This window comes from Melanerpes formicivorus, unplaced genomic scaffold (genome assembly GCF_026170545.1).
Source record: "Melanerpes formicivorus ecotype bairdi unplaced genomic scaffold, bMelFor1.0.p_v2 SCAF_68, whole genome shotgun sequence".
Lineage (NCBI taxonomy): Eukaryota > Metazoa > Chordata > Aves > Piciformes > Picidae > Melanerpes > Melanerpes formicivorus.
This window is the reverse complement of record NW_027142420.1, coordinates 2,120,219-2,192,307: the sequence shown is the minus strand read 5'-3', so window position 1 is coordinate 2,192,307 and position 72,089 is coordinate 2,120,219.

Below are 72,089 nucleotides of genomic sequence, written 5' to 3'. Positions count from 1 at the left end.
GTGAGAGGTGTCCCTGCCCATGGCAGGGGGTTTAGAACTGGCTGATCCTTGAGGTCCCTTCAAACCCTGACAATTCTGTGACCTTCAGGTTGGTAGAACAAAATAGGAAGTACAAGAGCTGGCTTCCATGGTGTAATCTTTATTGTAGGAATAATACATGAGATCTTACAGGCTTCTCTCGGTTGCAAATGTTCTTGAAGCTCACTGTGCAATATGTCAGATGAAATGAATTTCATGATCTTCTGTATAATGCACATGTTCCAATAGTAATTTCAAACCTAATTTATTCCCTTAGAAATACATTCATCTTTTGGGGGCTGCTTTTCACCAGATGAATTTTCTAGTGCAGAGGCAGAGGGGGTTAAATTCTCGCCTCGCTTCTGCAGGTACCACTCCTGTTGGATTTTGTACAAGATTTACAGGGGAAAATTTAGCTTAAGAGTATATTTGTTTTACAGCTATCCTACTTGGTCTTTTTCTGTTCAAAACCTGGTAGTTGTTTGGCTCCATGATTCTGTGATTCTATGGTTTGGCAGTTGTGCTTAATTTCAGTTTTCCTGCTGGGACTAGAAATGCTTTAAAAGGGAGATTGCTTTGTTTTCCAGGTGGTGTAGAATCATAGAATGGTCTGGGTTGGAAGGGACCTCTGAAGGTCATCCAATCCAACCCCCTCTGTTGTCAGCAGGGGCATCCTCAACTAGATCAGGTTGACCAGAGCCCTGTTGAACCCCACTTCGAATATCTCCAGGGATGGGACTTCAACCATCTCCCTGGGCAACCTGTTCCAGTGTTCCACCATCCTCTCTAAATATACCTCTGTAAATTGCCAAAGTTGCCTTTAAATCTTCCAAAATCCATGTGTAACTTATTGGGAATTTTAACATCAGCTGCCCAGAGAAGGGCCACAAGGATGAGCAGAGGGCTGGAGCTCCTGTCTATGAGGACAGACTGAGAGAGCTGGGTTTTTTCAGTCTGGAGAAGAGAAGGCTCTAAGGAGACCTAATTGTGGCTTGCCTACAAGAAAGCTGGGGAGGGACTTTTGAGGGTGTCAGGGAGGGATAGGGCTGGGGGGGAAGGAGCAAAACTAGAAATGGGGAGATTCAGATTGGATGTCAGGAAGAAGCTCTTCCCCAGAAGGGTGGTGAGAGCCTGGCACAGGCTGCCCAGGGAGGTGGTGGAAGCCTCCTGCCTGGAGGTGTTTGCAGCCAGGCTGGATGTGGCTGTGAGCAACCTGCTGTAGTGTGAGGTGTCCCTGCCCATGGCAGGGGATTGGAACTGGCTGATCCTTGAGGGTCCTTCCAACCCTAACAGTTCTATGATTCTGTATTTGTGTCACTGAGAATAGTTATTGCATTCTTCCTCCCTCTCTGGTGGATGATGACTGTAGAAAGTGTGTGGGGGGGAGGCATCTGTCTCCTTTCATAGGCTAAGAACCCCTAAAACCACAGCCACAGTTCTTACACTTTTGCCTTTAATAGGGGGGCAAAAAATAAGAGAGGAGGGGATTAAGGTAGCCAAAAGAGCTTTTAAAAAGTATATTTCATGGGGAAGAGTGACATCCTGGCAAGAACAAGCATATTAAGCTGCAGGGCATTGTGAAAAAGAATAAAATGTATGGCCAGGAGCACTGCAGAAAAGGACAGTGCTGGAAAGTCCTTTTTTTTTTTTTTTTCCCTTGGAAGATAGAATTGGTTTGGGTTGGTTTGTTTGTTTTTTTGTCTTGGTTGTTTTTTCCAGAGAGCAATGTAATTGGGAAGTTTAAATACCTTTTACATACAGCAGGCTCAGTTTATCCATACAGAAGTACTCCCACGAGGACAGACTGAGGGAGCTGGGGCTGTTCAGTCTGGAGAAGAGAAGGCTCTGAGGTGACCTCATTGTGGCCTTCCAGTATCTGAAGGGGGCTACAAGAAAGCTGGGGAGGGACTTTTGAGGGTGTCAGGGAGTGATAGGACTGGGGGAATGGAACAAAACTAGAAATGGGTAGATTCAGATTGGATGTTAGGAGCTGAGGGTGGTGAGAGCCTGGCACAGGTTGCCCAGGGAGGTGGTGGAAGCCTCCTGCCTGGAGGTGTTTGCAGCCAGGCTGGATGTGGCTGTGAGCAACCTGCTGTAGTGTGAGGTGTCGCTGGCCATGGCAGGGGGGCTGGAACTGGCTGATCCTTCAGGTCCCTTCTAGCCCTGATGATTCTATTCCTTTCATTCAGCCTCAGCCATCTCTTTTATTAAGGAAGTGTGGGGCTGAGTATGTCTCTGAGGTTTAGGAGTCACAGTGCAGCCACCATTCCTTAGACTATGAAGTAGTGTCTGCAATTCATCTGCACAGCTTTAGAGAGGCATGGAATGGTCTGGGCTGGAAGGGCCCTCCAAAGGTCAGCTAGTCCAACCCCCTCTGCGCTCAGCATAGAATCCTAGAACCCTACTTCTTTGGGTAAACTGCATTAGCATCTGTTCACACAGATTCCTGGTAGAGACACCAATGGAGATTAAGAGGGCTCAGAACTGGTTTGTTTTCCTTGTTTTATCACTTGGCTATATCAGTGTTAATAGTATCTGGAATCCTAGGAGACAGAAGTACTTTTGTGTGCTTTATCTCTTCTTGTTTGGTCTTTCCCTTGTCCAGCTTGTGAGCTGAATATGTTCTTGGCTATCTCTGTCTTTTCCAGTGCCTGAAGATGTGAAGGAGTCGATGGTAGCACTATCTTGTCCATATTTCTTTCACACTTCAGATAAATTGAGACTGTAATTTGATTCATAGCACAGTCAATCAGAGAGGAAACTGTGGCAGTTTGGTTATTTTTTCCAGCTGGACACGTTGTGCGTCTTTGCAGTCTTCTGTGTTGTGTTACCACAGCCTGAAGAAGACCATTTGGATGTAGAACCACACTGAACTGCTCCTGCCTTGAGTCTACTCTGTGATCACCCTTCTGTGGGACCCCACCTGGAGCACTGTGCCTAGTTCTGGAGCCTCTGTTCCAGGAAGGATCTGGAGGTGCTGGAAGGTGTCCAGAGAAGGGCCACGAGGATGAGCAGAGGGCTGGAGCTCTTTTGTGAGTACAGACTGAGGGAATTAGGGATTTTCAGTCTGGAGAAGAGAAGGCTCCAAGGAGACCTGCTTGTGGCCTTCCAGTATCTGAAGGGAGCTTACAAGAAAGCTGGGGAGGGACTTTTGAGGGTGTCAGGGAGTGATAGGACTGGGGGAATGGAACAAAACTAGAAATGGGTAGATTCAGCTTGGATGTTAGAAGACTGGCACAGGCTGCCCAGGGAGGTGGTGGAAGCCTCCTGCCTGGAGGTGTTTGCAGCCAGGCTGGATGTGGCTGTGAGCAACCTGCTGTGGTGTGAGGTGTCCCTGGCCATGGCAGGGGGGTTGGAACTGGCTGAGCCTTGATGTCCCTTCCTGCCCTGACAAGTCTATGATTCTATTTGCAGGTGCACAACTCTGCCACACAGACTCTTCTTGGGCTGGACATGTCCACAGCTGATTTCACCTCTTGCAGGCCCCCCTGCTGATGTGATTTTTTGTCTCTTACAGTTACCAGTGCCTCTTAAATCTTTATAGCTTTTGGACTGAAAGGATACAGGAAAGCATCCTGTTCAGTTTGCTTCAATTCTGCTCACACATGCACATATATAAGGAGGGAAAGAGGAAGGACAACTTCCCATATATATATATATGTACAGAAGTGTTTTGGTTTGCCAATATGTTTTGGAATATTTCCCAAACTGGAAATCTCAGTGTTCACCATGATCCTTAAATAAAATAAGGAATTATTTTGACAGTTTCACTGCTGCCTGGTATCAGTGCCTGTCATTGGTGTTACTATTACAGAGCTCAGATAAAGCTCTTCTCTGCATATAGCTGAATAAGAGCAACTAAATGATCACTGTGATCATAGAATCCTACAATGGCTTGGGAGGGACCTCGGAGATCATCTGCTCTAACCTCCCCACCATGCCCAGGGACACCTCTCAGCTAGACTCAGCTGCTCATCCAGCCTGGCCTTGGACACCTCCAGGGAGGAGGCAGAAACAATCTCCCTGGGTAGCCTATTCCAGAGTTTCTCCATCCTCCAGGTGAAGAACTTACTAAGAGTCAGTCTGAACCTACTCTCCCTCAGCTTCAAACCATTCCCCCTTTATCCTGTCTCTAGACACCCTGATGAAAAGTCCTTCTGCAGCCTTCCTGCAGGATCCCTTCAGGTACTGGAAGGCAGATAATTCAAACAAATAAACCCCAAAGCTGGGGAGGGACTCTTGAGGGTGTCAGGGAGTGATAGGACTGGGGGGAATGGAGCAAAGCTAGAAATGGGTGGATTCAGATTGGGTGTGAGGAAGGAGTTGTTCCCCATGAGGGTGGTGAGAGCCTGGCACAGGTTGCCCAGGGAGGTGGTGGAAGCCTCCTGCCTGGAGGTGTTTGCAGCCAGGCTGGATGTGGCTGTGAGCAACCTGCTGTGGTGTGAGGTGTTGTGAGAGTCTAATAAGTTTGCCTCTCTCTGTGTGAGTCAACAAAGATAAAGTGATAGCAGAGCCACTGGAAAGAAGGTGGAAAGAATCCTGTCCACCAATCCTGGATGCAAATCAGCTTGTGATTGCATCGTGATAACACAGGACTACAACAATGGACCCAAGGACCCAGCCATCACGCTTTCTGGGCAGGGTGGTTTCCGCCCATCAAGTACCTTGGGCAGGGTGATACGATGGTTTCCACCACCTGTGTAAAGGAATGTGGGAGGACTTGTCTGGATGGAGATGGGGTAGATGGAGATTCCCCCCTCGCCTCCATCCAAAAATCTTGCCCACATACACAGCAATACACAGAAAGATTTCCGGGGGAACAGATACCTGGATTATTTCCTTGCCTCTGGAATACCTGACATACCAACACCTGCCTGAGGACTAAAAAACTGTATAAAAGACTTGAGCAACTACTGGTTTGTAGAGAGAAACAGAGGAGAAAAAACGGGGAGAAAAACGGAGATGAAGGAAAACACAGGAGCCGGGCCAGGCCGCTGAGAAGAGAAAGCCGGGACAATGCTGCTCCGGAGAAAAGAAGCTGCCCGGAGGACCACAGCTCCAGCCAAATCCTCAGCACCCCTTCTCTACAGACCCAGGCTGCCCAGAGGAGCCTCAGCACCGTTCCTGTATCAACCCAACATCTCCCCAGAGGACCACAGCTGTTCTCCAGCAAAAGCCTCACCACGGTTTCTCTACAGACCCAACATCTCCTGCAGCACCTTTCCTCCACAGACTTTAACTGTCTTGGGGGGGATGGGGGGTGTGGTAATATAATTCCTTTCCTCTTCTATCTCTCGTCCCTCTCTCTCTCTCTTTTCTCCCTCTCCCTTCTTATGTCCACTTTATTTATTAAATAGTCTAGCTGTTGATACTTTGGCCTCGTTTGTGCCTTTAATTTCACAACACGGGAATATTTAAAAGAACTGTGTCTCTGGACCGAGACATCTAATGTCTCCGGACCGTGACATGTGTCCCTGCCCATGGCAGGGGGCTTGAAACTGGTTGAGCCTTGAGGTCCCTTCCAGCCCTGACAATTCTGTGGTTCTACTTAGTAGGAAAGGTTTGCTTGGAGAAAGATGAGAGAAATAAAGTCTCTTATAGAAATATTTAAAACCTAAACAAAAATTTCTTCCAGCTTCTGTGCAACCGGTTAAATGCTTCTCAGTCTTCTCTAGCTCATCCGTGGGAGCAGTTTGCCCTGCAGTAGATGATCCTTGAGGTCCCTTCCAACTCTCACACTTCCATGATCCTATGAAAAACAACAAGGTGGAGTCTTCAGCATCTCTGGAGCTATGTTTGTGGGAATGAGCAGTGCTGTGCATTGCTGCCCAGGTAGCCTGGAAGGCAAATGGCATTGTGGCCTGCATCAGGAATAGCGTGGCCAGCAGGAGCAGGGAAGTCATTCTGTCCTGTGCTCAGCACTGGTTAGGCCACATCTTGAGTCCTGTGTCCAGTCCTGGGCTTCTCAGGAATGTGCTGCCCAGGGAGGTGGTGGAGTCACCATCCCTGGAGGTGTTTAGGAAGAGCCTGGATGAGGCCCTTGGTGCCATGGTTTAGTTGATCAGATGGTGCTGGGTGAGAGGTTGGACTGGATGACCTCTGAGGTCTTTTCCAACCTGGTTAATTCTGTGTTCTGTAATCCAGTGATTCCTGTTCCCAGCTCCCTGTACTGAGTGTCATGCTCTAGACAACGAGTGGGGGTTGCTCACTTTATCTTCTTGCAGCAAAGCTGTTCTGCTGGCTGTGTCTGCCCACATATCAAATACAGCTCCCCTCAGAGCCATGCCATTGGATTATGTTCAAGGTTTCCCCCCCCCCCTCCACTTCTCAGTGCATCTGCATGCAGCAACTGGGCAGCACTCTTTTGCTGTGCCTCACATTCCTTTCCCTGATGGCACCGCTTCACCACCAGCTGCTGCACGGCTCCAATTGCCTTCCTTCCAGCACTGTTTGCTTTGGATTCTTCCTGAATGTGGCACATTTCTGCTTGTATTTTTTTTTTGGCTGTTTTATGTTGTGTCACTGTTGTTATGCTTTCCATAATGCACTTTAAGTATTGTTTAGATTGACACAGTGTTAGCACTGAGATTGGAAATAAAATGTCATTATTGGCAAGAACAGCTGTTTGCAGGCACATCATTTTCTGAGCCTCAGTTTATTAATCAGGCTGAGAGGGAGCTTTGCACAAATGGTAGTAGTTTCTTTTATTGTTGTGGTACTCCACGGACTTTTGATTTCCATCATAACAGACTCGAGGAGTATGTAGTGCAGCGGAGATGTTTGATGTGATTAAAACAAAACCAAAGCAAAACTGTTTATTCCTGGTTGGGTAATGGGTTTAATTGTAACGTGGAGAGGGCTGCAATTTTGCAAAGTTTCAGCCCCTGATTGCCTATTGTTCAGATGACAACGTTGAAGGGAAATGACACCACAGTACATGAAAGCAGAACAAATAACCCCCGCGGTTCGATAGCGTCGTGAAAGCAAAGCGGCAGAAGTTCTGCTGGAATCACCTCCAGGAGCAGCAGAAAAGGCTAAAAAGCAACAAAAGCCCCAGTGGTTTAAATCAGCTTGGGGAGAAACCTGCTGGGGAGGGACGGTTTAGGGTGCCAGGGAGTGATAGGACTGGGGGGAATGGAACAAAACTAGAAGTGGGGAGATTCAGATTAGATGTTAGGAAGAAGTTGTTCCCATGAGGGTGGTGAGAGCCTGGCACAGGCTGCCCAGGGAGGTGGTGGAAGCCTCCTGCCTGGAGGTGTTTGCAGCCAGGCTGGATGTGGCTGTGAGCAACCTGCTGTAGTGTGAGGTGTCCCTGCCCATGGCAGGGGGGTTGGAACTGGATGATCCTTGAGGTCCCTTCCAACCCTGACAATTCTATGGTTCTATGACTCCCCCAGAGTCATAATGCTACTCATCCTGTAAAGCCATTTTGATATCTTTTATAGTGTTAAAAAGTACCTGTTTGTGAAGTGAAATAAAAACATTAGGGGAAAAAAAGAAAATTAGGACTATCTATGCTGAGAGAAAAGGCTGCTGGGGTGGGTTGAAATTATCCCTCCCTACTAATCTGAGAGAATTACCTCCCAAAATAACATTGCCAGACCAGCTCACACAGTCTCACAGCACATTAGAGGTTGGAAGGGGCCTCCAGAGATCATCCAGTCCAACCCCCCTGCCAGAGCAGCATCACCCAGGGGAGTCTGCATAGGAAGGCATCCAGGTGGGGTTGGAAAGGCTCCAGAGAAGGAGACTCCACAACCTCTCTGGGCAGCCTGCTCAAGGGGTCTGTCACCCTCACTGTCAAGAAGTTTCTCATCATGTTGAGCTGAAACCTTCTATGTTCAAGTTTGAACATGTTGTTCCCTGTCCTGTCACGGGGCACCACCACAAAGAGCTTGGCCCCTTCCACTGGACCCCTACCTCTCAGATATTGATAGACATTGATCAGATCCCTCTCAGCCTTCTCCTTTCCAGACTAAACAGCCCCAGGGCTCTCAGTCTCTCTTCACAGGGGAGATGCTCAAGTCCCCTGAGCATCCTCCTGGCTCTCCCTTGGACTCTCTCCAGCAGATCTCTGTCTCTCTTGACCTGGGGAGCCCAGAATTGGACACAGGATTGCAGCTGTGGTCTCAGCAGGGCAGAACAGAGGGAGAGCAGAACCTCCCTAGCCCTGCTGGCCACACTTTTCTTGGTGAGCTCAGTTTGGGGTGGAAGTAAATGAAGCTCTCTTTGCAAGCAACCTAAAATCTAGAAACATGAAAAGCAATGAGAAGGTACAAAATATACGTTATATGTACTAGATATAGATACATATACCATTTATAAACAGCACAGAAACTCCTCAGACCCCCCTGGATGGATCCTGGGGCCTGTCCACCTCCTCCCCCTCTTCCTCCCTTCTTTCTCTTACTTCACACAGTAGTTAAAACAGAGATCCCCTGACAAGGCCACGAGAAGAGAGAGAGGGTAAAGTTGCAAGCAAAAGTGACAGAAGGATTAAAAAGAGAGAGAGAATTATGCCTCTGCTCTATATCCCAAAGAATTCTATTGACCTTAGCATTATTTTCCTTCTGCATCCAATGGTAATTTATTTTACTTGCAGTCTTTGCAGTCAGGGACTAGGCTAAAGTTGAGCATAGGATAGAGTAGAATTAACCAGGTTGGAAGAGACCTTTGAGATCATCAAGTCCAACCTATCACCCAACACCACCTGATCAACTAAACCATGGCACCAAGTGACTCACCCAGGCTCTTCTTAAACACCTCCAGGGATGGTGACTCCACCACCTCCCTGGGCAGCACATCCCAATGGCCAGTCTCTCTTGCTGGGAAGAACTTTCTCCTCATCTCCAGCCTAAACCTCCCCTGGCACAGCTTGAGACTGTGTCCTCTTGTTCTGATGCAGATTGCCTGGGAGAAGAGACCAACCTCCACCTGTCTGCAACCTCCCTTCAGGTGGCTGTAAAAAAGTTCCTCCTTCAAACTCTAACAGCTGCATACCCTTACCTCTCCCTCCAAGTACAAGGCAGATGCAAATATTCATCAGATTCCCTCAGACTCTAGGTTTGCTTATGTTCTGAACCTGCAAAAAAAGAATTGTTCTCTGGTCCTTGATCCCACACAAAGCCCTGGTGGGTTTAATTGCCTTTGCACAACACCTGGAAGCTCTTCTTGTGAACTGCATTGGCAGAATAGGAAAGCCCTGGATACAGTAAGTTTCAGCCCTGCCTCATTAATTGCATCATGCACAATATGCAGGATCTAGTAGTGGAGGATGCCCCTGCTCACTGCAGAGGGGCTTGGACTAGAGGAACTTGGGAGGTCCTTTCCAACCCAGGCCACTCTGTGATTCTATGCCCCCATTAATTCCTGCAAAGAGAAACACAAAGCCAAGATTCAAATGAGTAGCACTGCAAATGATTTTTATTTACCAGAGTTGTTTCTCTAAGAAGAAAAAACTTCATTGTACAGCATCTCAGAATGATTCTAGGAAATTCAGCATTTAGAGTAGCTGGATTTCACACTTGAGAGAGCTGCTTTGACTTGCTGGAAGTTATCCACTGCCTGTTGCATCAGAAAGTAGAGAGCATCTGCAAAGTTGTCCTTTCCCCCATCCAAAGGAGAACAATTAACAGTGATAGGATAGCTCAAGGATCAGAGGGTGTTAGGGGTTGGAAGAGAATAAACCTTTAAAATAAACCAAACCTTTAGAATAAACCAAAGAGACCTCTGAAGATCATCCAGTCCAACCCCCTGCCAGAGCAGGACCATAGAATCCAGCACAGGTCACACAGAACACATCCAGATAGGGCTGGAAAGGCTCCAGAGAAGGAGACTCCACAACCTCTCTGGGCAGCCTGCTCCAGGGCTCTGGGAACCTCACAGTGGAGAAGTTCCTCCTCAGGTTGAGGTGGAACCTCCTGTGCTGGAGTTTCCATCCTTTACCCCTTGGTGCAACAGAGCAGAGCCTGGATATGGGCATAAAAGATTTGTTTCACAGCCTCCTTTACAAAGGGACTCTCTTGCTTCTCTGCAGTGTAACTTTTGTCCCTTTCACACAAAATCAGCACTTTTTGCGTGGTGGAATGCCCTGCTGGTGGTTGCTGTCAATCCATTTGCACACACACAGGGCAGATGCTGTACACAGAGTAATTAACAGCTCCTGATGTTTCAGAGCAAGATTCTGAAGCTGGAGACCAAGTGAGCTGAGCATTTTGGTGTGTAAACACCGAAGGGAACTGGGAGAAATTCTGGGGTCATTGATTAGGGACAAAATAGGGGAACACTTGGACAGGTGCAGGCTGGTCAAAGGCACCCAGGACATTTATAAAGGGGAAGCCATGCTTGTCAAATGCTATTAACTTGTCTGAGGAGGCGACAATGAGAGCTGACAGGGGTGAAGCAACAAACATAATCTGCTTGGACATCAAGATGGCTTTTGATACTGGTACACTGCAGACCAGATCCAGAGCTAGTAAGAATCTGATGATAAAGTGACTGATGGAATGTCTCTAAAATTCCTTAGACTTGAACCTGTTGACGTGCCACAGCAAAACAGGAGAGAAGATGCACCAAAGTGATGGACAGAAATGAGTTTGGTGGGGATTATTCACACTTAAAACAGAGAATGAGTGAATCAGAAAGCTTGTGAAGGAGGAAGACAGAAAAAGCAGAGGGGTGGGAGAGGAAAAGAAGTGACCTGCAACAGGAAAGACTATGAAGATTACTTTATGGAAGATCAGTCTAGAAGAGATGAGCACAGACACTTGACATATTCCTCTCTATCTGTCTCTATCTGCCCCTAACTTCATTAGAGACAGAAGCAGTTGCTGGAGGGAACAGAGGATTTTAGGTACATGATGGATTTCTCCTGGCTACAAGCCTTGGAAGACCTTCTTGTTGAAAGGGGCAAAACTGAAGGTTTATTCCTGATTCCTATTTAATCAACAAATATTAATCATTCCTCTGCCCAGCACCTTCATGTTCCTTTTAATGGAGACTTCAGTTTTCTGCACAGTCATTTCTCTGGAGGAGTTCACATTCTGGCTTGCATCACTTTCATCACTTTCCACATGCTAGAGAATTTAACAAGCAGGCACCAACTATTAGAGGTCTCACACTGTCACCACCAGGGATGGTGCAGTCCTCAGGCTCTTTGGCTTTGTGACTGCCCAGCTGTATTCCAAAGGCATCCTTCCAGCCTTCCCCATGTTTGAAGACACTGTCTGCTTCTAATCTTCAGATTGACTGTAGCCAAAGAGAATCACAGAATGTGAGGGGCTGGAAGGGATCTAGAAAACTCACCCAGTCCAACCCCCTGCCAGAGCAGGAGCACCTAGAGCAGGTCACACAGGAGCACATCCAAGCAGCTTTTGAATATCTCCAGAGAAGGAGACTCCACAACCCCCCTGGGCAGCCTGTGCCAGGGCTCTGGCACCTTCACAGGGAAAAAATTCTTCCTCCTGTTTCCATGGAACTTCCTCTGCCTCAGCTTCCACCACTGCCCCTTGTGCTGGCATTGGGCATCCCCCAGCAGAGCCTGGCTCCAGCCTCTGGGCACTCACCCTGCACATCTTGATCAACAGCAAGGAGGTCACCTCTGAGGCTCCTCCTCTCCAAGCTACAGAGCCCTCAGTTCCCACAGGCTTTCCTCATGAGGAAGATCTTCCACTGCCTGCAGCATCTTTGTGGCTCTGTGCTGGACTCTCTCAAGCAGTTTCCTGAGGTCCTTCTTGAACTGAGGGGCCCAGAACTAGACCAAATATTCCAGATGTGGCCTCACCAGGGCAGAGTAGAGAGGGAGAAGAACCTCTCTGGACCTACACACCACACCACTTCTAGTACACCTCAGAATGGCACAGGCTTTCTTGGCCAGAAGAGCAATTTGCTGGGATGTTGGATTTTTTTTTCCAGGCATTTTAGAGTATTTGTCAACATTTATGACAAAATTTCTTCCGTGTTCTCTTTTAAAATGTAAAAGCAATAATAAAGTGTTGTGCAAGTTGGCCTTCAAATAGATTCACTTCATTGACTTTAGATTCCAAAGCTTATGTTCAAGCTGAAAATGGGAATCCAGTCATTGTCAGTTAGTTCAGCAGACAGAGAATAGGGATGAGAAGTAAGGAATGGGAACAGTCCTCTTGCAGTCAAAGACTCACACCACCAGGTACAGCTCCTCTTTGGAACAGAAAAGCAGTGGATCAGGAATGCAGCAACAATGTGCAGCTCAGACACATGGTGGTGGTGCCTCAGGTCTTTGACAGAGAGCTGAGCTGATTTTTGATCTGCTTCCTAAGATGCATAATTTGGACACCTTCTAGTTCTAAGCAGCTCTGCAGCAGCTCCCCATCTTGACTGAAAAGCCTGATTTGCATTTAATTTTTGTGAGAAGGCAAAAACAAGTCTAAGTTTAGGAGGAGATTGGCTTTTGTGGGTTTTCTGTTAGTTCAGAGAGAAAGTTGTACCATGATGATGGCTTAAGTGGCCAAATATGCCAGGAAAAAAGAGAACACAGCTAGAAAGCAGAGGAAAAGGTCCTTATTCTGACTTAATGCTTGAGATTTTCTCAGAGTCAGCCTGTTTGGAGCAGCTCCAATGTGAAATTTCAATAAGGGAAAGGTCCTAATAGGAAATATGTTAAGATATTACAGGAAGGGTCTGGAGGCACTGGAAGGTGTCCAGAGAAGGGCCACGAGGATGAGCAGAGGGCTGGAGCTGCTCTGCTGTGAGGACAGACTGAGGGAGTGGGGGTTGTGCAGTCTGGAGAGGAGAAGGCTCTAAGGAGACCTCATTGTGGCCTCCCAGGATCTGAAGGGGGCTCCAAGAAAGCTGGGGAGGGACTTTTGAGGGTGTCAGGGAGGGATAGGACTGGGGAGAATGGAGCAAAATTAGAAATGGGTAGATTCAGATTGGGTGTTAGGAAGAAGTTGTTGCCCTGAGGGTGGTGAGAGCCTGGCACAGGTTGCCCAGGGAGGTGGTGGAAGCCTCCTGCCTGGAGGTGTTTGCAGCCAGGCTGGATGTGGCTGTGAGCAACCTGCTGTGGTGTGAGGTGTCCCTGCCCATGGCAGGGGGGTTGGAGCTGGCTGAGCCTTGAGGTCCTTTCCAACCCTGACAATTCAATTCTCTGATTCTATATTGAGACAACAGGAAAAGGTAACCCCAAATTAATTTTTTTTTTTTTTTTTTAGTTACAAAAAATCTGTTTCTTTGTCCTTTCATCATCACAGCTTTCATGGGTTTGGGTTTATACCATCCGAAGCAGCTGAAGTGTAGTTGCCACACCACATCAAGCACTAAACAGGTATATTTTTTGAAGGAGGAAGCTATGATTCTACAATTCCATGATTCTACGATTCTGACTCTGTGAGTCTATGATTCTGTTTCAATGATGCTGTGATTCTGTGATTCTATGATTCTGTTACTCTAGGATTATGTGATTAATTGATTCTAGGAGTCTTTGATTCTATCATTCTATGATTCTGTGATTCTATGGTTCTATGGTCCTTTGATTCTGTGATTTTATGATTCTGTGATTTTATGATTCTGTGATTCTTTGATTCTATGATTCTGATTCTGTGATTCTTTGATTCTGATTCTATGATTCTTTGGGTCTATGATTCTGTGAGTCTATGATTCTGTGATTCTAATTCTTTCTGTGATTCTGTGATTCTTTGATTCTATGATTCTTTGAGTCTATGTTTCTATGATTATTTGATTCTATGATTCTGTGATTCTGATTCTTTGATTGTGTGATTCTATGATTCCTTGATTCTATGATTCTTTGATTCTATGTTTCTATGATTCTGATTCTATGATTCCTTGATTCTATGATTCTGTGATTCTATGATTCCTTGATTCTATGATTCTTTGATTCTATGTTTCTATGATTCTGATTCTATGATTCCTTGATTCTATGATTCTGTGATTCTATGATTCCTTGATGCTATGATTCTTTGATTCTATGATTCTGATTCTATGATTATTTGATTCTATGATTCTTTGATTGTATGATTCTGATTCTATGATTCTTTGATTCTGTGATTCTTTGATTGTATTATTCTGATTCTAAGATTCTTTGATTCTATGATTGATTGTATGATTCTGATTCTATGATTCTTTGATTCTATGATTCTGTGATTCTATGATTCCTTGATGCTATGATTCTTTGATTGTATGATTCTGATTCTATGATTCCTTGATGCTATGATTCTTTGATTGTATGATTCTGATTCTACAATTCTGTGATTCTGTGATTCTTTGATTCTATGATTCTGATTCTATGATTCTTTGATTCTGTGATTCCGATTCTATGATTCTTTGATTCTATGATTCTGTGATTCTGATTCTATGATTCTTTGATTCTGTGATTCCGATTCTATGATTCTTTGATTCTATGATTCTGTGATTCTGATTCTATGATTCTTTGATTCTGTGATTCCGATTCTATGATTCTATGATTCTATGATTCTGTGATTCTGATTCTACGATTCTTTGATTCTATGATTCTGTGATTCTATGGTTCTGATTCTAAGATTCTTTGATTCTATGCTATTTTGATTCTATAATTCTATGATTCTGTGATCCTTTGATTCTGTGATTCTATGATTCTGTCATTCTATCACTCTTTGGCTCTATGATTCTTTGCTTCTATAATTCTCTGATTCTCAGATTCTATGATTCTATTATTCCATGACTCTGATTCTATGTTTCTAATGCAGGGTGAAATAAAATAAGAGAATCAAAAGCTTCCCTTGTGAACGAGAATATTGTGCATTGTGTGTGTGCGTTTCTCTGCATTTTCTTCCCAAATTGAATACTTTTAAAGCTACTTTGGATGCTGAGAAGAAAAAAACAAAACCCACAGAGCAACCCCCAAAAGACAGGCAAATTAATATTTTTGTAATATAGATGTCACCTCCTATTTCATGCCTGATTCATTCAAAAATGCAGATTAATTTGCAAACAGTTTGGAGAGGTGAACTATTGAAGTGAGTCCCCTATAAGATTTAGGATTTGTCATCTTTTAAAGTTGACACCCAGTGAGAGCTTGTCAATTACAGGGAAGTGAAATGAAGTGAAAATAAGCCTCGTCTTCATCTTCTTGTTATATGCTTGGGTGAGTAGGGAGAGGCACCATTTGCAAGCTGAGAATAATTACTTGCAGAGCATTTTTCACTTTAAACCAAAATTATTTATTATTATTATTATATATATGTTTTCTTTTATCTCTCTCTGTTAGGAGAGAGCTGCTGCTGTAATTTCCTAATCTCCCAAGCAACAAACAAAAAAGACAACCCAACAACAAAAAGTCTTTCAGGGCTGATGTGGCCCACAGCTGAAAATGGAAGTTTGTTTGCATTTAAAATGGATAAAAATGAAACAGTGTTTAGTGTAGGATTCTGTTCTCAGCTGCTCCTAATCCGTTTGTGATGGCTTGCACAGAATTTCTCTGCTTTCATAAACCCACAGTGCTGTGTGCTTCAGCAGATGAGACAGAGAGGATGGCAACATTATAAACCTGGTTTTATTTACATGCAAACACAGCAACATTCTCTTCCATCTTCAGCATGCATCCTGTTCACAGTCTCTCACTGGGAGATTTGATTTCTGCACAGCTCATTCCTCTGAACCTTTCCATGGGCTGTAACACAGCAAGGTCCTGCAGCTGGGTCAGGGCAATCCCAGGCACTGATACAGCCTGGGTAGGGACTGGCTTGAAAGCAGCCCTGAAGAAAAAGGACCTGGGGGTGCTGGGGGAGGAGAGGCTCAACAGGAGCCAGCAGTGAGCACTTGCAGCCCAGAGAGCCAAGCAGAGCCTGGGCTGCAGCAAGAGAAGTGTGGCCAGCAGGGCCAGGGAGGGGATTCTGCCCCTCTGCTCCACTCTGCTGAGACCACAGCTGGAGCTGTGTCCTGTTCTGGACTCCCTAGGACAGGAAGGATCTGGAGGTGCTGGAAGGTGTCCAGGGAAGGGCCACGAGGATGAGCAGAGGGCTGGAGCTGCTCTGCTGTGAGCACAGACTGAGGGAGTTAGGGCTGTTCAGTCTGGAGAAGAGAAGGCTCTGAGGGGACCTTCTTGTGGCCTCCCAGGATCTGCAGGGGGCTCCAAGAAAGCTGGGGAAGGACTTTTGAGGGTGTCAGGGAGTGATAGGACTGGGGGGGATGGAGCAAAACTAGAAATGGGTAGATTCAGATTGAATGTCAGGAAGAAGTTGTTCCCATGAGGGTGGTGAGAGACTGGCACAGGTTGCCCAGGGAGGTGGTGGAAGCCTCATCCCTGGAGGTGTTTTCAGCCTGGCTGGATGTAGCTCTGGGCAACCTGTTCCAGTGTGAGGTGTCCCTGCCCATGGCAGGGGCTTGGAGCTGGCTGATCCTTGAGGTCCCTTCCAACCCTGACAATTCTGTGATTCTATGATTCTCTGCTATGTTTCCCTCAGACGGAAGCCAGTTAGCACTTCTCCTATTAATTGGTTTTATTCAGCTCAATGAACATTTAGAGCAGTCCTGTGAGTGTGTAACTTCTGTCTTCCTGCTTTCTTTGCATCCAGCACTCCTGCACTTCATACATTTCTGGGCTAAATGCTACTTTATGAACTGCTTGAGGAGAAAGCCCTTTGGAATTTAATGGTTTGCTTTTAAATAAAGGTGAACTGGACAAGAGCAGGCAGTTTGAGCTTGCAGCCCACAAGGCAAATGACATCCTGGGCTGCATTCAAAGCAGCATTGCCAGCAGAGCCACAGAGGTGATTCTGCCACTTTGCTCTGCTCTGCTGAGGCCTCACCTGGGGTGCTGTGTGGAGCCCTCAACACAGGAAGGACATGGACCAGATGGAGAGGATCTAGAGGAGGGCTACAAAAATGCTCAGGGGGTTGGAGCAGCTCTGCTATGGGGACAGGCTGAGGTAGCTGGGGGTGTTCAGTCTGGAGAAGAGAAGGCTCCAGGGGGACCTAATAGCAGCCTGCCAGTACCTGAAAGGGGCTACAGGAAGGATGGAGAGAGACTGTTGACAAGAGCCTGTGGTGACAGGACGAGGGACAATGGCTTCAAACTAGAGAAGAGCAGATTGAGATTGGACATCAGGAAGAAGTTTTTCACTATGAGGGTGGTGGAACACTGGAACAGGTTGCCCAGGGAGGTGGTTGAGGCTGGACAGGGCTCTGGGCAGCCTGGTCTGGTGGGGGATGTCCCTGCTGACTCCAGTAGGGGTTGGACTGGATGACCTTTGGAGATCCCTTCTGGCCTGGACCATTCTATGGCTCTGTATTCATCACCTGTTTGCCTGAATGCCACCTTGGATTTTTAACTGTGGCTCTGAGGTTTGCTCCCTTGCTTTTCACCACTTCCCATCAGGACCAAGTGAAAATCAGAGAGATCAGATGATTTGTATGTGTCATGGAGCAGCTCAGCCTGACCTAGATGGAGTCATCTCCCCACTCAGAAGCTTGTGCCCAGACCACCAAGGTCCTTACAACGAAGGAGTGCTCAGGAATGCAGAGCAGCCTCTTCCTGAGTGGTATTGGATGCAAGCAATTTGTTTTCAGAAATCTACACAGGACTTAGTGAAGCAAACAACCAGATGTCAGTTGTTAACCTTTCTAGATGAGTTTTAGTATTCTTTTAATTCTTTCTTTTCAATGCCATGCAGTTTCTCAACATCATCCAGCTGGACAACTGCTTGGATGTGCCTCAGACCTTCCTGTGCACATCTGAGCAGCATCCCAGCCTGGGTTTGGACTCACTGCCAACGGGAGCTGTGCTGCAATTTCACAGAATCACAGAATTTCATGGGCTGGAAGAGACCTTGAAAGCTCACCCAGTCCAACCCCCCTGCCAGAGCAGGAGCACCTAAAGCAGGTCACGCAGGAACACATCCAGGCAGCTTTTGAATATCTCCAGAGAGGGAGACTCCACAACCCCCCTGGGCAGCCTGCTCCAGGGCTCTGGCACCCTCACAGGGAAAAAAATCTTCCTCCTGTGTCCATGGAACTTTCTCTGCCTCAGCTTCCACCACTGCCCCTTGTGCTGACATTGGGCATCCCCCAGCAGAGCCTGGCTCCAGCCTCTGGGCACTCACCCTGCACATCTTGATCACCAGCAATGAGGTCACCTCTCAGGCTCCTCCTCTCCAAGCTACAGAGCCCTCAGCTTCCTCAGTCTCTTCTCATAAGGATGTTCCACTGCCTGCAGCATCTTTGTGGCTCTGTGCTGGACTCTCTCAAGCAGTTCCCTGAGGTCCTTCTTGAACTGAGGGGCCCAGAACTGGACACAATATTCCAGATGTGGCCTCAGCAGGGCAGAGTAGAAGGGAAGGAGAATGTCTCTGGATCTACTGGTCACAGCCCTTCTAATCCACCCCAGCGTGACATTGGCCTTCTTGGCCACAAGATGACATTGCCGACTCATGGTCATCCTTCCAACCAGCAGGACCCCTGGGTCCCTTTCCCCTTCACTGCTCTCCAACAGGTCCGTCCCCAACCTATCCTGGTGCCTGGAGTTGTTCTTTCCCAGGTACAAGACTCTACACTTGTCCTTGTTGAACTTCATCAAATTTCTCCCTTCCCAGCTCTCCATCCTGGGGTAACCACATCCCCTCCAAACCACCCTCCCCTGGGTGCTGGCATCCACAAACTCTCCCTTTGTTTTACTCTGTAGCTGCCAGGACTCGCAGCTGACCCCAGGTGAATCTTGCTGCCCTGGTGGCCATGGTGGTTGGATGTGATGATCTGAGAGGTGTTTTCCTTCCCTGTCCCTGGTGATGTGTTTGAGTTTTTATTTTCTACCCTACTGAGTAGCACAGCACTTCACATGGGGCTCTAAAGAAGAAAACCTGCTTGAGGAAGAAGGAGCTACAACGAAATGGGGGATATTAGGGACATACAGAAACACATTCTGCAAAGCACAGAAAAAGTTGAGTGAGCTGCAAATGGGCACCAAAAATGTCTTTATTTTGTCCCACTGAGGCTTTGTTCTGTGACACCACACTGCTGCCCAGCCCCAGCATCCTTCCTCCCCTGCTGGGGAAGGCTGTTGATCTCTCATGCAGATTGCAAGAGATGAGGCAAATTGAAGCATGTTCGAATGCCTGGAGGAACTGCCTTCATTTAAATGTCATTTAAGTGACAAAATCAAACTGAAACTACTGATTGATCACACTTTATAAATACTCCTTTGTGGTTTTTTTTTTTTAATTGTCTCCTCTGCCCCCTTGTAATGAGATAAGTTTTTCTGCTAGGTTTTCCCTCATTTTTTTCTTGCAGTGCTTTTTTTTCCCCCCCTTCTCACTTTTCTTCTTCTGTTCATTTCTGTGGATACTTCCCTTTCCCTCCAGTGTATTTTCTTACTCCTGTACTTCAACCACTACACCCAAAAAGTCAGTTTCTGAAGTAAATCTAAGTCCTTTCTCTCAGTGCCCTCTCATCTGCAACCTCTGTGCCTCTTTGTGGGTGCTCAGCTGTTATTTCAAACCAAGCTGTTAGATGAATAAGGTGTGAAAGAAAAGTGGAATGAAAAACAGAAAAGAGAGAGCAAGAGAGCACACTTGGTTGGATCTGTGAATCAAGAAGCAAAACTGACAGAGCTGGCACATTAGGATGTGGAATCCCAGGGACAGAGTGGCTGAGAGCAGCCAGGCAGAAAGGGACCTGGGGGTACTGGTTGACAGTAGGCTGAACATGAGCCAGCAGTGTGCCCAGGTGGCCAAGAATACCAAGGGCATCCTGGCCTGCATCAGGATGAGTGTGGCCAGCAGGAGCAGGGAAGTCATTGTGCCCTGTACTCAGCACTGCTTAGGCCACACCTGGAGTCCTGTGTCCAGTTCTGGGCTCCTCAGTTTAAGAAAGATTTTGAGTTGCTGGAAGGTGTCCAGAGAAGGGCAACAAAGCTGGGGAGGGGTCTGGAGCACAGGCCTGTGAGGAGAGGCTGAGGGAGCTGGGGTTGCTTAGCCTGGAGAAGAGGAGGCTCAGGGGAGACCTTCTTGCTCTCTCCAACTCCCTGAAGGGAGGTTGTAGCCAGGTGGGGGTTGGTCTCTTCTCCCAGGCAATCAACACCAGAACAAGAGCACACAGTCTCAAGCTGTGCCAGGGGAGGATTAGGCTGGAGGTGAGGAGAAAGTTCTTCCCAGAAAGAAAGATTGGCCCTTGGGATGTGCTCTTAAAGGTCTTTTCCAACCTGGTTGATTCTATTCTATTCTATTCTATTCTATTCTATTCTATTCTATTCTATTCTATTCTATTCTATTCTATTCTATTCTATTCTATTCTATTCTATTCTATTCTATTCTATTCTATTCTATTCTATTCTATTCTATTCTATTCTATTCTATTCTATTCTATTCTCACTCTTGGTATCTCTCACTGCAATGCATTAGATGCTGTTGGTGTAGAAGAGGCGTGAAACCTTCTTCTTCACACCCCAAATCCTGGTTCAAGATATAAAAATACAAACAAAGTAAAAAACAAACAACCCCCAAAAAACTCCAATCAAAACAATCAAACAAAACCCCCAACCAACCAACCCAACCCCCTGCAAAACAACCCCAACAAAACAGCCAAAAAAGCATAATTAACAGATAAAACCACCAAACAAAAAAGTCAACCAACCAACCCCCCAAAACCCCAAACTAGACTAGACTAGACTAGACCAGACCACGTTGGAAGAGACCTTCAAGATCATCGTGTCCAACCCATCAATCAATCCAACCCACCCAAACAGCTAACCCATGGCACCAAGCACCCCAGCAAGTCTCCTCCTGAACACCTCCAGTGATGGTGACTCCACCACCTCCCCAGGCAGCCCATTCCAATGGGCAATCACTCTCTCTGTATAGAACTTCTTCCTACCATCCAACCTGAACCTCCCCTGGCACAGCCTGAGACTGTGTCCTCTTGTTCTGGTGCTGGCTGCCTGGGAGAAGAGACCAACCTCTGCCTGTCTACAACCTCCCTTCAGGTAGTTGTAGAGAGTGATAAGATCACCCCTGAGCCTCCTCTTCTCCAGGCTGAGCAACCCCAGCTCCCTCAGCCTCTCCTCACAGGGCTGTGTTCCAAACCCCTCACCAACTTCCTTGCCCTTCTCTGGACTCGTTCCAGCAAATCAACCTCCTTCCTAAACTGAGGAGCCCAGAACTGGACACAGGACTCGAGGTGTGGCCTAACCAGTGCAGTGTACAGGGGCACAATGACCTCCCTGCTCCTGCTGGCCACACTGTTCCTGATGCAGGCCAGGATGCCATTGGCCCTCCTGGCTGCCTGGGCACACTGCAGGCTCATGTTCAGCCTACCAACAACCAGCACCCCCAGGTCCCTTTCTGCCTGGCTGCTCTCATCCACTCTGACCCCAGCCTGTAGCACTGTCTGGGGTTGCTGTGGCCAATGTGCAGCCCCTGGCACTTGGATGTTTTCAGTCTCCTGCCCTTGGCCTCTGCCCATCTGTCCAGCCTGTCCAGGTCCCTCTGCAGAGCCTCTCTACCCTCCAGCAGATCAACTCCTGCCCCCAGCTTGGTGTTGTCAGCAAATTTACTGCTGATGGACTCAATGCCCTCATCCAGATCATCAATGAAGATGTTAAAGAGCACAGGGCCCAGCACTGCTCCCTGGGGCACACCACTGGTGCCTGGCTGCGTGCTGGCTGTGGCACCATTCATGAAGTGAAGCTCAGCTGACTCGCGGAGGTCCTACCAGCGAGCCGCGAGCACAAAGTGCAGCTCCTGCGCACCAGTGATGCATGACAAAAGGGACTGAGGTTGTTTGCTGTGCCCCTTCTTGAAGTGAGGGAGCTGAGTACTGTGGAAAATGATTTATCCAGCCTGCAAGAATTTGTTTGTGTTTCCACTTGTTAAGGTGTGTTTCACATACGAGGGTGAAGCACACCTTCATAAGCGGCTCCCTTTTCAGTCCCCTTCAATTTGCCTTTTCCCAGCTGCAAGTTTAGGGCTACCCAAGCACCTAGATGCTTGTGCAAGTATTATTGACTCCTTGATTGGACAAAAAAACCCAACACCCCACAACACAACCAACAACCACAAAGTCATTCCTATTTATGAACACTTTCTTGCAATGTGACCTGGCGCTTCTCATCACTGCCACTCGCAAGTCGAGCCTCATAACACGTAACGGATGGCAAAAAATGAGCAGGGTATGAAAAAGCAGATAGACAAAAGAGAAGCCCTTGGTATGTTAAGAAATGCCACAAAGAAAAGAGCTCTGAAAGTTAAAAATCCCTCTGGAGAAAAAGGAGGGTTTGTGGGGGTTTTTTTTGTGGTTCTCAGGGAAAAAGAAGAACCTCTTTAAGATATATGGCTGAGGGAAACCTTGGGATTTTCTGCCTTTTGAAAAGAGCAGACTTCATTTGTGTGTCCTCTCAGCCTGGGCTTCATCTTTATTAGAGAAATCCTTCCTTTCCACTGGTTTTAGGCAGATTAACTGGCCTAATTGGACCTAAGCTGCTGTGAAGAGAGAGGGGGGGAAAAAAAAAGGTGGAGGCACAGGCTCTCCAAGTCCTCAAGTCACATCCTCCTGGTTGACTGGTCTGCTTAGCCAAGCTGAAACTGGGCTTATTGTCACGTTGGGTGCATTAATTGGAGGGCAGACTAATTTGCAAGAATGCTTTAGTGCCCTTTAAAAGGTGATTTAAAATTCAAAGTGATGGAAATTGTCTAAAAGCAGCCTGGCCTGATCATTACCCAGAATCCAGCCTGGCGTTTCCTCTATCTGTTTTTTTATTGTGGGGACTTTAAGTTTGCTGTGAAAGACTTAAGAGACTGCAACAATTCAGGATATTCTCTGGGTTGGTTGATAACCTTTCCTTTCTTTCCTTTCCTTTCCTTTCTTTCCTTTCCTTTCCTCTCCCCCCCTCCCCCTTTCCTTTAAAGCCCGAGAATGCAGTGGAAGTAAGCTGGCTAGGCTGAAAAATATTTTGCTTGGAGATGATGAATTGAAGCCTATTTTTAGATGCTACAGCATAATAATAATTAGAGCAATAGGTTTCCCTCCTTTCCATCCAGCACTTGAAAAATACACTCTCTGGAACGTTCTTACCGAGCAGAGACATTAGCACCTCATTAACATAGGCTTGAATACAATGGTAATGAGGATAGTGAATTAGCATTTCCCCAGCAAAAGGACAGAAAACCGAATGAAGCAGTGGCCTTGCACAGCCTGTAGGTACAGCTACAGCCACTGCTGAAGTCCAGCTAGCTGCGTGGCTGAAGAGGAGTTTCTGCCGTCTGTCCACAGCACTTAACAACAGAGGGGAGGCGGGGGAAGGAAGAGCATTAATCAAATTGCATTGCAGAAGAAGCCTTAAGTGGATTCATAGCAAATATACACGAATTAAACTCTTGCATACAGGGTGTAACAAACGTGAACTCTTTCCAGGGAGATTTGAGTGGTGGGCTGTAGGGAAACTGCAGTTGGGGAACCTTTGTTGTGTGTTTTACTCCAGGCCAGCAAATAGCCTTTAGTCCTGACACAAAAACAAGTGATGCTTGCCTGAAGTGAAAGCAATTGCTGCTCCCCCTGAAGCCTGCTGTGTTTGCCTGTACCAGAAGCTGGTCACCCTGGATATTACTAGTCCAAAACTCTCAGCAGCTGATGCTGTTTCCTGAAGCATTCAGCTGCAATGCCCAGAAAGCACACTTTCATTTGGAAGTTGCTTTCTGCTGTCTCTCTGATCAAAAGAGGCTGTGAAGCTTGCGCAGGAATTAGCACACTTGGAAGCTGCCCTCCACCACAGTGATGTCTGCAAGGCCATTGTCTGCAGTGACATTGCAAGGAAAGGCCTTAGTTGGGCAAGGGAGGGGCACGAGGCCAGCATACACATAGCTGAGATCCTTGCTTTACTCAAATCATAGAATCACAGAATTGTCAGGGGTGGAAGAGACCTCAAGGATCAGCCAGCTCCAACCCCCCTGCCATGGGCAGAGACACCTCACACTACAGCAGGTTGCTCACAGCCACATCCAGCCTGGCTGGAAAATCATAGTATCATAGTATCGTAGTATCAGTCAGGGTTGGAAGGGACCACAAGGATCATCTAGTTCCAACCCCCCTGCCATGGGCAGGGACACCCCACACTAGATCAGCCTGGCCACAGCCTCAGCCAGCCTGGGCTTAAACACCTCCAGGGACAGGGTCCCAACCACCTCCCTGGACAAACCATTCCAGGGCTTCACCACTCTCATGGGGAAGAACTTCCTCCTCCCCTCCAGCCTGAATCTCCCCACCTCCAGCTTCATTCCATTAATGCTCCAGGGATGAGGCTTCCACCACCTCCCTGGGCAACCTGTGCCAGTCTCTCAAAACCCTTCTTCCTAATACCGAATCTCAATTTTCCCACTTCTAGTTTTGCTCCATTCCCCCCCAGTTCTATCACTCCCTGACACCCTCAAAAGTCCCTACCCAGCTTTCCTTTAGCCCCTTTCATATAGTGGAAGGTTACAATAAAGTCTCCCTGGAGCCTTCTCTTCTCCAGACTGAACAGCCCCAACTCAGTCTGTCCTCACAGCAGAGCAGCTCCAGCCCTCTGCTCATCCTCCTGGCCCTGCTCTGGACACCTTCCAGCACCTCCAGATCCTTCCTGTCCTAGGGGCTCCAGCACTGGCCCCAGAGCTCCAGCTGTGGTCTGAGCAGAGCGGAGCAGAGGGGCAGAATCCCCTCCCTGGCCCTGCCAGCCACACTTCTCTTGCTGCAGCTCAGGCTCTGCTTGGCTCTCTGGGCTATGAATGAATGAAGTAGGCACTTTTTAGCTGTTCTTTAGCACAGAAGAGAGAGGGGAAAAAAAGATTCCATCTTCCAGGCAATCCTTTCAACCTTTGGGTAAAAGAAACACTTCCAGACCTGACTGGGATGAAACAGTAACTCTTAAAGAAAAGTTTTAGTGTTGCTTTCACCTTTCTTTCTGCAGCTGTAATTTGCCTTTTCCTTTTCTTTCTTTCTGTTTCCAGGCTGAACTCGTGAGGCCCTGTTCTGGAGACTGCATTTGTCTCAAGTTTACAGCACTACCTCCAGGTGCCATCGAGAGGCAGAGGCTGACTTGCAGATTAATGCCTGCCAGCAGCAGTACAGCTGCAATGGATAAAAGGAGGCTGGGTGAGGAGAGGCTCGAGAGCAGTCTGGAGGAGAAGACTTGGGGGTGTCAGGTGATGAAAAGCTCAACATGAGCTGGAAATGGTGACTGGCAGCCCAGAGGGCAACCATGTGCTGGTCTGGGTCAAAAGAAGTGTCACCAGCAGGAGGGGATTCTGCCCCTCTCCTTACTCTCAAGGGACCCTACCTGGAGCACTGCATCCAGTTCTGTTGCCCCCAGCATAAGGAGCACAACAAACTGCTGAAGCAAGCCAGCAAGATGATCAGAGGGCTGGAGCACCTCTCCTAAGGGGAGCGGCTTAGAGAGTTGGGGTTGTTCAGCCTGGAGAGGAGAAGGCTCTGGGGAGACCTTAGAGCATCCTTCCAGCACCTGAAGGGGGCTACAAGTAAGCCAGGAAGGGACTTTTTACAAGGCTTTGTTGTGATAGGACAAGAGGGAATGGGTTGAAGCTTGAGAAAGGTAAATTTAGACTGGAGATTAGGAAGAAATTGTTGAGAGTGAGGGTGGGGAGAGACTGGCACAGGTTGCCCAGGGAGGCTGTGGCTGTCCCTTCCCTGGAGGTGTTCAAGGCCAGGTGGGATGACACCTTGAGCAACCTGGGCTAGTGGAAAGTGTCCCTGCCCATGGCAGGGGGATTGGAACTAAATGAGCTTTAAAGTCCCTTCCAACTCAAACCATTCTATGAATCTACAGAAGACACCTATAATTTGTTCTAAGAGTCATGCTGATGTGTAATGAAACCTGTCTCTGGTATTTGGAGAGTGTTTTCATTACCAGTTGCATGAGACTACCTGTGAGTGCAAAAGCAAAGCATTAGAGGAAGCCTAAACACTTGATTAGCTGTAATATCATCCACTGAAGATGGACAGTCTGTATGACAGGTTGTCTTGTGTGAGAGAATTGGCTCCTTAACACACTCTACTTCTATTATCACATTTGGCAACAAAAAGAATGCATGCAGAGCACATCTCAATGAGTGCCTCAGATTCTGTCATGCAAACAGCACACACTTACTGCCTTTCACTCTTTAGGAGAGAAGGGCCCAAGGACAGAAAAACAACAGCAGTGAGGCTTCAGAACAGGGCATGGGCCAGGGGTAAGAAAAAATATGTGATCAATAGATCATACAGAATCACAGTCACAGAATGTGAGGGGTTGGGAGGCACCTCAGAAGCTCTTCCAGGATCACCTAAGAGCAGATCACACAGGAACACATCCAGCTGGGTTCTGAATTTCTCCAGAGAGGGAGACTCCACAACCCCCCTGGGCAGCCTGTTCCAGGGCTCTGTCATCCTCACAGGGAAAAAAACATTTCTTCATGTTCACATGGAACTTTCTACACCTCAGCTTCCACCACTGCCTCTTGTGCTGGCATTGGGCATCCCCCAGCAGAGCCTGGCTCCAGCCTCTGGGCACTCACCCTTTCCATATTTGTGCTTGCAAGGGCAGAATGCAGACATCTAAAAAAATACTGGAGTGCCTCAGTCAGGTATTCACTGAATTCTCTCTGTGAAAGGCATGCATCAGCCACAGCCTCTCTGGGCAGCCTTTTGCTGGGCTCTATCACCCTCATCACACAGAAGTGCCTCCTCATGTTGAGGTGGAACCTCCTCTGTTTAAGGCTGGCCATTAAGATTGGCAATTGGAATGATCTTGAAGGTCTTTTCCAGCCTGGTCTGGTCTATCCTATCCTATCCTATCCTATCCTATCCTATCCTATCCTATCCTATCCTATCCTATCCTATTCTATCCTATTCTATTCTATTCTATTCTATTCTATTCTATTCTATTCTATTCTATTCTATTCTATTCTATTCTATTCTATTCTATTCTATTCTATTCTAATTTCCTTGTGTTACCACTGGGCACCAGCAAAAAGAGCCTGGCACCTTCATCTTGAGGTGATATTGATAGACATTGATCAGATTCCCTCTCAGCCTTCTCTTCTCCAGATTAAACAGCCCCAGGGCTCTCAGTCTCTCTTCATGAGGAGAGACACCTTCCAGCACCTCCAGATCCTTCCTGTCCTAGGGGCTCCAGAACTGGACACAGAGCTCCAGCTGTGGTCTCAGCAGAGTGGAGCAGAGGGGAAGATCACCTCCCTGGCCCTGCTGGCTCTGCTTCTCTTGCTGCAGCCCAGGCTCTGGTTGGCTTTCTGGGCTGCAGGTGCACACTTGCAGCCCATAATGCTATGCAGTGACAGGGATTTTTAGCTATTAGAATCAAATAATTCAAATATTCAGTTATTTTCACCCCAAAACATACTCACTTTGGACTTTCCCACCAAGTTTTGCATTACCCACCAAGTGCACACAAGTCCTTGACCAAAGCCAATCTCACAAAGAGATTTGTCTTGACCTGGGGCAGGAATAGCACAGACTGCCTTCAACATATATATAAATAAACCTACACTACAGGAACTTTATCATAGAATCATAGAGTCAGCCAAGTTGGAAAAGACCTCAGAGATCATCCAGTCCAACCTACTACCTAATACCTAACACCTCCTGACAACCAAAGCATGGCTCCAAGTGCCACATCCAAGCCTTTCTTGAACACCTCCAGGGATGGTAACTCCACCACCTCCCTGGGCAGCACATCCCAAGGGCCAATCTCTCTTGCTGGGAAGAACTTTCTCCTCACCTCCAGCCTAAACTTCCCCTGGCACAGCTTGAGACTGTGTCCTCTTGTTCTGGTTGCCTGGGAGAAGAGACCAACCCCCAGCTGGCTACAACCTCCCTTCAGGGAGTTGGAGAGAGCAAGAAGGTCTCCCCTGAGCCTCCTCTTCTCCAGGCTAAGCAACCCCAGCTCCCTCAGCCTCTCCTCACAGGGCTGTGCTCCAGACCCCTCCCCAGCCTTGTTGCCCTTCTCTGGACACCTTCAGGTTTCTCAATGTCCTTCTTAAATTGAGGAGCCCAGAACTGCATCTACAGTACAGAGGAGTTTGGACTGAGCCTCTCCTTGTAGGGTATTTCAGGCTGTGTGCTGTTACTCCATGAATGATGCTACATCATTCATTCTAAAAACACTTGGAAAATGAAGGTTTTTTGTAAAATGTTTGACATATTATGTCAGTTCTGGCCAGGGAAGATCTCAAGGCTTGACAAGTGACATAATGCTGGGAAATGAATAGTGTGTGCCAAAAATTAGCAAGAGCTGTGCTCATCTTGGTGCTGCTTGCCTGGGAGAAGAGACCAACCCCCACCTGGCTACAACCTCCCTTCAGGGAGCTGTAGAGAGCAAGAAGGTCTCCCCTGAGCCTCCTCTTCTCCAGGCTAAGCAACCCCAGCTCCCTCAGCCTCTCCTCACAGGGCTGTGCTCCAGACCCCTCCCCAGCTTTGTTGCCCTTCTCTGGACACCTTCCAGTATCTCAACATCTTTCCTAACCTGAGGAGCCCAGAACTGGACGCAGGATTCCAATGGGCAATCACTCTCAAGGTGTGGCCTAACCAATGCTGAGCACAGGGCAGAATGACCTCCCTGCTCCTGCTGGCCACACTGTTCCTGATGCAGGCCAGGATGCCATTGGCCACCTTGGCCACCTGGGCACACTGCTGGCTCATGTTCAGCCTACCATAGACCAGTACCTCCAGGTCCCTTTCTGCCTGGCTGCTCTCAGCCACTCTGACCCCAGCCTGTAGCACTGCATGGGGTTGTTGTGGCCAATGTGCAGCACCTGGCACTTGGATGTGTTCAATCTCCTGCCCTTGGACTCTGCCCATCTGTCCAGCCTGGCAAGGTCCCTCTGCAGAGCTCTCCTACCCTCTAACAGATCAATTCCTGCCCCCAGCTTGGTGTCATCTGCAAACTTACTGATGATGGACTGAATGCCCTCATCCAGATCATCAATAAAGTTATTGAACAGGCTGGGGCCCAGCACTGATCCCTGGGGCATACCACTGGTGCCTGGCTGCCAGCTGGCTGTGGCACCATTCACCACCACTCTCTGGGCTCGGCCTCCAGCCAGTTCCTAACCCAGCTCAGATTGCTGCTGTCCAAGCCAGTGGCTGACAGTTTGGCCAGGAGTTTGCTGGGGGGCAAAGATTGGCAAGGAGTCCTTTAATGGACCTGGCTGGCAGCACAAAAGTCTAGCAGAAACGGGTGGGTTCAAAGTACAATGTGTTTTGACATCACATTTTGAAATCATGTTTTGACATCATGCTCTGACTCACATGGAGTACTGAGTCCAGCTCTGGGGCCCTAAACACAAAAGGGACACAGACCTGATGTAGCAGGTGCAGAGGAGGGCCACAAAAACTGACCAGAGAGCTGCAGAACCTCTCCTATGAAGAGAGGCTGGGGAGCCATAGAACCAGAGAATCAATAGAAGCATAGAATCACAGAATCAGAGAACCACAGAATCCCAGAATCAACAGGGTCATAGAATCAGAGAATCAATAGAGCCATAGAGTCACAGAATGAGAGAATCCCAGAATCAACAGGGTCATAGAATCAGAGAATCAAAAGAGTCACAGAATCAGAGAATCAAGAGTCATATAATCAGAGAATCAATAGAGTCAGAGAATCAGAGAATCAAGAGTCTTAGAATCACAGAGTCATAGAATCAGAGAATCAATAGTCATAGAATCAGAGAATCAAAAGAGACACAGAATCAGAGAATCAAAAGAGTCACAGAATCAGAGACTCACAGAGTCAGAGAATCAGAGAATCAATAGAGTCAGAGAATCACAGAAGCAGAGAATCAGAGAATGATAGAATCAGAGAATGACAGAATGTGAGGGGCTGGAAGGGACCTGAAAAGCTCATCCAATCCAACCCCCTAAACCAGAGCAGGATCACCTAGAGCAGATCCCACAGGAACTCTGCTGTGTGATTTAATTTCTCTCCTCACAGATCCATCTCCTAAATGATTCCCTTGAAGCTGATCACCTATTTTTGCTTTAATGTTATGACAAGGAACCTGAATGCTTCGCCCATTCTTAGATGTGATAGGAAGCCATGAGCACAGGAGGCTGAAAAGAGCTGCAAATGAGCCAGGCATCCTCATCCAAGCAAGAGCTATTCACTGGGCTTGGCATAGACTGCAGCAGCTTGCACAGGGCTTTAATCTCTGCTAAATGGCTGTTGACCCCCAGTGTCAGTTGGCAACCTGCATCGTGCATCCTGCCACCATCTCTTCTGTCTCCAGCAACTCTCCTCCTCCCCAGGGTGACTTGACTAGTAGGGAGTGTTGACTGCTCTGTCCCTGTTGCCCCAAAGAGGCACAAAAGTCCTGAAGGATCCACTCCCAGGAGTTCAAAGCATTATTTTAGATAGTAATTTTAAATATTAAAACATATATTTTAGTGCAAGAAGGAAAGATGTTTAACAGGAATAATATTTGGGATAGGAAATGATTAACTGAAATAAATGATCCTTTGCAGCTACATAATTCAGTACAGTAGCCTGCAGTAAAAATAAGCTCTGAGTTGATTTGTTAATGTATGGAAGCAATTAAATGGATTTCTTCATGCAGTAGGTATTGAGAGGATAGCTTTTATTCTTCTCCCCCCCCACACCCCCCTTTGTGTGTGTAAATAAATGCATCAGAGCTGGCAGACCTCAGCAAAAGTTTGCTCCAAAGTGCAAGCTGCAGCTGTGCTACCAAAGAGCAGGAGGAAAAGCAGGATGTGCTGTGTAGTCACAGAATCACAGTTGGAAAAGAGCCTCAGGAGCACCAAGTCCAACCCAGAACCCTACTCTGCAAGGCTCAGCCCTAAACCACAGCCCCAAGCACCGCATCCAAACCACCTTGACACACAGCCAGCCTTGGGGACTCCACCACCTCCCTGGGCAGCACATTCCAGTCCCTGACCACTCTTGATGGGAAAAAATTCTTCCTCATGTCCAATCTAAACCTACCCTGATGCAGCCTGCGCTGTTCCCTCTTGTTCCATCACTAATTACCTGTGAGAAGAGAGCAGCACCATCCTCTCCAAAGCATCCTTTCAGGTAGTTGTGGAGAGTGGTAAGGTCTCCCCTCAGCCTCCTCTTTTTCAAGCTAGACAGCCCCAGCTCCTCCAGCCACTCTTCATATGATTTGTTCTCCAGTTACAGAAGCTCCCCAGTTCCCTCAGCCTCTCCTCACAGGACTTGAGTTTGGAACACACAGCCCTGTGAGGAGAGGCTGAGGGAGCTGGGGTTGCTTAGCCTGGAGAAGAGGAGGCTCAGGGGAGACCTTCTTGCTGTCCACAACTCCCTGAAGGGAGGTTGTAGCCAGGTGGGGGTTGGTCTCTTCTCCCAGGCAACCAGCACCAGAACAAGAGGACACAGTCTCAAGCTGTGCCAGGGGAAGTTTAGGCTGGAGGTGGGGAGAAAGTTCTTCCCAGGGATGTGCTGCCCAGGGAGGTGGTGGAGTCCCTGTCCCTGGAGGTGTTCCAGAAAGGCTTGGATGTGGCACTTGGAGCCATGGTTTAGTTGTCAGGAGGTGTTAGGTGTTAGGTAGTAGGTTGGACTTGATGATCCCTGAGGTCTTTTCCAGCCCTGTTGATTCTGTGATTCTATGGTTCTGCAGGACTGCTTGGATGAGCAGTCAGCAGGTATAGGCATGGGCATGCACAAGCATTTATAGGGAAAAGGAAACAAGCATGCTATAAAATTCCATTGAGACAAGAAGCTGGATTAAATAGCTTGGGAATTACTTCACTGCACCTTTGCTTTGTTGTGGTTTGTTGTGCTTTTTTTTTTTGAATGAAAGAAACATTGTGAATGCAAAATGAAATGTTATTAGAATATCTTTGTAATTCTTTATCATGAAAACATTTAGCCAACTGTTTATCCCTTCAGGATAATGAAGTGCAACAGAACACAGAGCTAGCAACATGAGATACTAATCACAGGCTCACAGGTTCTTAAGGGTTGGAAGGGGCCTCTGGAGATCTTCCAGTCCAACCCCCTGCCAGAGCAGGAGCATTGAATCCAGCTCAGGTCACACAGGAACGCATCCAGATGGGGCTGGAAAAGCTCCAGGGAAGGAGACTCCACAACCCCTCTGGGCAGCCTGCTCCAGGGCTCTGTGGTCCTTACAGTAAAGAAGATCTTCCTCATGTTGAGGCAGAACTTGCTGTGGTGTACTTTCCATCCATTGTCCCTTGTCCTGTCATAGGCACAAGTGAGCAGAGACTGTCCCTGTCCCTTCCTTCCTGACCCCCATCCCTCAGCTATTATAGACATTGATCAAATCCCCTCTCATCCTTCTCCTCTCCAGACTGAACAGCCCCAGGGCTCTCAGCCTCTCCTCCCCAGGCAGTGCTGCAGTCCCTTCAGCACCCTTGTAGCCCTCTATTGGACTCTCATCAGCAGATCCTTGTCCCTCTTGAGCTGGGGAGCCCAGACCTGGATGCAATATTCCAGGTGTGGCCTCACTAGGGTAGAGTAGATGGGGGAGGAGAACCTCTGCTCTGCTGGACACACTCCTCTTCATGATCTCGTGGCATCTAGGCACAGCCTCTATGCTTGAATCATTGAATCACAGAATTGTTAGGGCTGGAAGGAACCTCAAGGATCAGCCAGCTCCAACCCCCTTGCCGTGGGACCAGGGTCACCTCACACTACAGCAGGTTGCTCACAGCCACCTCCAGCCTGGCTGCAAACACCTCCAGGGATGAGGCTTCCACCACCTCCCTGGGCAACCTGTGCCAGGCTCTCACCACCCTCATGGGCAACAACTTCTTCCTAAGATCCAAATGTCAGCGACCTCATGAGAACAACTCTGCCTGGAACTGCAAAGTTACTGTAGGGGGAAATGTCTTTTCTAGTGGAAAGATGAAGTCAGGAAACTGAAATGTTAAGTGCTAATGTCAACATTCTCATCAGAGTTGTGTGGCTTGTGTTAATAATTGTGTTTACCAGACAGTTTGAATTTTGCCTCTGGTCTGCACAACTCAACACTTTTATGCTCTCAACAGAAGTCTGCACTGATTTTAAAAGCAGCTTTCAAGGACAGTCTCCATTTTTGTGAAAGAATTTTAGTCAAGTGGACTTCATGATAATTTCCCGACCCCCCACCCCCCCTCATTTAACAGCCATTCAGATTAGTCATCAAGAAGATGCAGAAAGAGCCATAGCCCTGTAGCCTATGGCCATAGCCTTGGCACAGACAGCAGGGCCAGGGAGGGGATTCTGCCCCTCTGCTCCACTCTGCTGAGACCACAGCTGGAGCTCTGGGGACAGTTCTGAAGACCCTATTACAGGAAGGATCTGGAGGTGCTGGAAGGTGTCCAGAGAAGGGCCAGGAGGATGAGCAGAGGGCTGGAGCTGCTCTGCTGTGAGGACAGACTGAGGGAGTTGGGGCTGTGCAGGCTGGAGAAGAAAAACCTCTGAGGAAACCTAATTGTGGCCTTCCAGGATCTGCAGGGGGCTACAAGAAAGCTGGGGAGGAACTTTTGAGGGTGTCAGGGAGGGATAGGACTGGGGGGGGGATGGAGCAAAACTAGAAGTGGGGATATTCAGATTGGATGTGAGGAAGAAGTTGTTCCCCAGGAGGGTGGTGAGAGCCTGGCACAGGCTGCCCAGGCAGGTGGTGGAAGCCTCCTGCCTGGAGGTGTTTGCAGCCAGGCTGGATGTGGCTGTGAGCAACCTGCTGTGGTGTGAGGTGTCCCTGCCCATGGCAAGGGGCTTGGAACTGGCTGAGCCTTGAGCTCCCTTCCAACCCTAATAATTCTGTGATTCTAATTCTATGAAAAACAAAAGAAATTAATAACCTGGCATTACCCAAAAAATAACAATGCTACCAACTTAGTCATTAATGAGAATTACTGCTCTTGTTACTATAGAAACAGGACTCAAGCAAATAGAAATTATCTGTAATTTCTTACCCTCCAAAGTGACAGATATTATGTCATTACCATAGTAATGACATTCCTATCCCCAGTGCAAGAAACTTAAAAGCTACCTACCAGGAGAGGACAACTCCACATCTGAAAAAAGCTGACACACACATTCTGAGAGTGCTCTTCCTTGGAGCACCACAAATACATTGAATCACTGAATTGTCAGGGCTGGAAGGGACCCCAAGGATCAGCCAGTTCCAACCCCCCTGCCATGGGCAGGGACACCTCACACCACAGCAGGCTGCTCACAGCCACATCCAGCCTGGCTGCAAACACCTCCAGGCAGGAGGCTTCCACCACCTCCCTGGGCAACCTGTGCCAGGCTCTCACCACCCTCATGGGGAACAACTTCTTCCTCACATCAAATCTGAATCTACCCATTTCTAGTTTTGCTCCATCCCTCCCAGTCCTATCACTCCCTGACACCCTCAAAAGTCCCTCCCTGGTTTTCTTGTAGCCCTCTACAGATCCTGGAAGGCCACAATTAGGTCTCCTCAGAGGTATTTTCTTCTCCAGCCTGCACAGCCCCAGCTCCCCCAGTCTGTCCTCACAGCAGAGCAGCTCCAGCCCTCTGCTCCTCCTCGTGACCCTTCTCTGGACATCTTCCAGCACCTCCAGATCCTTCCTGTCCTAGGGGCTCCAGCACTGGCCCCAGAGCTCCAGCTGTGGTCTCAGCAGAGTGGAGCTGAGGGGGAGAACCCTCTCCCTGGTCCTGCAGCCTCTGCTTCTCTTGCTGCAGCCCAGGCTCTGCTTGGCTTTCTGGGCTGCAAGTCCTCACTGCTGGCTCCTGTTGAGCTTCTCATCTACCAGCACATAACTGCAAGCAAACTGGAATAAATTGCCCAGGGGGGTGGCAGAAGCCCCCTTCCTGGAGGTTTTGAAAGCCAGGCTGGATGTGGCTCTGGGCAACCTGATCTAGTGTGAAGGGTCCCTGCCCATGGCAGGGTGATAGAAACTGGAAGATCCTTGAGGTCCCTTCCAACCCTAACAGTTCTGTGATTCAATGATTCTATGAAACTGACACATTTATGAGGCACTGAAGATGGTGGAGTCATCCCAGGACACCTGCCAATGGGTTTCTCTTACTTTTGGCAACCCAAACTAGGCTGCTGTCATCCACTGCAGCTGATAGGAGGACAAAGGTGAAAAGTCAGTCTAGTCTGTTGTCCTTTTTTGGTGTGATCAGTAGTGATTGTTGGCTCAGGCTGAGAGACAAGACCAAACTTCCCTTGCATAGGGGCTGGCCAGTGAGGCTGCAGACAGGGCTAGGTGGAAGGAATGTCTGTTTGCTTGTTTGCTTTTCCTCTAGCTGTAGTGGAAAGATGAACGCAGTGTTTCTGCAGGAATGGAAATGTCTGTGTTGGATGAACATGCAGGGAAAGACTTTGACAAAAGAAAAGGCTGGAAACTTCTCTAGCAACCTGGTAAGACCCCAGCTGGAGGACTGTGTCCAGCTCTGGAGCCCTCAGCAAATGAAGGACATCGACCTGACGGAGTGGGTCCATAGGAGGGCCACAAAAATCATCAGAAGGCTCCAACATGAGGAAGAGCCTAACTGTAAGAGTCACAGAGTACTGGAACAGGCTGCCCAGAGAGGTTGTGGAGTCTCCTTCTCTGGAGACTTTCCATCCCTGTCTGGATGTGCTCCTGTGTGACCTGTGCTGGACTCTATGGTCCTGCTCTGGCAGGGGGGCAAGACTGGAATATCTCCAGAGGTCCTTTTCAACTCCTAATATCCTGTGATCCATGCAACTTAAGAAAAGCCTCACTAAAAAGCCCCAATAGGCTCACAGAAATGACATGCACCACAATCACAGAATCACCCAGGCTGGAAAAGACCTCAGAGATCATCAATTCCAACCTCTTACCTATCACCTAACACCTCCTGACAACTAAACCATGGCTCCAAGTGCCACATCCAAGCCTTTATTTGAACACCTCCAGGGCGCACCACCTCCCTGGGCAGCACATCCCAGTGGCCAATCTCTCTTGCTGGGAAGAACTTTCTCCTCACCTCCAGCCTAAACCTCCCCTGGCACAGCTTGAGACTGTGTCCTCTTGTTCTGGTGCTGGTTGCCTGGGAGAAGAGACCAAGCCCAGGCATTAATCCTAGCTGAAGATTCTCTTCTGAAGACAGAGAAGGATTCCATGAGGCATTCAGGTGTTCTGTCTGTCTTAAAATGCCAGGAGGTTTAAAATTAACTACACACAGCTCTTTTTCTCATGTGTGTGTATGTATATGTGTATATATATATATATATGTCTCTATTTGAAGTGAAAAATATGCACCTTCTACTTTTACCAAATGCAACAAATGTTTATCTAGCAAATGCTCAGTCTGGAACCTTTGGTGCAAAACATTGCTCAGTTGCTAAGGCAGTGCAGATGATTACCTATACACACAGAAGTGTGGCTGCTTTCCTCAAGCTGTATGTTTGAAATTCCTGCAAGACAGCTTTGCTTGCAGAGCTCTGTTGATCTGCCTGGTGGTTTGATGTGCTACCAAAAGCTGCAAACCATCTTCAGCGTTAGCTCTGCCCCTGGAAAGCAAAGGAGTGGGATTGAACACAGGGGAAAACTGCTGGTCTTGCTCAGAGCACTGCAATCCAGAATAGGATCCAGAATACAGAATTGACCAGGTTGGAAAAGACCTTTGAGATCATTCACTCCAGCCTATCACCCAACACCATCTGATCAACTAAGCCATGGCACCAAGGGCCTCATACAGGCTCTTTTTAAACACCTCCAGGGATGGTGACTCCACCACCTCCTGGGCAGCACATCCCAAGGGCCAATCTCTCTTGCTAGGAAGAACTTTCTCCTCACCTCCAGCCTAATCCTCCCCTGGCACAGCTTGAGACTGTGTCCTCTTGTTCTGGTGCTGATTGCCTGGGAGAAGAGACCAACCCCCAGCTGGCTACAACCTCCCTTCAGGGAGTTGTAGAGAGCAAGAAGGTCTCCCCTGAGCCTCCTCTTCTCCAGGCTAAGCAACCCCAGCTCCCTCAGCCTCTCCTCACAGGGCTGTGCTCCAGACCCCTCCCCAGCCTCATTGTCTTTCTCTGGACACGTCTAAGTGTCTCAATGTCCTTCTTTAACTGAGGGGGCCAGAACTGGACACAGTAGAATAGAATGGAATAGAATAGAATGGAATAGAATAGAATAGAATAGAATAGAATAGAATAGAATAGAATAGAATAGAATAGAATAGGAATTAACCAGGTTGGAAGAGACCTTCAAGATCATTGTGTCCAACCTTTCACCCAACACCACCTAATCAACAAAACCATGGCACCAAGCACTCCATCAAGTCTCCTCCTAAACACCTCCAGTGATGGTGACTCCACCACCTCCCCAGGCAGCACATTCCAATGGCCAATCTCTCTCAAGGTGTGGCCTAACCAGTGCAGAGCACAGGGCAGTATGACCTCCCTGCTCCTGCTGGCCACACCATTCCAGATCCAGGCCAGGATGCCATTGGCCTTCTTGGGGCGCACTGGGACCTGGGCACACTGTTGGCTCATGTTCAGCTTACTGTCAACCACTACCCCCAGGTCCCTCTCTGCCTGGCTGCTCTCAGCCACTCTGACCCCAGCCTGTAGCACCGCATGGGCTTAGTGTGGCCAATGCATAAAGGAAGGGAAGGAGCCAGCAACCCCCGGCCTCAAACACAGTGATTTGGAACTCACAGTGCATCACTGAGTTACAAAGAGAAGAAGAGGCATGATGAGTGTGGAAGCATGAAGGGAACTTGGACAAAAGCCCGAATGACTGACAACAAACATCATTTTAATGGTGATGCTTCAGCTCCGGTGTCAGTTGCATGAGGATACGAGCACACAATAGTCTCCTGTCACCATCCTTGGGCACAGTGGCCAGCTAACAATTAATGAGGCAGCACTTTGTGTCTGATGGCATAAACAGTTGGTTAGTCCTTCCAATAGAGATTTGATCTGGATTGACTCAGATGCACTCTTTGCAGCCTCGTTGATTTGCTCACCTCTCCAGTTGGCACTGCTGTGTGTTGAGAAACACTGGAGTGGATAAGTGCCTGTGGTGTACAGCTCCCAGACTGAATTAGGGCCCTGTCAATGAATCATAGGATATTTAATAATGCCCTTTCACAGTGGAAGAAATCTTGAGGATCATAGGATGTAAGGGGTTGGAAGGGACCTTTGAAAATCATCAAGTCCAACCCCCCTGCCAGAGCAGGACCATAGAATCAAGCACAGGCTGCACAGGAATGCATCCAGATGGCTCTTGGGAGTCTCCAGAGAAGGAGGCTCCACGAGGAGACAGCATGGAAATGGAAAGAAGCACCCAGAATCCAGGGTTTCTATCCTAAAGCACAGCTGAAACCTTTGATTTTCCTGGTCCTGGGGAACATGGTCTGGTTACAGAATCACAGACTCACAGAATTACTGAGGCTGGAAAAGGCCTCTGAGATCATCAGCTCCAGCCTGTGTCCTAACACCACCACAGCAGCTAAACCCTGCCACCAAGTGCCACATCCAAGCTCTCCCCAAAGGCCTCCAGGGATGGAGACTCCAGCACCTCCCTGGGCAGTCCATCCCAGTGCCTAATCAGCCTTGCTCTCAGGAAGTGCTTCCTAACTTCCAACCCAAACCTCCCATGGAACAGCTTCAGGCCATGCTGAAGTCATAGGTTGGACCTGATGATCTCTGAGGTCTTTTCCAACCATACTGATTCTATGATTCTATGGCCTCTTGTCCTGTCACAAGTTGCCTGGGAGAAGAGCCTGACCCCCAGCTGACTACAGCTTCCCTTCAGGTGTAGGGAGTGATAAGGTCCCCTCTAAGCCTCCTCTTCTCCAGGCTGAACACCCCCAGCTCCCTCAGCCTCTCCTCATCAGACTTTCCCTCCAGCCCCCTCCCCACTCTGGTTGCTCCCCTCTGGACCTGCTGCAGCACCTCAAGATCACTCTTGCAGTGAGGGCCCAGAGCTGCACACAGTGCTCAAGGTTTTGGCTTTAGCAGTGCCCAGTACAGGGCAGAATTCCATCCCTGCTCCAGCTGGCCACACCAGTCCTGATCCAGGCCAGGATGCCATTGGCCTTCCATGCCCCCTGGGCACACTGCTGGCTGAGTTCAGCTGCTGCCCCCCAGCACTGCCAGGTCCCTCTCAGCCTGGCTGCTCTGCAGCAGTGCTGCATGAGGTTATTGTGTCCAAAGTGCAGGACCCTGCCTTTGGCCTTAGCGAATCTCAGCCCATTGGCCTAATATTTCACTAGGCTCTAATACTTTACTGTCACTGAGCCTTTTCTATCAGACTCTCATTGCACATTCCTGTGAATCAGCTGATTTCTTGCCTGATATTTTAGATGCTTTACCCCCTTTGGAAGCTTTAAATGGGGATTTAACCAGCAGCACCTTCTTTCAACACCCAAGTGGATTTAAGCATGAATAACACTGCCATCTCTATCAGCATCTTGCTGATGCCAAGGCACCGTAGCCTTGGGCTCACCTGCATGCAAAGCAGAACCCAAGGCATGTACATGCTTGGCTTTGATTGATAAATGACTCAGCCACAATCTGATTCTACAGCTCAGAGAGGGCCAGTTTACTCTCCTCTTTTATGGGCATGTGCGTTTCTGCTCTAGATATGTAATGCAGAGTGTGAACATATTTCCTCCTTGGGGTGGAATGTAGAGGAGTTGCAAAGAAAGCAGCAGGCAGAGGCCAGGAGAAACAAGAAGAGTGTTTGTCATCGAGGTGTGGCTCTACCACTCTCATCCATGCATGCAAGGCTTGCAAAACTGTTGCAAAACAGGCACAGAATTGGCTCCCTCACCATGGTTTTGCCATTGTGCCTAGCAAGGGGAAGACAAACCCAGAGCCCTTTCTGGGGAGAATGCTTTTTGCATCTTCTGTCCCTTCAAGACCTTCAAGTCAGTGGCACAATTAGTGAGATTGCAGCCCTATTATTCTGCTGTTAGGAAACAGCAGTGGTACAGCTGCACACTGAATGTGAATTACAGTCCATGTTGTAATGCATTATTATGCAGGGCTTTAATTACAGAGTAGCTGAATGGCTTTTTCCACAGAATACTGACCTCATTTATTTGGATTCTAAATATTTGCAAAACTGGCTTTGACATAACCATGGAATATCTCTGGTATTTCCAAGTGTATGACCTGAGCAAGGGAGGAGTTGCATGGCTGAAAAGGTTTGCATTTTCCACCACTCCTGTTTGGGCTAGAGCAGGATTTTTGTTCTGCATTCTCTCCTCTCCTCTCCTCTCCTCTCCTCTCCTCTCCTCTCCTCTCCTCTCCTCTCCTCTCCTCTCCTCTCCTCTCCTCTCCTCTCCTCGAGTCTCCTCTCCTCTCCTCGAGTCTCCTCTCCTCTCCTCTCCTCTCCTCTCCTCTCCTCTCCTCTCCTCTCCTCTCCTCTCCTCTCCTCTCCTCTCCTCTCCTCTCCTCTCCTCTCCTCTCCTCTCCTCTCCTCTCCTCTCCTCTCCTCTCCTCTCCTCTCCTCGAGTCTCCTCGAGTCTCCTCGAGTCTCCTCGAGTCTCCTCTCCTCGAGTCTCCTCGAGTCTCCTCTCCTCTCCTCGAGTCTCCTCGAGTCTCCTCTCCTCTCCTCGAGTCTCCTCTCCTCTCCTCTCCTCTCCTCTCCTCTCCTCTCCTCTCCTCTCCTCTCCTCTCCTCTCCTCTCCTCTCCTCTCCTCTCCTCTCCTCTCCTCTCCTCTCCTCTCCTCTCCTCTCCTCTCCCCTCCCCTCCCCTCCCCTCCCCTCCCCATGGACTCAATCCCCTCCTCCAGATCATCAATAAAGATGTTGAACAGGATGGGGCCCAGCACTGATCCCTGGGGGACTGCACTTGTTTCTTTGCTGCAAGTCAAATATTTTCCCACTGCTGAGTTGATCAAAATGCATCAGAGCTGTCACAATAGTCCTGAAGTCAGCAATATTAAAAGTTGTCCTTTAGTTTTTGTTCATATTGGCAGTCAGCACTGAGCTCCTCTTAAAATATCTTCCCTCTAGTAAAGATACAAGCCCCACCCTAATGGAGAAGGATTCAAATGCTGTCAGACAGCTCCCCAGATTAAGATTTGTGTTGGGGTATTTTAGAAGCTGGAACTCAGTATGACAAGCAGGCTTGGAGAGAAAGGAGATTAAACAAATCCTCTTCCTTACATGGAGTCAGGAAAGGAAGTGATCAGAGTGACACCACAAAAAGTCCAGTGTCAAGGATAGTTGAGGGAGCACATAAGACAGCCTGGCTGCTCTTTGAAAGCAAATCAAAGGAAAGCACTTATGTGAAAGCTTGGTAGAACCACAGACTGCTAGGGGCTGGAACAGACCTTGAGAGATCATCCAGTCCAACCCCCCTGCCAGGGCAGCATCACCTAGGGGAGACCACACATAAATGCATCCGGGAGGGTTTGGAGAGTCTCCACAGAAGGAGACTCCACAGCCTCTCTGGGCAGCCTGCTCCAGGGCTCTGCCACCCTCACCATACAGAAGTGTCTCCTCATGATCAGGTGGAGCCTCCTGTGTTCCAGCTTGTCCCTGGTGTTCCTTGTCCTGTCACTGGGCACCACCAAACAGAGCCTGACCCTTCCATCCTGACAGCCACCCCTCAGATATTTACAGACATTGATTAGATTCCCTCTCAGCCTTCCCTTCTCCACACTGAATAGGGCTCTTGGTCTCTCTTCACAGGGGAGATGCTCAAATCACCTAACCATCCTCATGGCTCTCCCTTGGACTCTCTCTAGCAGGCCTGTTTCAATGGGTTTGCCTGTAGCAGATCTCCCCAGAGGCATTGCTCAGCTGACAGCTGTATGCATGGGAGCCCTGTCTAAGCATTTTGGCAAGGGGCTGGGTTTTGTTTTTAGATCTATGAAAGGGCAGGTGCCAGCAGATCACCAGAGCTCAGGGACAGAGCTGCACAAAAATGCACACAAATACAACCTCATTGCTCTGGTGAGGGTGAGCCAGCAATGTGCTCTGGTGGCCAGGAAGGCCAATGGCATCCTGGGGTGGGTTAGAAGGGCTGTGGTCGGAAGGTTGAGAGAGGTCCTCCTCCCCCTCTACTCTGCCCTGGTAAGGCCACATCTGGAATATTGTGTCCAGTTCTGGGCACTTCAGGTCAAGAAGGACCTCAGGGAACTGCTTGAGAGAGTCCAGCACAGAGCCACAAAGATGCTGCAGGCAGTGGAAGATCTTCCTCATGAGGAGAGCCTGAGGGAGCTGAGGGCTCTGTAGCTTGGAGAGGAGGAGCCTGAGAGGTGACCTCCTTGCTGGTGATAAAGCTGTGCAGGGTGAGTGCCCAGAGGCTGGAGCCAGGCTCTGCTGGGGGATGCCCAATGCCAGCCCCAGGGGCAGTGGTGGAAGCTGAGGCAGAGGAAGTTCCATGGACACAGGAGGAAGAATTTTTTCCCTGTGAGGGTGCCAGAGCCCTGGAGCAGGCTGCCCAGGGAGGCTGTGGAGTCTCCCTCTCTGGAGCTACTCAGAACTCTCCTGGATGTGTTCCAGTGTGATCTGCTCTGGATGCTCCTGCTCTGGCAGGGAGGTTGGACTGGATGAGCTTTCTAGGTCCCTTCCAGCCCCTCACATTCTGTGACTCTGTGAATTGCAGAGAGTCTGAGAAAGTAGCTTTAAGTCTTCAACAGAATTCTCATGGTTCACTGAAATGGCACTGAGGATTTATTCCTTCAATGCCTGTGTTCCAGGCAGCTATCCTCTCCTCCCACTTGTATTTGTTATGACCTACAGGAAGCTCAGCAGTGGCATACGTGGAAAACATTCATCAGTGACTCAGAAGAAAAATCATAGTCCTCTGTTTTCTTCCTGCCAAAAGAAAAATCGTCAGAAAAGACTATTTTCAGCCAATGTTCTCTTTCCTAGCTGCTGAGTGCTGTTAGAAATACCACTGCCAGCTCTCTGTGGCCTCTAAAACTGGGGAAACATTCAGCCCCTAGCTTTCAAAGGACATTAGCCTATTGACTTAGAGATCCTCTTGATGTTTCCCAGCTGTTTTAATTTCTTTGCTTAAAATATTGCTGCTGTGGATTCCCTGATCACTCCTTCCTCCTGGCAAACAGACATTGCTTTGTGATCTGCACCAAAGAAACCCCCACAAACAACAAACAAAACCCAAACAACAAACACCCCAGATCTAAGCGGAGATAAATGCAGGCAGGCTGTGAAAGAACTGCCTGGAAATTTTGAGTTGAAGCCTCAGCAAATATGCAACAAATTGCCTGAAATTAAAGTTCAGATCAAGAAAAACGTGGTGAAACCTCAGTGTTGCTCACAGCTTGGCCAAGAAGGCCAAGGGGATCCTGGGGGGCATTCAGAGGAGTGTGGCCAGCAGAGCCAGGGAGGTTCTCCTCCCTCTCTACTCTGCCCTGCTGAGACCTCCCCTGCAATATTGCATCCAGCTCTGGGCTGCCCAGCTCAGGAGGGACAGGGATCTGCTGGAGAGAGGCCAAGGGAGGGCTCCAAGGCTGCTGAAGGGACTGCAGCACTGCCTGGGGAGGAGAGGCTGAGAGCCCTGGGGCTGTTCAGTCTGGAGAGGAGAAGGCTGAGAGGGATCTGATCAATGGCTATCAATAGCTGAGGGCTGGGGGTCAGGAGGGAGGGGACAGGGACAGGCTCTGCTCAGTTGCATCCTGGCATAGGACAAGGGGCAATGGATGTAAGTTACAACACAGGAGGTTTCACCTCAACATGAGGAGGAACTTCTTCCCTGGGAGGGTCACATTGCCCTGGAGCAGGCTGCCCAGAGAGGTTGTGGAGTCTCCTTCTCTGGAGCCTTTCCAGCCCCATCTGGATGTGTTCTGTGTGACCTGTGCTGGATTCTCTGCTCCTGCTCTGGCAGGGGGCTTGGACTCAATGATCTCCAGAGGTCCCTTCCAACCCCTAACATGCTGTGAGCCTGTGATATTCTGAGACCAATGTGGTAGCTTGGCTACAACTTTAAATATGTTACGGGGCTAGGTCCAGAGCCTTGGTTGTGAGAGGCACTTCAGTGCTGCCTTTCCAGCCTAATCTAAGTTTATTTAAAGGTTTTACACATTTCTGCAGACCTGGGGGGAGACACAGTTGTGTTTTATCAGGTATTAGATAATTGTCCTCACTACCTGAAGGGAGGTTGTAGCCTGGGGGGGGTTGGTCTCTTCTCACAGGCAACCAGAGGCAGAACAAGAGAACACAGTCTCAAGCTGTGCCAGGGGAAGTTTAGGCTCAAGGTGAGGAGAAAGTTCTCCTCAGAAAGAGTAATTGGCCATTGGAGCGTGCTGCCCAGGGAGGTGGTGGAGTCCCCATCGCTGGAGGTGTTCAGAAAAGGCTTGGATGTGGCACTTGGAGCCATGGTTTAGTTAGAGGAGAATGGAATGGAATGGAATGGAATGGAATGGAATGGAATGGAATGGAATGGAATGGAATGGAATGGAATGGAATGGAATGGAATGGAATAGACCAGGTTGGAAGAGACCTTCAAGATCATCCTGTCCAACCTATCATCCAACACCATCTAATCAACTAAACCATGGCACCAAGCACCCCATCAACTCTCCCCCTAAACACCTCCAATGATGTCAGGAGGTGTTAGATAATAGGTTGGACTTGATGATCTCTGAGGTCTGTTCCAACCTTATTGATTCTATGATTCTCTCAGGTATTAGATAATTGTCCTCACTAAACCCCGAGCTGGGCTGCACCAGAAAATTCCATGTGCCTGATTTATGCACTCACTTTTTCCCAGTGTAAATCTGCCTTCAAAGTAAAAGGGAAAAAAAACCCCAACCAAACAGCCTCACAACTCTCTAAATGTCTTATTTACTTTTGTGTTTGGGACTAAAGATAACTTGCCTTTGTCATCAAAGGAACCTGAGATCGTTGAAGTGCAATGAAATTGGTGCCTAAAATGCCTAGACAGTCTACAAGGTGTGCAAAACAAACCACCCCAGCCTGGAAAAGTTTTGCATTTCTTTCTTCTCTCCTTGTGCTTAAGGACAAGTGACTTCAGCTATCAGTGCTGCTTATTAGACTCCTGTAACATAATGAAAATGAAACGCATTGTGCCCAATATGCCTTAGTTTTCATAACAATGACAACACATATGCTGCATTTCTTTCTTTGTTTTCTTTGTGTCAGGGATATAAACTGTCTTCCTGCCATCACAAACTGTGAATAATGTATGAAATAAAAGACACCTAAAAAAATGAAAAAGGAGGAAAAAGAAAACACAAAAAGATGCAAAATATGAATAGAAATAGGGCTATGCAGGAGACCCATATGTTCTACCAGGGGATGGGTTTGATTGGATTCACAGCCCATCAAAATCAATGCCAAGGCTCCCATGGAAGTTATCTGGCTTTGATCAAGCCCTATAGTCACATGTTTTGGGGACCTAGATTCCTAAGTAATAAGAAAAGAAACAACTTGTCAATGAAGAGTATTCTTCTTCCTTTGTGGTGCTCTTCAGGTGCCAAGAGATCTCTTGACATGAGCTCAACAGGAGCCAGCAGTGAGGACTTGCAGCCCAGAGAGCCAAGCAGAGCCTGGGCTGCAGCAAGAGAAGCAGAGCCAGCAGGGCCAGGGAGGGGATTCTGCCCCTCTGCTCCACTCTGCTGAGACCACAGCTGGAGCTCTGGGGCCAGTTCTGGAGCCCCTAGGACAGGAAGGATCTGGAGGTGCTGGAAGGTGTCCAGAGAAGGGCCATGAGGAGGAGCAGAGGGCTGGAGCTGCTCTGCTGTGAGGACAGACTGAGGGAGTTGGGGCTGTTCAGTCTGGAGAAGAGAAGGCTCCTAGGAGACCTAATTGTGGCCTTCCAGTATCTGAAGGGGGCTACAAGAAATCTGGGGACTCAACCACCAACCTGGGCAGCCCATTCCAGGGCCTGACAACCCTGTCTGTCAAAAAATGTTTCCTAATGTCCAGCCTAGACCCTCTCTGGTTTATCTTGAAGCCATTCCCCCTCATTCTATCATTAGTTACTTGTGAGAAGAGACCAGCACCAGCCTCTGGAACAGGTCCAGAGGAGAGTGACCAGAGTAGGGAGGGGGCTGGAGGGAAAGTGTGATGAGGAGAGGCTGAGGGAGCTGGGGGTGTTCGGCCTGGAGAAGAGGAGACTTAGAGGGGACCTTATCACTCTCTACAACTACCTAAAAGGAAGTTGTAGTCAGCTGGGGGTCAGGCTCTTCTCCCAGGCAACTTGTGACAGGACAAGAGGCCATGGCCTGAAAACTGTGCCAGTGGGAGGTTTAGGTCAGCTCTTCCTCATGGCAAGTCTGATTAGGCACTGGGATGAACTGCCCACGGACGTGGTGGAGTCTCCATCCTTGGAGGCCATTAAGGAAAGCTTGGATGTGGCACTTGGTGGCAGGGTTTAGCTGATGTGCTGGTGTTAGGTCATAGGTTGGAGCTGTTGATCTCAGAGGTCTTTTCCAGCCTCAGTAATTCTGTGACTCTGTGATTCTTTCTACAACCTCCTTTCAGGTAGTTGTAGAGAGCAATAAGTTCTCCCCTCAGCCTCCTTCTTTGCAGACTAATTGAGCAGCTGGTATCAGACTCTCAGAGGACTCTTGGTAGTTTATTAAATAGCTGAGTGCCTCTGTTTTGAGCTTTGATTTCTTAGTCTCCTGAGTCACCACTGAAGGCATATTTGGCCTTTAAAAATAATACTTCTTGCACAAGGGGCCAGCTTGTGTTCACCAGGCCTGGAGAGCATCTCGTCTGCTTCGAGCTCCCACCCACAGTTGTAACCAAGCTGATGACTAACGCAGGGTAATGCCAGCTCCCATGAATTAGCAATGAGTAATGGGCTCTTGGCTGAGCCTTCATGGTGACACGGGAACCTCCAGGCCTCTGAAAAGTTCTGGCTCTGTCACAAGGAAAGATTTTCATATTGCCTGCCTCCTGAGCCTGCCTGCTTCCTGAGGAAAGGAGCCAGTGAAGCCTGCTGGGGAGGGCTTCTGCTTCTCCCTCTCAGCAACCTGATGCTTCTCAGAAGAGAGCATAAATAAAAGCATATTGTGATAAGTTCTGATCACTTCTTTCCCCACCCTCCACAACAGGTTGTTTGCTATGTCTACTTGCTGGTAAAGGGGAGGGAAAAAAAGAGAAGGATCATTCTTCATTGCTCATACCAAGTCACAGAAAAACATCTGGTTGGAAGAGACCTCCAAGCTCATCCAGTCCAACCCTTGACCCAGCAGAGACCTCCAAGCTCATCCAGTCTAACCCTCGACCCAGCAGAGACCTCCAAGCTCATCCAGTCCAGCCCTCAACCCAGCAGAGACCTCCAAGCTCATTCAGTCCAGCCCTCAACCCAGCAGAGACCTCCAAGCTCATCCAGTCCAGCCCTCAACCCAGCAGAGACCTCCAAGCTCATTCAGTCCAGCCCTCAACCCAGCAGAGACCTCCAAGCTCATCCAGTCCAGCCCTCAACCCAGCAGAGACCTCCAAGCTCATTCAGTCCAGCCCTCAACCCAGCAGAGACCTCCAAGCTCATCCAGTCCAGCCCTCAACCCAGCAGAGACCTCCAAGCTCATCCAGTCCAGCCCTCAACCCAGCAGAGACCTCCAAGCTCATCCAGTCTAACCCTCAACCTGGCAGAGACCTCCAAGCTCATCCATTCCAACCCTCGACCCAGCATGGAAGGGTCAACTCTAAGCCATGTCCCTAAGTGTGAGGTCCACAGCTGCTTGAACACCTCCAGGGCTGGTGACCCCAGCACTGCCCTGGGCAGACCATTCCAGTGTTTGATTACCCTTTCTGTAAAGAATTATCTCCTAGCACCCAGCCTGAATCTCCCCTGGTGCAGCTTGAACTCACAGGACCGCAGGATGTTGGAGGGGACCTCGGCAGATCATCGAGTCCAAGCCCAAAATCATTTCCTCTAGTCCACAAAAGCTGATAAAAGGAAAAAGCAAGGCTCTACAAGGAGCAAAACGGGGCTGGTGTGCCGGCAAGCACTGACAAGAGATCACAAAGAGGAAACTGAGGGAAAAATCGAGGGAAACATGAGCTGAGGGAACACCTTAGGAGGAGAACTTGAGATGGAGTTGGGGACCAGGCTGATGAGAAGCTGAGGCAGCTGAGAACATGGAAGATCAGCAGGGTGGGGAGAATGAGAGAAAAACATTGCCAAATGCTTAAAATCCTCCCATTTCTTTCCTATGTTTCTCCCTTACAAGGATACAATCCAGACAGAGGGAACTGGGAAGAAGAAATGCAAGCTCCAATGCCCTAATATTATGACTTTCATTATTTCAATCAAATATTTATATTTATTTTTATGTTTATTTTAATTTTATTTTTACTTTTATTTTTATTTTTATTTTAATTTTATTTTTACTTTTTTTTTTATTTTTATTTTTACTTTTATTGTTATTTTAATTTTATATTAGTATTTATATTTATTTATATTTATATATAAACCATATTCATATTATATTATATTTATTTTTATTTTTATTTTTATTTACATTTATTTTAATTTTAGTTATTTCATTTTTGTAGTTATATTTATTTTTATTTTATATTTTAATTTATATTTATTTTATTTTAAGTTTATTTTTTGCTATTTATATTTATATTTATATTTATTTTATATTTATATTTATTTTATATTTATTTTTATTTTATATTTTAATTTATATTTATTTTATTGTAAGGTTATTTTTTGCTATTTATATTTATATTTATATTTATTTTATATTTATATTTATTTTATATTTGTATTTATATTTATTTTATATTTATTTTTATTTTTTGCTATTAATATTAATATTTATATTTATATTTATATTATATTTATTTTAATTTTATATTTTAATTTATATTTATTTTATTATAAGTTTATTTTTTGCTATTTATATTTATATTTATTTTATATTTGTATTTATATTTATTTGATGTAAATTTTATTTTTGTTTTATATTTATATCTATATTTATTTTTATTGTATATTTGTATTTATATTTATTTTGGGCTTTGTTTTAATTTTATTTATATATACATATGCACACACATATATACATTCAATGTGTTTATGCTCCTGTATACTTTGATCTTTCATAGAAAAACAGAAATTGCTCTGACTCTAAAATGAAGCAGGTTGAACCATTTGAGCCTTTAGTAGTCCAGGAGCTCTCACTCAACACAACAAAAGCATTCTGAGTGTACTAAGAGGAAGGAACATCCTCACAGCATGTGCTGGACAAGGCTGAGCAGCCCCTCCCATCATTCCATCTCCTACAAGGACAGGCTGAGGGAGCTGGGGGTGTTCAGCCTGGAGAAGAGAAGGCTCCAGGCAGATCTCACAGCAGCCTGCCAGGACCTGAAGGGGCTGCAAGTTGGCTGCAGAGAGACTGTTCCCAAAGGCCTGCAGGGACAGGACCAGGGACAGCGGTTTGAAACGAGAGCAGGGCAGATTGAGATTGGATGTGAGGAACAAGTTCTGCACCAGGAGGCTGCTGGAACGCTGCAACAGGGAGGTGATTGCAGTGGGTTGAAGCCCATGTGGTTGAGGCTCCATCCCTGAAGATGTTCAAGGTGAGGCTTGACAAAGCTCTGAGCAACCTGATGGAGCATCCTCTAGTGGAGGATGTCCTGCTGAGTGCAAAGGGAGTGGGGCTGGATGAGCTTTGGAGGTCCCTTCCAACCCAAACCATTCTATGATCTATCTGGAAGTGCTATTTAGATCATGAAAGAAATGGCAGTGAATGAAACCTGAAGCTCCCGGAGCTGCCCATGCTATGAAAGCAGAGGAGTTCTTTAAAACCTGTTGGAAACCTGTGAAAAAGATTCCTCAACAGAGGAATCCTCTCCTCTCACAGCTGATCTCAGGCCTCTTGTTTGATAGAGATAAATATTTACTTTTAGAAGTGGAACTGCTGCTGTCTCAGGGAACAAATGAAAGCAGGGCAAAACACTTTCATTAGGATATTGAATTTTATGGGGACTTACCCTCAACTGCTACTACCTGTGATGAAACCATGATGCATGGCCTCGTTTGCAGGTGAAATATGTTGCTTATTTCTAATGAAAAAAAGTGGAGATAAACAATGTCAGGGTGGATTTGTTCCATCTCCATGAGACAAACGAAGACTTTTCATCTTGTCCCTCAGGGATCAGGGCTGGCTCTGGGCCCATTCAGCATCTTCATCAATGGCATTGATGAAGGGACAAACAGAGTCTGCTCAGCAGGTTTGCTGATGATACCAAACTGGGAGGCTTGGCTGAGACACCTGAGGGCTGTGAGGACATTCAGAGACTTGGACAGACTGAGAGCTGGGCAGAGAGGAACCTCATGAGCTTCAACAAGGATGAGAGCAGAGTCCTGCCCCTGGGAAGCAATAATAACCTGCAGCAGGACAGGCTGGGAGGGGAGCTGCTGGAGAGCAGCCCTGGGGAGAAGCACCTGGGAGTGTTGGTGGAGAACAAGTCCTGCATGGGACAGCAATGTGCCCTGGGGGCCAAGAAGGCCGAGGGAGTCCTGGGGGACATCCAGAGGAGTGTGGCCAGCAGAGCCAGGGAGGTTCTTCTCCCCCTCTGCTCTGCCCTGATGAGACCTCCTCTGGAATATTGCATCCAGTTCTGGGCTGGCCAACTCAGGAGGGACAGGGATCTGCTGGAGAGAGTCCAAGGGAGGGCTCCAAGACTGCTGAAGGGACTGCAGCACTGCCTGGGGAGGAGAGGCTGAGATCCCTGGGGCTGTTCAGTCTGGAGGGGAGAAGACTGAGAGGGGATTTAATAAATGTCTATCAATAGCTGAGGGCTGGGGGTCAGGAGGGAGGGGACAGGGAGAGGCTCTGCTCACTTGAACCCTGTGACAGGACAAGGGGTAATGGATGGAAACTACAGCACAGGAGGTTCCAGCTCAACATGAGGAGGAGCTTCTTCCCTGTGAGGGTCCCAGAGCCCTGGAGCAGGCTGCCCAGAGAGGTTGTGGAGTCTCCTTCTCTGGAGCCTTTCCAGCCCCATCTGGATGTGTTCCTGTGTGCCCTGTGCTGGATTCTCTGCTCCTGCTCTGGCAGGGGGGTTGGACTGGATGATCTTCAGAGGTCCTTCCAACCCCTGACATCCTCTGATCCTGTGATCTTCTCAAGTACTCAAAAATAATTGCTGCTCTCCCACAGCTGCTGTTTCAAGCTAACAGCACTGAAAATAGACCTTGAATAGTGTGACCTTGAATACCTCCAGGGATGGGACCTCAACTATTCCCTTGGGCAACCTGTTCCACCACCCTCCTGGTGCAGAACTTGTTCCTCACATCCAATCTCAATCTGCTCTGCTCTCATTTCAAACCGCTGTCCATGGTCCTGTCCCTGAAGGCCTTTGGGAGCAGTCCCTCTGCAACCTTCTTGCAGCCCCCTTCAGGTACTGGCAGGCTGCTGTGAGATCTGCCTGGAGCCTTCTCTTCTCCAGGCTGAACATCCCCAGCTCTCTCAGGCTGTCCTCCTAGCAGAGATGCTCCCACCCACTGATCATTTTCGTGACTCTCCTCTGGACCTTCTCCATCAGCTCCTTCCTGTGAGCTTGATCACAGGATCAGAGGATGTCAGGGGTTGGAAGGGACCTCCAGAGAACATCGAGTCCAACCCCCCTGCCAGAGCAGGACCATAGAATCCAGCTCAGGTCACAGAGGAACACATCCAGATGGGCCTTGAAGGTCTCCACAGAAGGAGACTCCACAACCTCTCTGGGCAGCCTGCTCCAGTGCTCTGTGGCCCTTACAGTGAAGAAGTTCCCCCTGGTGTTGAGGTGGAACCTCCTGTGCTGCAGCTTACATCCATTGCTCCTTGCCCTGTCCCTGGGAGCAAGTGAGCAGAGCCTGTCCCCTGCCTCCTGCAGTAGTAACATCAATGGCTTCCCACTGTGAATCTTAAACAATGCCATACAGCAGATGTGGGTTATGGCAAATGCTTTTAGACCTTGCCTGATTAATTCCCTACTTGCAATGGATTATAAGCCAACTGTTTCCTGTGTGTGGGTGGCATGGGTGCTGACATACAGCTGTATCCTATTTGATGGCTTCTGCACTGTTTGCTGATCTGCACCTTCCTCACTTTGCAGTTTTAAATGCAAGTTTGACACTCAAGCATTTGAAACCAAAGCTGAAGGTGCTGAAATTCTTTATTACCCTTCATTACCAGGGCAGTGAATATCTATTGTAGGTGCATCATAAAAATACACAGGGAGATAAAAGAAAGAGTCCTTCATTTACAACAAAAATGAGACTAAAGTGTAAAAGAATCACAGAGTCACAGAAATATTCAGGTTGGAAAAGAGCTTCAGGATCACCAAGTCCAACCCAGAACCTTACTCTACAAGGGTCACCCCTAAACCATAGCCCCAAGCACTACATTCAAACCACCTTGAAACACAGCCAGGCTTGGGGACTCCACCACCTCCCTGGGCAGCACATTATAATCCCTGACCACTCTTGCCATGAAAAAGGTTTCCTAATATCCAGTCTAAACCTACCCAGTTGTAGCTTGCGGCCATTCCCTCTTTTTCTATCACTAATTACCTGGGAGAAGAGACCAGCAGCAGCCTCTCCACAGCCTTCTTTCAGGTAGGGGATATGGGTTAGGGGTGAACTTTGTAGAGTAGGGCTCTGGGTTGGACTTTTTGATCCTGAGGATATTTTCCACCCTAAATGTTTCTTTGATTCTGTGATTCTGTAGTTGTAAAGAGCAATGAGGTCTCCCTCAGCCTTCTCTTCTCCACACTAACCATCCCCAGCTCCTTCAGTTGCTCTCCATCAGATTTATTCTCCAGGCCCTTCACAGCTTCCTTGCCCTCCTCTGCACTGGCTCCAGCTCCTCCACATCTCTCTTGTCTTGAGGTGCCAAAATTGGACACAATACTCAAGGTGTGGCCTCCCCAGAGCTGAGTCAATCCCCTCCCTGCTCATGCTGGACACAGCATTTCTAATCCAGGCCAGGATGCCAGAGCTTTACTCTTTAATCATGAACTGTGAGCAGTAGATCAAACCTACAGAAAGCAGCTTCTAAGGGAAGTGGAGCATTGTTAAGAATACTCATAGAATTAGAGAATCAATGAGGTTGGAAAAGACCTCAGAGATCATCAAGTCCAACCTACAACTGACACCTCATGACTAACTAAACCATGGCTTCAGGTATCATAGTACCATAGTATCATAGTATCATCGTATCAGTCAGGGTTGGAAGGGACCACAAGGATCATCTAGTTCCAATCCCTCTGCCATGGGCAGGGACACCCCACACTAGATCAGCCTGGCCAGAGCCTCATCCAGCCTGGGCTTAAACACCTCCAGGGACAGGGCCCCAACCACCTCCCTGGACAACCCATTCCAGGGCTTCACCACTCTCATGGGGAAGAACTTCCTCCTCACCTCCAGCCTCAATCTCCCCACCTCCAGCTTCATTCCATTCCCCCTAGTCCTGTCACTACCTGAGATCCTGAGAAGTCCTTCCCCAGCCTTCTTGTTGCCCCCTTCAGATCCTGGAAGGCCACAATGAGGTCACCTCAGAGCCTTCTCTTCTCCAGACTGAACAACCCCAACTCCTTCAGTCTGTCCTCACAGGAGAGGTGCTCCAGCCCTCTGGTTCTTCTCTGCCACACCCAATCCTTTTCTGAACACCTCCAGGGATGATGACTCCACCACCTCCCTGGGCAGCACATCCCCAGGGCCAGTCTCTCTTGCTGGGAAGAACTTTCTCCTCACCTCCAGCCTAAACCTCCCCTGGCGCAGCTTAAGACTGTGTTCTCTCGTTCCGGTGCTGGTTGCCTGGGGAAAAGAGACCAACCCCCACCTGGCTACAACCTCCCTTTCCCTTTATGAACATGAAGAAATGGTAAGTGGTGGTACAGTAGCTCTGCAGCTTTGCATAGGATCGCTGCATCCCGGTGGCCAATTCCTCTCTCCCTAGCCCAGCCCCAGCAGCAGCCTTCGCCTTATTTTAAAGCAAAAGAAAAGCTCGACCAAACCACTGTAAATGGTTTCTACTTAGCAAGCAAATATCTACCCCATCTCCTGGTCCCCAGGTCACAAAAGAGGGTTAGCCTGTCAGCACCACTGATTTCTTAAAAGTGTGACACGTATTTAGTTGTCAGTTCCGATCAGCAGCCTTCAGGAATCAACATTTGCCGCCGCAGCGCAGCGCCGCGGTTTTATGCTGCCTTTTTGGAGGATAATTAGAGTTCCCTTTTGTTGCAAATCAGATGTAAAACAGCTCTAACTGCTGGTGAACGTGATTAAAGTAACCTCTATAGAACCCCATTATTCCTAGACAGATTCCTTCAGATGCATAATTTGCCCATTTTAAGAAAACATAATGCATGCATATAACATTCAAATTGTCGAGACAACCCTCTAACAAAAAATTAGTTGTCTATTAAGGCATTCTGAGGAGCTGGTTAACAGGGAAAACTCTCTAAGTGTATTTTAAAATAATCATGAAATAATAGGTGCATGTCATTAGAGGTAAACATCTTTCCAGCGAGAGGTTTCTTCTTCAGACAGGAGCTGGGGATTAAACTTTCTTCTTCTCAAACTCCCCTCAGAAGTCTACAAAGGGATCTGCCACGTGAGCAGAGAACCAGAGGAGGGTCCAGGCTGGAAGGGACCATCAGAGGTCATCCAGTCTGACCCCTCCACAGTCAGCAGGGGCATCCCCAACTAGATCAGGTTGCCCAGGGCCTCATCCAGCCTCACCTCGAATATGGAACGGAATAGAATAGAATAGAATAGAATAGAATAGAATAGAATAGAATAGAATAGAATAGAATAGAATAGAATAGAATAGGATGGGATGGGATGGGATGGGATAGGATAGGATAGGATAGGATAGGATAGGATAGGATAGGATAGGATGGACCAGGTTGGAAGAGACCTTCAAGATCATCGCGTCCAACCTATCATCCAACACCACCTAATCAACTAAACCATGGCACAAATCACTCCATCCAGTCCCCTCCTAAACACCTCCAGTGATGGTGAATCCACCACCTCCCTGGGCAGCACATTCCAATGGCCAATCTCTCTTGCTGGGAAGAATTTCTTCCTACCATCCAGCCTAAACCTCGCTTGGTGCAGCTTGAGACTGTGTCCTCTTGTTCTGGTGCTGGTTGCCTGGGAGAAGAGACCAACCCCCACCTGTCTGCAACCTCCCTTCAGGTAGTTGTAGAGAGCAAGAAGGTCTCCCCTGAGCCTCCTCTTCTCCAGGCTAAGCAACCCCAGCTCCCTCAGCCTCTCCTCATAGGCCTTGTGCTCCAAACCCCTCACCAGGGATGGGGCCTCAACCACCTCCCTGGGCAACCTGTTCCAGTGTTCCACCACCCTCATAGTAAAGAACTTCTTCCTGATTTCCAATCTCAATCTCCTCTGCTCTAGTTTGAAGTCATTGTCCCTGGTCCTGTCCCTGCAGGCATTTGTAAAAGGTCTCTCACCATCCTTCCTGTAGCCCCCTTCAGGTACTGGCAGGCTGCTATTAGGTCTCCCCAGAGCCTCCTCTTCTGCAGGCTGAACACCCCCAGTTCCCTCATCCTGTCCTCATAGCAGAGCTGCTCCAACCCCCTGAGCATTTTCCTGGCCCTCCTCTCTGTCCTCTCCATCAGGTCCATGTCCCTCCTGTGCTGAGGGCTCCAGAGTTGGACACAGCAATGCAGGTGAGGTCTCAGCAGAGCAGAGCAGAGTGGCAGGATCACCTCTCTAGCTCTGCTGGCAACGGTGCTTTGGATGCAGCCCAGGCTGCCACTGGCATTCTGTGCTGCAAGCTCACTCTGCCTGCCCCTGTCCAGCTTCTCCCCTACCAGCACCCCCAAGTCCTTTTCCTCAAGGCTGCTTTCTATCACCTCCTCCCCCAGTCTGCAATGGACAGTGAGGATTCTTCCAGCCCAGGTGCAGAACCCTGAACTTGCTCCTGTTGAACCTCATGAGGTTGACCTGGGGCCACCCCTCCATCCTGCCCAGGCCCCTCTGGATGGCATCCTGTCCCTCTGGGGTATGGACAGCACCACTCAGCTTGGTGTCACCTGCACTCTTGCTGATGCTGCCATTCAATCTCGCTCTCTCTGTCACTGATAAAAACATTAAACATTCTAATCTCTCTGTCTGGTATGTGCTGGAACATATCCCCCCCCTCCCCTTTCCACTCCCCCAGCCTCATAATCATGCATCACTATGCCCAGACAAATTAGAGAACATCCTGGGGTTTTTTCAGCCCATAAATTATAGCTGAAATGTCCTCATTAGACCTCATCTAAGAGTGTAAAAATTTTCTTCATGGAACACGTATTCATCCACTGTTGGACAACATGCATGACTTATTCAGTGGGCACATATGCTCTGAGCAGCTACAAAGATAGCTGAAGAGTGGAGAGATTGTCTCCAGGAATAATCTTTTCTCCTTTTCTTTTCTTTTCTTTTCTTTTCTTTTCTTTTCTTTTCTTTTCTTTTCTTTTCTTTTCTTTTCTTTTCTTTTCTTTTCTTTTCTTTTCTTTTCTTTTCTTTTCTTTTCTTTTCTTTTCTTTTCTTTTCTTTTCTTTTCTTTTTTTTCTTTTCTTTTCTTTTCTTTTCTTTTCTTTTCTTTTCTTTTCTTTTCTTTTCTTTTCTTTTCTTTTCTTTTCTTTCTATTGGGAGACCTCATTGCTCTTTACAACTCCCTGAAGGGAGGTTGGAGCAAGGAGGGGACAGCCTCTGCTCCTCAGTGTCAAGGGACAGGAGCAGAGGAAATGCTTCCAAGCTGCACCAGGGGAGGTTCAGGCTGGATGCTAGGAAATATTTCTTCACTGAAAGGGTTCTCAGACACTGGAATGTTCTGCCCAGGGCAGTGTCACCATCCCTGGGGGTGTTCAAGCAGCCTGTGGAGCTGGTGCTTAGGGACATGGTTTGGAATTGATCCTAAACAGGGTTAGACTGGATGATCCTGCAGGTCACAGAATCATAGAATCAACCAAGTTGGAAAAGACCTCAGAGATCATCCAGTCCAACCTAGTACCTAATACCTAACACCTCCTGACAACTAAACTGTGGCTCCAAGTGCCACATCCAAGCCTTTCTTGAACACCTCCAGGGATGGTGACTCCACCACCTCCCTGGGCAGCACATCCCAATGGCCAATTCCTCTTTCTGGGAAGAACTTTCTCCCCACCTCCAGCCTAAACTTCCCCTGGCACAGCTTCATACTGTGTCCTCTTGTTCTGGTGCTGGTGTCCTGGGAAGTGTTTTCTGACCAACAGATGAAGTCTGTGATTCTGTGAGGGATCTGATTTCAGAACTGGGTGGACAGAGCTCGACTGTAGCCACACTTGGACAAATGCAATGCAGCCCCCAGACCCAGCTGCTTGCTGATAGTTTACCTTTCATAGAATGCGGTCCCCAGACCCAGGAACTTGCTGTTAGTTTACCTTTCATTGAATCATAGGATCAATAAGGTTGGAAAAGACCTCAGAGATCACCAAGCCCAACCTTTGAATTCCCTAACAGCCAAGAGTTTCTGTGAATATTCTTTCCCCACTGCTCATCAGCTGGGACCACCCAATTAGGCCGAGCTTGCCAGGAGAGTGACCATTACTTTTGCTGAATAGTTATAATTATAAAATCAAATCATGGTTTGCTCTGTTGGGTACCTGAGCATCTAAAGGAAAGGGCATTAAAGAAGCTTACAAATGAATAATCACTCCCAACAACTCGCAGCAGCACTCACAGCGTGAAAGTATAAGAAAGTTTTGGGGGGTAAGGGGTGGAGGGGAACTGATTAAGGTGAGGATTATTCTCTGTCAGGAGAATGTATTGTGCAAGGGTCCTCCAGAGAGTGGGGGGAGGGGGGGGAAAGAAAGATTTCACCTGAAAAGCAAGAGCTTGCTGAACAGCACAGAGCTGTAGGTTGCAGGACACTGATCTTATTAAGAACCACTGCTAATTTGCAGACTGTCTCCCGCTGAAGCAGCAGCAAGTTTACCACTGGGTTTGTTAATTTACGCAGGACACCATTATCTTGGGCTGGACTTAATGTATCAGAGTAGAGGTCATTAACTGCTGGGCTCATGATTATCTGACGTGAATTACAGACAGTAGCAGGAAAAATGCATTTCTCCCCATCTGAGGGGTTTCTCTTCCTTCCCCCTCTTGGGGTCTAATTCCATTTTCAAACCCCTAGGCATTGTCTACCAGACACACACAGATGTGCAGATAAACACTCACAGTGCACACACACAGACACACACACACATATAAGCACACACATAAACCCACACACATTGCACACACATGTAAGCACACAGAAACCCTCACACACATTACACACAAATGAAAGCACACACATAAACCCTCACACACATTACACACACACATATAAGCACACACATAAACCCTCACACACATTACACACACACATATAAGCACACATAAACCCTCACACACATTACACACAAATAAAAGCACACACATAAATCCTCACACACATTACACACACACATATAAGCACACATAAACCCCCACACACATTTCACACACACATATAAGCACACACATAAACCCTCACACACATTACACACACACATATAAGCACACATAAACCCTCACACACATTACACACAAATAAAAGCACACACATAAATCCTCACACACATTACACACACACATATAAGCACACATAAACCCCCACACACATTTCACACACACATATAAGCACACACATAAACCCTTACACACATTACACACACACATATAAGCACACATAAACCCCCACACACATTACACACACACATATAAGCACACATAAACCCTCACACACATTACACACACACATATAAGCACACACATAAACCTCCACACACATTACACACAAATGAAAGCACACACATAAACCCTCACACACATTCCACACACACATATAAGCACACAGAAACCCTCACACACATTACACACACACACATAAGCACACATAAACCCTCACACACATTACACACACACACATATAAGCACACAGAAACCCTCACACACATTACACACACACACATATAAGCACACAGAAACCCTCACACACATTACACACACACACATAAGCACACATAAACCCTCACACACATTGCACACACACATATAAGCACACATAAACCCTCACACACATTACACACACACACATATAAGCACACAGAAACCCTCACACACATTACACACACACACATAAGCACACATAAACCCTCACACACATTACACACACACACGTATAAGCACACATAAACCCTTACACACATTCCACACACACATATAAGCACACATAACCCCTCACACACACTACACACACATATCAGCACACATAACCCCCCTACACACATTACACACACACACATATAAGCACACATAAACTCATACACACATTACACACAGCTTCCTCCTCGCCAGGGTAAGCAACCCCAGCTCCCTCAGCCTCTCCTCACAGGGCTGTGCTCCAGACCCCTCCCCAGCTTTCTTGCCTTTCTCTGGACACCTTCCAGCATCTCAACATCTTTCCTAAACTGAGGAGCCCAGAACTGGACACAGGACTCAAGGTGTGGCCTAAGCAGTGCAGTGTACAGGGGCAGAATGACCTCCCTGCTCCTGCTGGCCACACCATTCCAGATCCAGGCCAGGATGCCCTTGGTCTTCTTGGCCACCTGGGCACGCTGCTGACTCATGTTCAGAAGCAAATCAATGCTTTAGGTAGCTCAGGATTGGGGAAACAAATGGCTCAAGCCCTGCCCTAGAGGCTACACCATGGATCTGCCTAAACTAAATCCCCTGGACTTCTGAATCTTTCCCCAGCCCCCCACCCCCTGTGCTCTAAAACATTGCAGGGGGAAGAGACTGCAGAGTGTCAGTGGAACACTGGTGTTTTGTTGGGGTTTTTGTTGTTGTTTTTAGCTCTTCTCTCCATAAAATCATACATCCAGGAGAAGTGGGGGATTTGGAGTGAAACCTGAAAGCATATTTAATAGAAATATTTGTGGTTTCTGGTTAAGTAAACACATTTTCATCAAGATCCATGCACAGCCTATTTTCCTTAAATGGAACCAACCATCTACAAATTCATTTACAATTCTGAGATCTGTGCGAGCAGGCTCCCTTAATAGCAGGGGAACACTTTTGTGTCTCAGTGTGATGTCTTTAAGGAAAAGAGGGTGAATTCTCTCTATTTTTTTTTTCTCCCTTCATTTATTTAATGCAAATATTCACACACAGTAAACTGCTCAGGCAGCGGTGGAGCAGGTTTGCCTGGCAGCTTTGAGGCAACAGGAAAATGATCCCAGGTAATTGTGCAATGAGTGGAAGGCTGCAGCTTCCAAATGCCTCGTGCTAGGGTGCAGTGAGTACAGAACACAGAATTAACCAGGTTGGAAAAGACCGTTGAGAGCATCCAGTTCAACCTAGCACCCAACACCACACTTTTCTTGCTGCACCTCCAGGATCCCATCGGCTCCCTTGGCCACCAGGGCACATTGGTGTCCCATGCAGAACTTGCTGTCCACCAGCACTCCAAAGTCTTTCTCAATGGAGCTGCTTTCCTCTGACAGATGTCCCTCTATTAGCTTTACCTTCCTCACCAAATCATATTCATACCTCTGTGGACCTCTTTGCTCAAGGTCTTTAACATTTGTTATCTTTCTGTGGGACAGAACTGAAGGTAACAAGGCAGAGAGTAGATTCAGATTGGATGTGAGGAAGAAGTTGTTCCCCATGAGGGTGGTGAGAGCCTGGCACAGGTTGCCCAGGGAGGTGGTGGAAGCCTCCTGCCTGGAGGTGTTTGCAGCCAGGCTGGATATGGCTGTGAGCAACCTGCTGTGGTGTGAGGTGTCCCTGCCCATGGCAGGGGAGTTGGAGCTGGCTGAGCCTTGAGGTCCCTTCCAACCCTGAGAATTCTGTGACTCTATGATTTGTGCACTCAGCTTGCTAGTGACTGCAGCAGTAGATAGTAACAGGGCAGCCAAGAAGAGAAAAGCAGTGAATGGAGGTAATGGTGCACCAGACAAGATGCCAAATGGATAAAGATGAGACTGAGAAGAAAAAAGCAAGCCTGGAAATTTGTTTCTGCTTGTAAACCACTCCAGGTAGAGGAAGAAGAAGGAGATGTCAAATAAAAAGAACCAGAAGGGCTTTTCACACCCTCAAAGCTTAGTGTCTGCACAACTCTGCTGGCTTAGGCAGTGTCTGGTTTGGGTTTTGTTTTACATAATGACAATAAATTTTCTACTACTGAAAAAGAAGCTCAGAAGTCCCAAATATGTCCTTTACCAGAGAGGGAGTTGTGAGACTATATTACTTGTGTCAAATTGACACTAAATATTCCAGTGCCCATAACTGCCAGGGTACAGAAATGTGTCCCTGGGAACTCATTTACTCAAACCATCTACCTCAGGAGAAACAAAGGAAAACTGACTGAGGAGAGCTCCTCTGGGCAAAGCAAGAGGGAACTCAGAGACAAGACCTGCTAGCAGTGGTGCATGATATAGCACCTAAAAGAGCTCTGCTGCAGCTAGCCTGGTAGAGCCCAGTAGATCAGTGGTTATTTGGTGTCATGAATTAAAACACTGGACAAGGACTTGGGGGTGCTGGTGGGGGAGAAGCTGGCCAGGAGCAGGCAGTGTGAGACTGCAGTACAGAAGGCCAATAGCAGCCTGGGCTCCATCCAAAGCAGTGTGGCCAGAGATGGAGAGAGAGCATCCTGCCCCTCTGTTCTGCTCTAGGGAGACCTCACCTGCAGTACTGCATCCAGCTCTGGAGCACCCAGCACAAGAAGGACATAGAATCATAGATTCATGGAATTGTCAGGGCTGGAAGGGACCTCAGGGATCATCCAGTTCCAACCTCCCTGCCATGGGCAGGGACACCTCACACTACAGCAGGTTGCCCAGAGCCACATCCAGCCTGGCTGCAAACACCTCCAGGCAGGAGGCTTCCACCACCTCCCTGGGCAACCTGTGCCAGGCTCTCACCACCCTCATGGGGAAGAACTTCTTCATGGACCTGATGGAGTAGGTCTTAAGGAGGGCCACAGGGGGTTGGACAGGACTGCTACAAGGACAGGCTGAGGGAGCTGGGGGTGTGCAGCCTGCAGAATAGAAGGCTCCAGGCAGACCTAACAGCCTGCCAGGACCTGAAGGGGCTCCAAGAAGGCTGCAGAGGGACTGTTCCCAAAGGCCTGCAGGGACAGGAGCAGGGACAATGGTTTGAAATGAGAGCAGAGCAGACTGAGATTGGATGTGAGGAACAAGTTCTGCACCAGGAGGGTGGTGGAACAGTGGAACAGGTTGCCCAGGGAGGTGGTTGAGGCTCCATCCCTGGAGCTATTCCAGGTGAGGCTGGACAGGGCTCTGGGCAATCTGAGTGGAGGATGTCCCTGCTGACTGCAAGTGGGTTGGACTGGATGAGCTCTGGAGGTCCCTTCCAACCCAAACCATTCTATGATTCTCTCATTCTTTTCCATTTATGAGTACCCCCTGTGTCTGTGTGACCCAATACAAATGCTTGCAGTGCTATAAACTGAAAGCAAAAGAGATGGCCAGGAGGGATTTCTTGCCCCCTTTGTTTGCAGCTTTAAACAAGGAGAGAAGGCCACCAAAAACACCACAGCAGATCAACTTGAGGAAGAGCTTATAAACAGCAGGGCATTTGCAGACAGCTTTTAGCCATTGTACAAGGACAAAAAGAGACCAAGCAATAAATAAGAGGAGAACTCTTCTGGCATGAGAACTGAGAGACTCTGCTGCTGTCCACAAGATGCAAAGGGCTTCAGCCAAATGGTCCAGCACACGAGGATGACGTCGTTCCTCACATCCAGGGGGAGGTCACTCTACCTGTGGGGGAAGTGCTGGCAGGATGTTTATGTGGGATTGAAGTCAGATGGGATGCAGGCAAATGAGGGCAGGAAGAGGCTGTGTAAATAGGAAGTCCCTCGAGTTGGCTTAATTTCCTTCATTCTCTTTTTATTGCAGCTTCTTCCTTACCTGGAAGAGGAGCTCTTTGCCATGCAAGAAGGATACAAAGCCCCCAACATAAAGCAACACCAGCCAAGTGAATTTTCTCAGCATCCTGGCCTAGATCAGCCAGGATGTGTGTGGCCAGCAGGAGCAGGGAGAAGATTGTCTCGGTGGACTCAGCACTGGTGTGGCCACACCTTGAGTGCCAGGGTCAGTTGTGAGCCCCTCACTGTGAGAGGACCTTGAAGTGCTGGAGAATGTCCAGAGAAGGGCAACCAAGCTGGCAAAGGGCCTCAAACACAAGTCTTATGGGGAGCAGCTTGGGGAACTATTCTTTGGAGGAGGAGGCTGAGGGGAGACCTCCTTAGCCCTCTGTAACTACCTGAAAGGATGTTGGAGCCAGGTGGAGGTCTGTCTCTTCTCACATTAACAAGTGATAGAACAAGAGGCACAGATCTGAAGTTGTGCCAAGAGAGGTTCAGGTTGGATATTAGGAAAGATTTCTGCCCAGAAAGGGTTCTCAGGCATTGGAACAGGCTGCCCAGGGAGTTGGTGGAGTCACCATCCTGCAGGTGCTCAAGAGATGCAAGGATGTGGTGCTTAGGGACATAGTTTAGTGATAGCAACACGTTTGTGAGCACTAGGCAAGTGATTGCCCTTGATGACACTGAAGGTTCCTTCCAACCTCAACAATTCTCTGATCTATATAAACAGTCACTTCATTTTTATGTCCTTCTTTATTTGGAATCATAGAGTCATGGAATTGTCAGGGCTGGAAGGGACCTCAAGGCTCAGCCAGTCCCAACCCCCTGCCATGGCCAGGGACACCTCACACTACAGCAGGTTGCTCACAGCCACATCCAGCCTGGCTGCAAACACCTCCAGGCATGAGGCTTCCACCACCTCCCTGGGCAGCCTGTGCCAGTGTCATTTGGGATAATGTGCTGATAAATGCCACTCTTTTTTGGGCTCTATTTATTTACTCCAGGTGGTGGTGTAAATTCACCAAATCTTTAACTGTGAGTTGAATGGGGGTTTATTATAAAATAAAAAGTATAAAAGATCACAGATCAGAGGATGCCAGGGGTTGGAAGAGACCTCTGAAGATCAATGAGTCCAACCCCCCTGCCAGAGGAGGAGCATAGAATCCAACACAGATCACACAGGAAGACATCCAGACAGGGCTGGAAAGGCTCCAGAGAAGGAAACTCCACAACCTCTCTGGGCAGCCTGCTCCAGGGCTCTGTGAACCTCCCAGGGCAGAAGTTCCTCCTCATGTTGAGGTGGAACCTCCTGTGCTGCAGTTTCCATCCATTACCCCTGATGCCTACTGACATATTGCCCTCAAGTAGTTACAGTGCAAAGCATGCAAATGTAATGGTAGCTCCTTAGAGATGATTAGGGAGAGGCAAAAAGAGTTTTGTAGTAATTGCAGTCCCTATAATGAAACCAAAAGGTTTGTTTCTTCCTCATTTCTGCCTCCTTTTCATTAATTTATTTTCTGAAAAATACCAAAGGAGAAAAAATGCTGAAAGCAAGATGAGAATTTTAATGAATGCTTTCCTCTGCTTCCAGATGAGTCCAAGGAATGGCAATGCCAATCATTTGCTGAGTTACATCATGATAGAGCACAACACAGGAGCACAGGCTCACAGGATGTCAGGGGTTGGAAGAGACCTCCAAAGATCACCAAGTCCACCCCCCTGCCAGAGCAGGAGGAGAGAATCCAGCACAGGTCACACAGAACACATCCAGATGGGGCTGGAAAGGCTCAGGAGAAGGAGACTCCACAACCTCTCTGGGCAGCCTTTGCCCTGTGACCCTTCCAGGGAAGAAGTTCCTCCTTATGTTGAGGTGGAGCCTCCTGTGCTGGAGTTTGTATCTATTGCCCCTTGTCCTATCCCAGGGTGTAATGAAATTAAAAGAGTTATTGTGTGACCCTTAATGGAGTTCTGCACCACTGGAACTGGGGAAATCATTCCTTGCAGATACATTAGCCTGAATATTTCACCCTTCTTTTTTCTCTCCCCACATTCCTGACCCAAACTTGCCTTCTGAAACTGTCCATGTTGTCAAGTACCCCCAAACAAATTGCTCAAATAGATTTCAGACAACCTTCAGAGGTCACCCACATTAAAACACTGATTTGAGCAGAACATAACAAACCAACCTAGGGAAAAACCTGAAGATAGAAGATTTCAGCTCAACATGGGGAGAAACTTCTTGACAGTGAGGGTCCCAGAGCCCTGGAGCAGGCTGCCCAGAGAGGTTGTGGAGTCTCCTTCTATGGAGGCTTTCAAAGCAAATCTGGATGAGTTCCTGTGTGACCTGCCCTGGGTGACCCTGCTCTGGCAGGTGGGGTTGGGCTGGATGAGCTTTTGCAGTCCCTTCCAACCCCTAACATTCACAGGAGCACAGGATGTCAGGGGTTGGAAAGGACACAGAGATCATTGAGTCCAAGCCCCCTGCCAGAGCAGGACCATACAACCCAGCCCTGGTCACAGAGGAACACATCCAGATGGACCTTGAAACTCTCTAGAGAAGGAGACTCCACAACCATTCTGTAAACACAAAAATTAACTAAGAAGGCAAATATCTCCAGCAGTGTTTCCTCTGCTGGTCTGAGATTCCTGAGAAGAAAAAACTTGGAATGGAATGGAATGGAATGGAATGGAATGGAATGGAATGGAATGGAATGGGATGGAATGGAATGGGATGGGATGGGATGGGATGGAATGGAATGGGATGGAATGGAATGGAATGGAATAGAATAGAATAGAATAGAATAGAATAGAATAGAATAGAATAGAATAGAATAGAATAGAATAGAATAGAATAGAATAGAATAGAATAGACCAGATCAGACCAGACCAGGTTGGAAAAGACCTTTGAGATCATCCAGTCCAACCTATCACCCAGCACCATCTGATCAACTAAACCATAGCACTGAGTGCCTTATCCAGGCTCTTCTTAAACACCTCCAGTGGTGGTGAGTCCACCACCTCCCTGGGCAGCACATTCCAGTGGCCAACCTCTCTTGCTGGGAAGAATTTCTTCCTCACCTCCAGCCTAAACCTCCCCTGGCACAGCTTGAGACTGTGTCCTCTTGTTCTGGTGCTGGTTGCCTGGGAGAAGAGACCAACCCCCACCTGGCTACACCTGCACCATCTATTATTCAGGCTAGGAGAAATGATGAATTCATTCTTTTCCAAGCTGTGTTCATCTTTCTAGATGTGCTCCATTTGATCCAAGCACACTGAGGTGCTGCTGGGCCCCTTGCTGGTGCCAAGGTTTTAATCAGTTATTGCAGTGAAGGTTTGCAGCAAAGGCAGTGAAGCTGCTTGATGAATTCCAGGCTCCATGAGAAATGCAGGGTGGATTTGGTTTTATTTATGGGGTAAAACGTTGCCTGTTGTGAGCTTCTCCTGAAGCCTGCATTTGGCACTGCTTACACAAGTAAAATTCCTCACAACTTCAGAATTAATCCTTAGCCAATGAAGAAAAACAACAACAGCAACAACCCCCCCATAAAACAAAACAGTTGAAATAAGAGGGTTTGCCCTGAGCTGGATTATAGGGGGGGGAAATATATCTCCTGCATCAACCCCTGCTGCATTCATTCATGCATATACATTTCTATTTAAAATAATGGTCTTATACTTGACTGAACAGGACTTGCCTCTGCCAGAGGATCTGATTATTAAAAGCAAGCTCCAAGGAACAGGATCTGCAACATCAGAAGTAGCCCAGGAGTAAGTGAAATGAGCGAAACAGCAGAGGGAAGAGCTTGCAAAAGCTTTTCTGAAGGGAAAACAAACAAAACAGAATGAAACAGAATGTAGCAAAGCAGAACAAAACAGAGCAAAACAGAGCATGAGATGAAACAAAACAAAACAGAACAAACCAAAACCAAACCAAACCCAAACCCAAACCAAACCCCAAACAAACACAAACCCAACCCAAACCAAACCCAAACCCAAATCCAAACCAAACTAAACCAAAGCAAAGCCAAAGCCAAACCAAACTAAACCAAAGCAAAGCCAAAGCCAAACCAACCCCAAAACAAACCAAACCCAAGAACAAAACTAACGCAACATAAACCCAACCGAAACCTAAACCTAAACCCAAACCCAACCAAACCCAAACCCAACCCAACCCAAACCCAACCTCAAAACAAACCAAACCCAAGAACAAACCCAACCCAAACCCAAACCCAACCCAACCCCACCCAAACCCAACCCAAATCCAAACCAAACCAAACCCAAGAACAAAACCAACCCAACCCAAACCCAAACTCAAAGCATATCAAAGTCCAACCCAACCCCAAACCCAAACCCAACCCAAACCCAAAGCATATCAAAGTCCAACCCAAACCAAACCCAAACACAAAACCAACCCAAACCCAAACCCAACCCAACCCAACCCAAACCCAAATCCAAAACAAACCAAACCCAAATCCAAACCAAACCAAACCAAACCAAAGCAAAGCCAAACAAAACCCAAGAACAAAACCAAACCAACCCAAACCAAACCCAAAGCATATCAAAGTCCAACCCAAACCCAACCTAAACCCAACTTCAAACAAAACCAAATCAACCCAACCCATACCAAAACCAAAGCAAAGGAAAGCAACACAAAGCAAAGCAAAGCAAAGCAAAGCAAAGCAAACCAAATCAAAAGAAGAAGGAAGCTAGAAAAAGGAAGCAAAACCAGAGCGTTTCCCACTGCTTCAGCCAGAATGAATCCACCTTGGAAAGAGAGCAGCTTCCCTAGATCTGATTTCCCCGGCCTGGCAGAAAGATTTGCACAACAAAGGGCAAAAGTGTTCTGTAAAACTGGAGACAATGTGCCTTTGCAAAGCTGCCGTTTCCCACCCCCCTCCTCGCCCCACCGAACCACGGCCAGGCTCTTGCACTGCCGTCGGAGTTCACCAACACCTGTGAGGAGTCATTTGTGAAGGCAATGAATAACATTACTAAGGGGACGCGTCAAATCACAGGCTGCTAATGAAGTTTTGGATGCGTCTGCTAGGTAATTGTTCCCAGTGGATGTGTATTCATCTTCACCTGGCTTTATCTTCCTGATTTGGGTTTGTGTTGGTTTGTTGCTGTTGTTGTTGTTATTATTATTATTATTATTATTATTATTATTATTATTATTATTATTATTATTATTGTTATTGTTATTATTATTATTTATTAGGCATTGTGGTGGGCTGAGATTTTTTTTACAAGGCATACCTTGTAAAAAAACCTACCACAGGCATTTCCCTTTCTATCCTAATTGTTCCAGCGATCCCTGCCCTTTTGTTCTAATCGGGTCCCTCGAAGGGCACGGAGCTGCTCGGAACAAAAAGAGGAGGGGAGGACACACCAGGCTGTTGGCAAAACAAAACGCCGGCCTTTATTTGCCACTTTCCAAGTGCCTGCTTGGCCTCAGAAGGTTGTGTGGTGTTGACAGGGACCAGTTGTTTCCCTGAATGTATCTGCCAGCTGCTCCGGGCATCTGTTGTGCAGGATGGGAGGTGAACAAACGCTGCGGGCTGCTGTGCTGACAGACAGGTACACGGCTGCGTCTGAGAGGGTTTGGTTTCTCCGGGTTAAAAACAACGAGGAAGGTAAATACAGCAAATTAATTGCATGAAACTAGGGTTTTGGAGTTGCTGTTTTTGTTCCCCCCCCAACACCCTGATGTACCCAATGAAAACATCTGTCATCAGCTGGTGGTTTCAGCAGGCAAGCCTGAGTTAATTGCGTTTGCACAAAGTTTGGGTGCAAGGTGCTGCTTAGCATCCAGCGGTCAGTTTGGCCTTCCAGGCTGGGCTTGTCTCTCAGTAAGAGCTGATTCCACCAAGCTGCCAGCCCCAACTGATCAAACACTGGACCTAGGTGTGCAGAACACAGGGGCTGGATGTAAGTTTCGCTTGTTGTCTACCTCAGTCAATGATTTACAACATCTGCCTGAAACCGCTTTGCACTCTGAAATGTTTGCTCTGCACTTCACACTCCTTTGGCTCCTGCCAGCACAGCAGCTGAGACCTCTCTGCCTCACTGGGCAGTGGAGGTGATTCCAGGAACAGTTTTAGAACTTTCTGGTTCAGGTCTTTTCCAGAGGCCCAGGGTTTTCTGTTCTGAGAGGGATAGAGGCACTGAATTCATAGAGAGATCCGAGCTGGTTGCATTTCCCCCCTCAATTCAGAGGGGTGGGTTTGGCCCTGGACATGAACCAAAAAAAAGAGTCAATGCAAATGTTTAAACAAAAATTAATAAACAAAGCAAAACAATAAACCAAACCAAAACAGAGCCTGGAGACCTTTTCCTCTGCACCTCTCTGAACCTCTCTGAACCTCTCCAAACCTCTCTGAACCTCTCCGAACCTCTGGAGGAGGCTGGAAAAGACCTTTAAGATCATCAAGTCCAACCATAACCCAACTGCCAAGACCCCTAAACCATGTCCTGAAGCACCACATCTGCAGCTTCTTGAACACCTCCAGGGATAGTGACTCCACCACCCCCCTGGGCAGCCTCTTCCAACCCCTCACCACTCTCTCAGTCAAGAAGTTTTTCCTCATGTCTAACCTAAACCTCCCCTGGCACCCATTCCTCTCATCCTATTGCTGGTGACCTGGGGGAAGAGACCAACCCCAGCCTCACACCAACCTCCTTTCAGGGAGCTGCAGAGAGCAATGAGCTCTCCCCTCAGCCTTCTCTTCTCCAGACTAACCAACTGCAGCTCCCTCATCTGCTCCTCATATCATGCTCTCCAAACCCCTCCCCAGCCTCATTGCTCTCTCTGGACACCCTCCAGCACCTCAGTGTTTTTCCTGTCCTGTGGTGCCCTGAAGTGAGCCCAGCACTCAAGCTGTGGCCTCACCAGGGCTGACTACAGAGGCAGCATCAGTGCCCTGCTCCTGCTGGACACACTGCCTTTGATGCAGACCAGGATGCCTTTGGCCTTCTTGGCCACCTGGGCAGACTGCTGGCTCAGCAGGTAAGATTCATGGTGCCCATCCACGCTGCCCCTGCTGCCAATCCACTAAGCCTCATTGCTTCAGCAGGATGAATTGACATCACAGAAGGATCTAGCAGGAATTGAAGGTCCACCAGAAAAATGAGGTGAATTCTGAAAGAGAGACTGGAGGTAGTGTCCCAAATGTGTCTTTATCAACCTGTTTCCCCTCGATGGATAAGGTAAATGATTTTCTTTTGAAAGAGCTCACAGGCTCACAGGATGTTAGGGGTTGGAAGGAACCTCCAAAGATCATCCAGTCCAAGCCCCCTGCCAGAGCAGGACCATAGAATCCAGCACAGGTCACACAGAACACATCCAGATGGGGCTGGAAAGGCTCCAGAGAAGAAGACTCCATAACCTCTCTGGGCAGCCTGCTCCAGGGCTCTGGGACCCTCACAGAGGAGAAGTTCCTCCTCATGTTGAGGTGGAACCTCTTGTGCTGGAGTTGATATCCATTGCCCTTTGACCTGGCCAGCCTGATCTAGTGTGGGGTGTCCCTGTCCATGGCAGGGGGGTTAGAGCTAGATGGCCCTTGAGGTCCCTTCCAACCCTGACTGATACTATGATACTATGACCTATCCCAGGGTGCAACAGAGCAGAGCCTGTCCCCTCCTTCCTGACCCCCAGCCTTCAGCTATTCATAGACACTGATCAAATCCCTGCTCAGTCTTCTCCTCTCCAGACTAAACAGCCCCAGGGCTCTCCTCCCCAGGTTGTGCTCCAGTGCCTTCAGCATCCTGGACCCTCTCCATCAGATCCCTGTCCCTCCTGAACACCCAAGTGCCAATGTACAGCCTGGGAGCCTGCAGCTCCAGCTGGATTGTGGCTGGTCTGGGGTGTTAAAGAAATGAGCTAATGTGATGCAGTGAGGGGAAGGCAGCCATGTGCCCTACAGCTGATCATAAATGGCATTATTTTTTTAACACTTTTTCTTCCTTTTTGATTGAGAAATTCATTATAAAGACTTCATGTCACAAGAGATTCTGATGTTTCTATTCCCCCTCAGCTCCCCCCAGCTCTATCAGTGGACAAATGAAAGATGTTTGAGTTGGGGAGGAGGGGACACAAGTGGCACACGGAAACAGCTCTTGCTGTTTACTTCAGCAGTTCAAAAGCAGCAGCCTGTGTGTGCCAAGCCTTTGTAAAAGCAGAGAATAAACAAACAGTTTTTAACAGTGGAGAATGAAAGGAATTGCAAGGGGGTTAAAAAAGCTACACTGCTTTGCTGGGTTTCTTTCTTTCTCTTTGCCCCTCCCCTCCCCAGCCTTAAGTCACTGAGTTAAAGCTTTTAGTCTCTTTCTTCTGAGGCCTTTCTCTTCACTTGGATGTTCAGGTGTTGTGCTTTGCATGTGTGGGGATGAATACAGTCTTTAAAATTCCTCTGGAGGCTTTGCAGCCCCATCTGGATGTGTTCCTGTGCTGGATTCTATGGTCCTGCTCTGCCAAGGGGGGTGAGCTTGAAGATCTTTGGCAATCAATTCCAACCTCTAACATCCTCTGATCATAGAATCATAGAATTGTCAGGTTTGGAAGGGACCTCAAGGACCAGCCAGTTCCAACCCCCCTGCCATGGGCAGAGACACCTCACACTACAGCAGGTTGCTCACAGCCACATCCAGCCTGGCTGCAAACACCTCCAGGCAGGAGGCTTCCACAACCTCCCTGGGCAACCTGTGCCAGGCTCTCACCACCCTCATGGGGAACAACTTCTTCCTAACAATCTCAATCTCCCCATTTCTAGTTTTGATCCATCCCCCCCAGTCCTATCACTCCTTGACACCTTCAAAATTCCCTCCCCAGCTTTCCTGTAGCCCCCTTCAGATACTGAAAGGCCACAATTAGGTCTCCTTGGAGCCTTCTCTTCACCAGACTGAACAGCCCCAACCCTCTCAGTCTGCCCTGATGGGAGAGGTGATCCTGTAATGCCCTATGGGTACCAATGAGAGCAAAGGAGACCTCATCCACCTTCTTGGTACACTGGTGAGAAGGAAGAGAAAAAACATCCAAGTCTTTGCAAAGTCTACACAAATCTGAACCTCAAGGAAATGAGAAGCAAATTAGACATGGGGAAGGAATTTAACAGATGTTATGAAAGCCCCAGTGCTTCAGGCCCAAGACTGAAGTAAGACAGTATTCTATCTCTGGCCCAGAGGGCAATGGTGTCCTAGTATACAAGTGTGGCCAGCAGGGCTAGGGAGGTTCTGCTCCCCCTCTACTCTACCCTGCTGG